The sequence below is a fragment of the Cibotium barometz genome, chromosome 32 (assembly GCF_041138505.1).
Source record: "Cibotium barometz isolate CiBa-2024 chromosome 32, ASM4113850v1, whole genome shotgun sequence".
NCBI classification, from domain to species: domain Eukaryota; kingdom Viridiplantae; phylum Streptophyta; class Polypodiopsida; order Cyatheales; family Cibotiaceae; genus Cibotium; species Cibotium barometz.
The window spans coordinates 54,092,502-54,164,590 of record NC_141077.1 but is presented as its reverse complement, the minus strand read 5'-3'; the positions used below and the strand labels follow the sequence as shown (position 1 = coordinate 54,164,590).

The window sequence follows — 72,089 nt, the reverse complement described above, 5'->3', positions numbered from 1 at the left end:
GCTTCACCTCCCAGTCTCTTCTTCAAGGTTGACCACTTGAGCTATATTGACCATGATATGTCTCTACCGAAGCTTGGCTTGCCTTGCTTTGGCTTCTTCTTATGCAGCTAATTTCATATCCTCATGGTCTTTCTTTTGTTATTTTTTTATTGTGGATGGCTTTCAAGGTGGCCTCCATGAGAGGGTAGTAGTAGTGTTTTAATTTTCTACAATTGAAGTAACCAGCCATTTCCACACCTTCCAGTGTTTCAATGCGCACTGTGCCTTGTGGTGTTATCTCAGTGACTAGGAAAGGTCCTAAGCCTCTGAGCTTGAGCTTCTTTTTGTGTGTCTTGGTAATGAAAAGAGGACCATGTTGCCCTCATTCATTTTTTTATCCTTAAGCTGGTCATCAAACCACTGTTTGCTCCTTAACTTCTAGACAATCATGTTGTTAAAAGCTAAAAGGCGTGTTTTGTCAAGCTTTTCAAGCTAAAAAAGGTGACAGCCTAAGATGTTTCCAGTGAGCTTTTCTTGCACTGCGACACGTAAGCTAGGGACTAAGAACTCCATGGGCATGACCGCTTCAATACCATAGGTTAAACTAAAAGGGGTGGCATTGGTTGCTGCCTTATAAGAAGTTCTATAAGCCCATATGTTGAAAGAACGGTAGAGGGGGAGGAGACACACACACAGGAGCAAACCCTAATGTATATTGCAAACCCTAACCATAGAGGGAAGCCATGTCCACTCTCACACAAAGCATAATGCACTAATCCATAATCCACACAACACACAATGAGTTGTGTCCACACTCTACTAACCCTAGCTAATGTCCACACACTATGACCAGCTGGACACACGGTCATTTATGTCTCACACATGTTCCTACCTAATCTGCCAGCACATAGCATAGTTGGCTCACACTGACATCGAGCTTGAATCTCAACAGCCCCTCTCAAGCTCATGATGTACTGCCGATGAAGATGTAGATGAGCTTGGGATATCAAGACTCTCAACACTCCCCCTCAAGCTCATCCCATGTACTCCCAACATAGTCCGAAAGTACTCAAACTTCTCCCTGCTAATTGGCTTTGTGAAGATATCAGCCACCTGCTCTCATCAGTCTTCACATACTGAAGATCAACTGTACCATCCAGCACCTTCTCTCTGACAAAGTGATAATGGACCTCTATGTGTTTGGTCCTCGCACGAAACACTGGATTCTTGGCCAACTGTATACTGCTCATGTTGTCACAATGAATGACAACTTTGCCATCAATAGGCTCACATAAATCTGCCAAGAGACCCTTTAACCATACTGCCTCACAAGTAGCAATGCCTGCACCTCTGTATTCAGCCTCTGTACTGGATAAAGCAACTGTAGGTTGCTTCTTGCTACTCCAACTCACCACGGCACTTCCAAGTGTAAAAGCATATCCACTAGTAGACCTCCTGTCATATGCGCTACCTGCCCAATCAGCATTTGTGTAGCCATGTATGTCCAAGCTTTTACCACTCTCATAAAGTAAACCATAATGTGCTGTGGTCTTCACATATCTCATGATGCGTCTCACTGCATCCAAATGAGGCTTTCTGGGGCTCTACATAAACTGACTCACTAGCCCCACAGCATAACTCAAATCCGGGCGTGTGATAGTCATGTATATGAGACTACCAACCATCTTCCTGTACATAGATGGATCATCAAGCTCATCACCATAATCAGCCCGCAACTTCACATTTTGCTCCAATGGTGTACTCATAGGCTTACACCCTGTCATGCCATACTTTGCCAACATATCCAATGCATATTGGCGCTGTACTAACCAAGTACCTGCATGATCTTTGACCACTTCTATTCCAAGAAAGTATCTCAACTCACCAAGGTCTTTCATGTCAAATTTCCCACTCAAAGCTTTCTTGACATGCATCACATCTGCACCATGATCACCTGTGATAATCAAATCATCCACATAGATGACTAGTAAAACAATCCCATGCTGTGTCTTCTTCACATAGAGTGAAGAATCTGCTGTAGAAATCTAAAAACCAAGTGAGATAAGATATCTTCTCATCTTATCACTCCAAGCACAAGGTGCTTGCTTCAGACCATACAATGCCTTTTTCAATCTGCATACGTGAGTGGGATATCTAGGGTGTACATACCCTTCTGGCTGTGCCATGTACACTTCCTCTTGTAGATCTCCATTTAAAAATGCATTCTTGACATCCATCTGATGCATTTCCCAGCCATTAGCTGCAGCCATAGCAATGACTGCTCTTACTGTGCCCATCTTAGCCACTGGACTAAACGTCTCATCATAATCCAATCCTTGGGTCTGTGCATAACCCTTTGCTACCAATCTTGCTTTATGTCTCTCAATAGAACCATCAGATTTGCACTTCACTTTGTAAACCCATTTACATCCAATAACATTCTTGTCCTTTGGTAATGCAACCAAGTCCCATGTATCATTATGGACCAATGCGTCCATCTCTACATCCATTGCTTTCTCCCATACATGCTCTCCAATAGCCTCTGTATAGCATGTAGGTTCCACATGCTTCACCATAGATGTCATATATGCATAGTGCATAGCAAAATCTCTATATGTCAATCTGTCAACTGGATATCTGACTCTCTGGGATCTCCGCAATGCATGCGGGTCACTCTGTACACCTGTAACTCTAGCATGTGGTGGCACATATCTGTCCTGCCTAGCACCAGGTGTGCGTAAAACAGGTATGCCAAGCTCCTCATCCAAACTCTCAGAACTAGATGACTCATAACCTGTGATTCCAATTCCTTCGACTTTCTTCTTGCCTTTATCCATAGCACTACTCCCAGTGCTCACACTCTCATGCCTCAAACGTCCTGACCATGGACGTACACTGCTACTCTCAGCTTCTGCTGCTGGCCCAGACATAGTAGTAGAACTAGAACTTGCTTGTGGTGGCAAGTTCACATGCACATCAGCCTCAAGTGACTCAATGACTCCCTCATCTTTTGCTTTGTACCAACTAGCAAGCTCATCAAACACCACATCTCGTGAGATGACCACTTGTCTAGTTTGAGGGTTATAACATTTGTATGCCTTTCGATCCTGTGCATAACCAACAAATACACATTTCTCTGCTTTAGGATCCAACTTCCTTCTTCTTTCATCAGGCACATGTACATAAGCTATGCATCCAAAAACTTTAAGATGTCCAATGTCTGGCCTGTAACCTGTAAGCCGCATCTCTGGCGTGCTTCCATGAATGGCTGCTGTAGGTATTTTGTTCAATATATACACTGCAGTAGCACATGCTTCTGCCCAATAGTAGTCTGGCATGCTCTTTTCATTAAGCATTGCCCTAGCCACTTCACATATAACTCTATTCTTTCTCTCAGCCACACCATTCTGCTGAGGTGTACACCTGCAAGTCAATTGTCTTCTTATTCCATGCTTCCTTAAGAAATGCTCAAAAGCTTTTGAGGTGTATTCACCACCTCCATCTGTTCTCAAACATTTAATCCAACAGCCATATTGTTTTTCTGCAAAAGCTTTGAAATCCATGAACTTTTCCAACACTTCACTCTTCTCTTTGAGAAAGTATATCCATGTCATCCTGCTGAAATCATCTATGAATGTAACATAGTATAAACTGCCTTTGATAGATGGGTTTTATGCAGGACCCCATACATCACTGTGTACTGTTGAGATTCAAGCTCGATGTCAGTGTGAGCCAGCTATGCTATGTGCAGGCAGATTAGGTAGGAACATGTGTGAGACATAAATGACCGCGTGTCCAGCTGGTCATAGTGTGTGGACATTAGCTAGGGTTAGTAGAGTGTGGACACAACTCATAGTGTGTTGTGTGGATTATGGATTAGGGCATTATGCTTTGTGTGAGAGTGGACATGGCTTCCCTCTATGGTTAGGGTTTGCAATATACATTAGGGTTTGCTCCTGTGTGTGTGTCTCCTCTCCCTCTACCGTTCTTTCAACATGGTATCAGAGCCTTGTGCTGTTTATTAGGGTTTATGAGTGAGTGAGTGAAGAGGGAGAAGAAGCTATGAAGCTTGCCATTGGAGCTGTGAAGCTTGGAGCACACCAAATACTATCAGATCTGAGAGCTTGGCCTACCGGGTAAGGTCTTCAAAACATCCTTGAGCGGATTGCAGGTGATACAGGCAAAAACAAAGCAAAATAGAGCAAATCAAAGCAAAGAAAAATTCTGGTTTTTTGAAGCTTTCCATTAAAGCTTGGGAACATTGATGTATGGTGGAAATACGTGTGATTCTGGCAAAAGACATATGTATTTGACAAAGAGGGATGTAATGGCAACCCATATGCAAGCCTTGAACAAACTTTGGAGCAATTTGGATGTATTTGATTGAGTGAAAAACTCTGGTTTTTGAGCTCTCACAAAACAGAGAGAAGGAAGCCCAAAATTGATGCATTTGGAGTGATTTTTTTGGCTAAAACTCAACCATTGGTGGATCACACACTTACCTAGAAGTGTTAGGGACTTGATTACATCATCAAATAGCATTACAACTCTTCCCAAAGCTCCCTACAGCAGGCGGCGCTGAATTTACAGAGAAACAGAGCAGATTTTGTTCATTTTGGCTACGAGGAGATCGATTTCTCATTGGATGTTTGATATCTTCCACAATTTCTTTAGCAATTGGATGCTTTACACTTTGGAGAAGAGGGCTATGTGATTTGTTTGGTCAATGATGCTTAATTGAGCTGGGAATGAGCTGATTAAAACAGGCTATCCACTGGTTGCAGAGAAACAGAGCATTTTTAATTGAGCAATTAATCTTTGGTCTTTTACAATTGGACAAATTCCTCTTACATGGAGTTGATGGACACTAATGCTAAGCTAATGAATGCCTGGTTGCTCAATTTGGACAAATATTGAAGGAATTAGAGCAAATTTTCTACTAGTTTTTCTGGTTTTTCTGGTTTTTCCCAAAACAGAGAAAGGTGTTTTCAAAAATTGATATGTACACATGTCAGATGGTGTTGATACTCAACATTGAGGTTGATTAGGTGTCAATGCAAGTTGCCCATACTTGATTGCATCATTACATTGTGATTTGGAGCCTTGGAAGGCATGTCAATTCAGGGTATCTCGGACTGCGTGAGTCAGTTCATCTTGGATGATTACAGGTTGATTTCCTACATCAAATTTGGAGTTTGTTGGCTACATTGGAGTATCTGGAACATTCATTGGAGTGTGGTTGAGCTGAGGAAGGCTGATTTACAGATTCCAAGTGTGCGGAAGGTGTATGCATTGAGCAAACATGTCGGACAATCCAGTTCAGATTGTTGGTGAAAAGCTCGATAGGAAGAACTTCCAGGCATGGAAGTACAGGATAAAGAGTTTCTTGAAAGGGAAAGGATTTTGGAATCTCATTACAGGTGCTGAGCCTGAGCATGAGCTACCTCGGCAACCTACACAGCAGCAGCTTATTGCTCATAAGCAATGGTCAGAGAGAGCATTCAAAGTGCTGCATTATTTGTCTATATGTATTTCTGATGCTATGCTCATACACATACAGGATGCTGAGAATCCCAAAGATGCATGGGATACTTTGGTCAAGATGTTTGATACAGATACGAGTGCTCGCAAGTCTCAGTTGCGACAGCAGATACACAATGTGAAAAGGAATAAAAGGAGCATACATGATTATGTGCAAGAAATCAAGAAGTTTGCAGATGCATTGGCCACAATAAATGCCCCCATGCCTGATGATGATTTGGTGGATATTACCTTGCGTGGTCTTGGCAAGGAATACAAATCATTTGATACATCTATCTCAGTGAGGAGTACAGGTCTACCCGACTTCGATGAGTTGGTTTCACTCTTGTTGGTTGAGGAAATCAAGCTCAGTGATTCATTTCTGGATGCATCTACTAGCCATGATGATGGCAAAAATCAGGCTTTCTACTCGCAGAGAGGCTTTAGAGGCAGGGGGAGATTTGCATCACATGGACGTGGTGGTAATGGTCGTGGATGGCAGGACAGGCCTCCACAACAGAATTTTCAGCCTTCATATGGTGCTCGAGGTGGTCGTGGATATGCACCTCAGCGAGGCAGAGGTACCCCCCGCCGTGGTCGAGGACGTTGGCAAGGCCAACAAAATTCTATGCAAGATGTGGAATGCCATTATTGTGGCAAATATGGACATATGGCGAGAGATTGTTTCCGCAAACAGAATGATTTGAGAGGGGGAAGAGCACAACGTGGTGGTCATTATGGTGGAAATTATGCACAACATGGTGGAAACTATGCATCAAGCAGCAATGGTGGAACTGCAAATCATTTGTTTGCCATGAAGCATGTTGTGGGTTCTATGACGACAAATGCTAAGAATGATGACACATGGTATATGGACTTAGGAGCATCAAACCATATGACATGTCATGGTGAATGGTTTGAGCATATGAAGCCTATGGATGTAAAAGGCTATGTGGAGACAGGTGATGATACCCAGCATGTCATTACACATGTTGGAAGTGTACCATTGGTCATGCACAATGGTCAGACAAAGTCTACGTCAGATGTGCTGTATGTGCCTTCGATCACTAAAAGCTTGGCCTCAGTTGGTCAAATGGTAGAACAGGGATTACAGGTTCGTTTCAACGAGCATGGATTCTTCGTTGAAGATTTCAAACATGGATGTAGAGTGATTGCTAAAGGCAAGAAAGAAGGAAGACTGTTTAAGCTGGATGCTGGAATTCCTGAGCTAAAATCAGCCATGTTCTCAAAGAGAAGAAATGTGGTAGAGGATATTGATATGTGGCATAAGAGGATTGGACATGTCAATATACAGAGATTAAAGAACATGCAAACAAGAGGCATTGTCAATGGATTGCCTAGGTTCAAATATGATGGACATATGCATGTTTGTGAAGCCTGTCAGTTTGGGAAGGAGGCAAGGTTGAGGTTTCCTAGAGAAGGAAATATGAGTAACAGGCCACTTGAGATAGTACACAGTGATGTATGGGGTCCTGCACAAAACCCATCTATCAAAGGCAGTTTATACTATGTTACATTTATAGATGATTTCAGCAGGATGACATGGATATACTTTCTCAAAGAGAAGAGTGAAGTGTTGGAAAAGTTCATGGATTTCAAAGCTTTTGCAGAAAAGCAATATGGCTGTTGGATTAAATGTCTGAGGACAGATGGAGGTGGTGAATACACCTCAAAAGCTTTTGAGCATTTCTTGAGGAAGCATGGAATAAGAAGACAGTTGACTTGCAGGTATACACCTCAGCAGAATGGTGTGGCTGAGAGAAAGAATAGAGTCATATGTGAAGTGGCAAGGGCAATGCTTAATGAAAAGAGCATGCCAGATTACTATTGGGCAGAAGCATGTGCTACTGCAGTGTATATATTGAACAAAACACCTACAGCAGCCATTCATGGAAGCACGCCAGAGATGCGGCTCACAGGTTACAGGCCAGACATTAGACATCTTAAAGTTTTTGGATGCATAGCTTATGTACATGTGCCTGATGAAAGAAGAAGGAAGTTGGATCCTAAAGCAGAGAAATGTGTATTTGTTGGATATGCACAGGATCGAAAGGCATACAAATGTTATAATCCACAAACTAGACAAGTGGTCATCTCACGTGATGTGGTGTTTGATGAGCTTGCTAGTTGGTACAAAGCAAAAGATGAGGGTGTTATTGAGTCACTTGAGGCTGATGTTCATGTGAACTTGCCACCACAAGCAAGTTCTAGTTCTACTACTATGTCTGGGCCGGCAACAACAGCAAAAGCTGAGAGTAGCAGTGTACGTCCATGGTTAGGACGTTTGAGGCATGAAAGTGTGAGCACTGGGAGTAGTGCTTTGGATAAAGGCAAAAAAAAAGTCGAAGGAATTGGAATCACAGGTTATGAGTCATCTAGTTCTGAGAGTTTGGATGAGGAGCTTGGCATACCTGTTTTACGCACACTTGGTGCTAGGCAGGACAGATATGTGCCACCACATGCTAGAGTTACAGGTGTACAGAGTGACCCGCATGCATTGCGGAGATCCCAGAGAGTCAGATATCCTGTTGACAGATTGACATATAGAGATTTTGCCATGCACTATGCATATATGACATCTATGGTAAAGCATGTGGAACCTACATGCTATACAGAGGCTATTGGAGAGCATGTATGGGAAAAAGCAATGGATGTTGAGATGGACGCATTGGTCCATAATGATACATGGGACTTGGTTGCATTACCAAAGGACAAGAATGTTATTGGATGTAAATGGGTTTACAAAGTGAAGTGCAAATGATGGTTCTATTGAGAGACATAAAGCAAGATTGGTAGCAAAGGGTTATGCACAGACCCAAGGATTGGACTATGATTTTGAGTACTTCCGGACTATGTTGGGAGTACATGGGATGAGCTTGAGGGGGAGTGTTGAGAGTCTTGATATCCCAAGCTCATCTACATCTTCATCGGCAGTACATCATGAGCTTGAGAGGGGCTGTTGAGATTCAAGCTCGATGTCAGTGTGAGCCAGCTATGCTATGTGCAGGCAGATTAGGTAGGAACATGTGTGAGACATAAATGACCGCGTGTCCAGCTGGTCATAGTGTGTGGACATTAGCTAGGGTTAGTAGAGTGTGGACACAACTCATAGTGTGTTGTGTGGATTATGGATTAGGGCATTATGCTTTGTGTGAGAGTGGACATGGCTTCCCTCTATGGTTAGGGTTTGCAATATACATTAGGGTTTGCTCCTGTGTGTGTGTCTCCTCTCCCTCTACCGTTCTTTCAACATGTACTATCTCAAGTGGCCTGCTACTCATATTTCCTTCTCTAGGAAACCTCAACCTTGCCTACTTTCCAAACTGACAGGCTTCACAAACATGCATATGTCCATCATATTTGAACCTAGGCAATCCACCGACAATGCCTCTTGTTTGCATGTTCTTTAATCTCTGTATATTGACATGTCCAATCCTCTTATGCCACATATCAATATCCTGTACCACATTCCTGCTCTTTGAGAACATGGTAGATTTTAGCTCAGGAATTCCAGCATCCAGCTTAAACAATCTGCCTTCTTTCTTGCCTTTAGCAATCACTCTACATCCATGTTTGAAATCTTCAACGAAGCATCCATGCTCGTTGAAACGAACCTGTAATCCCTGTTCCACCATTTGACCAACTGAGGCCAAGCTCTTTGTGATAGAAGGCACGTACAATACATTAGACATGGACTTTGTCTGACCATTGTGCATAACCAACATGTGTAATGACATGCTGGGTATCATCACCTGTCTCCACATAGCCTTTTACATCCATAGGCTTCATATGCTCAAACCATTCACCATGACATGTCATATGGTTTGATGCTCCTAAGTCCATATACCATGTGTCATCATTCTTAGCATTTGTCGTCATAGAACCCACAACATGCTTCATGGCAAACAAATGATTTGCAGTTCCACCATTGCTGCTTGATGCATAGTTTCCACCATGTTGTGCATAATTTCCACCATAATGACCACCACGTTGTGCTCTTCCCCCTCTCAAATCATTCTGTTTGCGGAAACAATCTCTCGCCATATGTCCATATTTGCCACAATAATGGCATTCCACATCTTGCATAGAATTTTGTTGGCCTTGCCAACGTCCTCTACCACGGGGGTTACCTCTGCCTCTCTGAGGTGCATATCCACGACCACCTCTGGCACCATATGAAGGCTGAAAATTTTGTTGTGGAGGCCTGTCCTGCCATCCACGACCATTACCACCACGTCCACGTGATGTGAATCTCCCCCTGCCTCTAAAGCCTCTCTCTGCGAGTAGAAAGCCTGATTTCTGCCATCATCATGGCTAGTAGATGCATCCAGAAATGAATCACTGAGCTTGATTTCCTCAACCAACAAGAGTGAAACCAACTCATCAAAGTCGGGTAGACCTGTACTCCTCACTGAGATAGATGTATCAAAAGATTTGTATTCCTTGCCAAGACCACGTAAGGTAATATCCACCAAATCATCATCAGGCATGGGGGCATTTATTGTGGCCAATGCATCTGCAAACTTCTTGATTTCTTGCACATAATCATGTATGCTCCTTTTATTCCTTTTCACATTATGTATCTGTTGTCGCAACTGAGACTTGCGAGCACTCGTATCTGTATCAAACATATTGACCAAAGTATCCCATGCATCTTTGGGATTCTCAGCATCCTGAATGTGTATGAGCATAGCATCAGAAATACATATAGACAAATAATGCAGCACTTTGAATGCTCTCTCTGACCATTGCTTATGAGTAATAAGCTGCTGCTGTGTAGGTTGTCGAGGTAGCTCAGGCTCTGGCTTAGCACCTGTAATGAGATTCCAAAATCCTTTTCCTTTCAAGAAACTCTTTATCCTGTACTTCCATGCCTGGAAGTTCTTCCTATCCAGCTTCTCACCAACAATCTGAACTGGATTATCCGACATGTTTGCTTAATGCATACACCTTCCGCTCACTTCAAATCTGTAAATGAGCCTTCCTCAGCTCAACCACACTCCAATGAATGTTCCAGATACTCCAAGGTAGCCAACAAACTCCAAATTTGATGTAGAAAATCAACCTGTATGCATCCAAGATGAACTGTCTCACGCAGTCCGAGATACCCTGAATTGACACGCCTTCCAAGGCTCCAAATCACAATGTAATGGTGCAATAAAGTATGGGAAACTTGAATTGACACCTAATCAACCTCAATGTTGAGTATCAACACCATCTGACATGTGTACATATCAATTTTTGAAAACCCCTTTCTCTGTTTTGGGAAAAACCAGAAAAACCAGTAGAAAATTTGCTCTAATTCCTTCAATATTTGTCCAAATTGAGCAACCAGGCATTCATTAGCTTAGCATTAGTGTCCATTAACTCCATGTAAGAGGAATTTGTCCAATTGTAAAACACCAAAGATTAATTGCTCAATTAAAAATGCTCTGTTTCTCTGCAACCAGTGGACAGCCTGTTTTAATCAGCTCATTCCCAGCTCAATTAAGCATCATTGACCAAACAAATCACATAGCCCTCTTATCTAAAGTATAAAGCATCCAATTGCTAAAGAAATTGTGGAAGATATCAAGCACCCAATGAGAAATCGATCTCCTCGTAGTCAAAAAGTATAAAATCTGCTCTGTTTTCTCTGTTAGTTCAGCGCCGCCTGCTGTAGGGGGGTTTAGGAGAGTTTGTGTTGATAATTGATGATGGTACTAAGTCCCCAAGACACCTAGGTACATGTGCAATCCACCAATGGTTGGATTTTAGCCAAAATCACACTCCAAATGCTTCAATTTTGGGCTTCCTTCTCTCTGTTTTGTGAGAGCTCAAAAACCAGAGATTTTCATACATCCAGATGCTTCCAAAATGCTCCAAAATCACAATAGGGCTTGCATAAGAGTTGCCATTACATCCCTCATTGTCAGATACATGTTTGCTTTGCCAGATTTACATGTATTTCCATCATACATCAATGTTCCCAAGCTTTAATGGAAAGCTTCCAAAAACCAAAATTTTTCTTTGCTTTGATTTGCTCTATTTTGCTTTGCTTTTGCCTGTATCACCTGCAATCCGCTCAAGGATGTTTAGAAGACCTTACCCGGTAGGCCAAGCTCTCAGATCTGATAGTATTTGGTGTGCTCCAAGCTTCACAGCTCCAATGGCAAGCTTCAGAGCTTCTCTTCACAGCTTCTTCTCCCTCTTCTCTTCACTCACTCATAAACCCTAATAAACAGCACAAGGCTCTGATACCATGTTGAAAGAACGGTAGAGGGGGAGGAAACACACACACAGGAGCAAACCCTAATGTATATTGCAAACCCTAACCATAGAGGGAAGCCATGTCCACTCTCACACAAAGCATAATGCACTAATCCATAATCCACACAACACACAATGAGTTGTGTCCACACTCTACTAACCCTAGCTAATGTCCACACACTATGACCATCTGAACACGCGGTCATTTATGTCTCACACATGTTCCTACCTAATCTGCCAGCACATAGCATAGCTAGCTCACACTGACATCGAGCTTGAATCTCAACACCATAGTGTAGTTGACAACTTTTGTTTCCAATCGTTGCAGCTAACCTCCACGGTTTTAGTTAGAATGGCACACAAGATTTTGTTTATACTTTCTACTTGGCCATTCTCTTGAGGGTAATAGGGGGAGGACTTCCTATGAGTGACAAGGAACTCTTGCAAGAATTACCTTGTTAATGAAGTGTGTCCCATTGTCTCGATGAGCTCGAGGGGGCAGCCAAACTGGGTAATGACTAATTCATAGAGAAATTTAGTAGTTGATTATACATCAGCCTTGTAGGTTGCACAAGCTTCTACCCACTTGGTGCAATAATCCGTAGTAGCTATTATGTATCGAGCTTGAGTATATTTGGTTGTTGGACTGATAGGTCCAATGAAATATATGCCCCACTTCTTAAAGGGTTGTAAGGATGTTGAGAAAACGTGGTGCTTATGCTAGATCAAGAAGATGTGGAGGAGAGAGACCCAAAATACAAGAATGACTCTTGCTTATTAAGTTGCTTTATTAAGTTGCTTACACATACTAGGCTTCATGCTTCATACAAATGCCTTTGGCATGTGCCTTTAAATAGGCTTGCTAGTGGCCTAGGGTTAGGTGGCTCCCTTAGGACCATTCACACCCACACACCTTCTACACCCTTGTTCACTAAGTCTCCAAGGCCTATATCTTAATACCCCCCCTCAATACCAGCCATGAAAAAATGTGCTTGGAATGGGTGGTATTGGACATATGAAAAAAAAACTTGCCTTTATAAGATTAGGCTTACAAGAATGTTCATGGTGGTGTGGTTATCTAGGACTTACAACTATGTTCCTAGAGCCTTAGAGGCTAATACAATGATGCCATCTAAGTCTTTATTTTATGTTAATGAAAATCTACACCTTAATGATGGTGCACCCCACTCTTTGTGTGCTTGCTTGACCTCTTGTAGTTGACATGCTTTGGACATACATGCCATTGCTTCCACATGCTTTCCACAACCGTTCTCACACAATGATCAACACAAGGCTACCACTCTTTGGCTGAAGTGGTTTGCACATAGATGTTCCTTCAACTTGCTTGATGCTTCTCTGCATACCAAACCTCCTCCATTGGCAATGAGGGAATTCCTTAGAGTAATGGTTATGAGGTAGATTTATATGGGAAAGGGAAAGGGAGGGTCTTACCACTTGCCTTATAGATTGGTCAAGGGCAGTGTCTACTCCATAATTACAACAAGAGCTTTTGTGCATGTTGGTTACATGATACCCATTAGGATTTGAAAGTACAAGCTTAATGAAAGTGAGTAAGTGGCTGAGGTAAATGCTCAAACCAATAAGGTACATCATTCTTGGCTCAAAAAGGTGAGGGCATGGCTCATAATGTTGCCTATGCCTCTTACAAAAACAATGCCAAGAAATGTTTATCAAACATGACAATCAACAAGGTAGAGCACTTAGAAATGCTATGCTCAACCTTAAAACTCATCTTAGAAGATGAAAATTATGAGTATGTAGCGGAATAACATGCCTTGGGCTTGGGAAATGAGAGCATATGGCTTATGACATGCCTATGCCTCTTACAAACAAGAGCCTCAGGGGTGATACACAAAAAATATTAAGATGAGCACTTAGTGTAAATGTGCCTAGCTTTAAACCACTCAAGGAACTGAGTTTTATGATGAAAAACCAGCAAACTTCAACCTCTTTGGCTTATGGGATGAAGACAATGGCTTATGGTTGCACCATTTCTCCTTGGAAGCTTGCCAAGGTAAGCATAGAAGCGGGTTGATGATGAAGACTTTTAATGTGGCACTTATGGTGTGTGCCCGACCTCCAATACTGATGAAGAAGAGCCTCCTTAGTGTTAAAGACCTCCTCCTTTGATGGATTAATTGCGTCATTAGTGTTTAATAACATTATTAGTGTTTAATAACACTATTAGTGTTTAAAAACACTATTATTAAGCTTTTGAAGAAGCTTTCATGGGCAAAAACACAGAAGCAACCTGGTTTTTCCTCTGTTGCACATCGTCAGGCCACCATTAGGGCTGAGATTTGAGAGTCTAAGCCCTTAGGTAATGGGCCTTAAAAGCCCTAACTTGCCTCAGGCCTATGGTGCCTACAAGCGACGAATGGGTATACGACTTCAGCGCTGTAGAAAAATGGGCGCCGACTTGAACCAGGTGTAATGCCGCTGCTTAGATAGGCAAAAATAGCAAATTGGTTGTACGGATCTGAGCGCTCGGAGGTCCTTCACACTTCCTTAGTTGAAAGCTCAGCGAGATTCGGCCTCCTCAAGTTGCTGGAAAGCCTCCACTGGCTAGGGGTTCAGATCCACAAAAAATGGGATAGAAGATGACCTAGTCTACACCACACAAGATGAGACCTAATCTACCCAAGCTCTAGATACCATGTTGAGAAAACATGGTGCTTATGCTAGATCAAGAAGATGTGGAGGAGAGAGACCCAAAATACAAGAATGACTCTTGCTTATTAAGTTGCTTACACATACAACTAGGCTTCATGCTTCATACAAATGTCTTTGGCATGTGCCTTTAAATAGGCTTGCTAGTCGCCTAGGGTTAGGTGGCTCCCTTAGGACCATTCACACACCCACACACTTTCTACACCCTTGTTCACTAAGGCTCCAAGGCCTATATCTTAATAAAGGACACAATGGGGTTCAAGGGCATGTGGTCCTTGAAGCAGGGAATTGTCGTACGCTGGCACTCATCATACCATTTGACGTATTCAGTAGCGTCAGCCATTAGAGTGGGCAACCATAAACTAGCCGTTAGGACCTTACAAGCAGTGATATCTACTACAAAGTTCCCCCTAGCACAAGCAGAGTGAGCCTCTTCAAGGAGGAAGACATACTCGTCTTCCCAGACAGTGTTGTAGAATTTTATCTTTCCCTTGCTTATAAAGTTGGCCTCCAATGAGTTGGTAGGGGGCCGCTTGTTTAATTAAGCGATGGGCGCGTTCTTTGTTGAGAAGGGGATCAACATGTAAGCCATTGGCTAAGAAATGTGCCACCTCCTTGCCCCATTTAGGAATCAAGCATGGGTGGTGTCTAGTAAATCGTCATCTACTCCCACCAGTTGTTCAGTGTTGGGGATCCCTGACATGTGGTCTATGAGTACATGCTGAGAGCCTTTCCTCACCGTAATAGTGAAGTCAAACTTGAACAAGATAAGCAGCCACCGGGAGATTCTTCATGTCATATAGGGCTTATTTACTAGGTACAAAAGGGCTTGGTGGTCTACGAAGAAAACAAACTTAGTTTCTAGAAGATAATGGCAGAACTTCTTGATGGTGTAGACCATGTCTAATCCCTCTCTCTCGGTCGTGGTGTAGTTCTTCTCAGCTTCATTGAGTTGGCATCAGCAGCAACTGGCAAAACTGATGGAGAAATCTATCTTGTGTTCTCCTGGTTGGGCTAGCACACATCCTATAGCAAAGGCCGAGGCATCAATGTGGACATGGAAGATGATGTCCTAGTTTGGGGACCTGAGAATTGGAGCGCTTGTTGCCAAGGCTTTTTTTAGCGTAGTGTAGGCCCATTGGCATTCATCACTCCACTTGAAGACAATGAGGAGTCCATACAGAGGTCAAGAAATATCAGCATACATAAAAATGAATCGCTAATAGTAGCTGATGTGTCTCATAAAGCACTAGACTCCTTTGAAGTTAGTGGGTGGCAGTAGCTCTAGGATGAGCCGCACTTTTCTATCATCAGTAGAGATTCCCTGCCTGGAGACGATGTGTCCCAGGATCACTCCATGTCGAACCCAAAACTGGCATTTGAGGGGGTTCAACGAGATATGGTATAGCCTACACTTTTCTAGCACTTTGCGCAAACATGCAAGGTGCTCCTTCCAAGAAGAATTCACACAAAGGTCATCCATGAAGACCTCAAGGAATTTATGAAGATATTCCTTGTAAGCCATACACATGAGACGTTGGAAGGTTCTGGGGGCATTGGTCAACCTGAAGGGCATGACTCAATATGTTTATGTGCCCCATTTGGTGACAAAGGAGGTTGTTTTGTGCTGGTCCTTGAGAGGATCGATCAGCACCTAATTGTATCCAGAGAATTTGTCAAGGAATCTATAGGCTTCCTTTCCCGCTACTCATTCTAGCACATGTTCTGTGAAAGGTAAAGGATAGTGGTCCTTGATGGTTGGCGGCATTGACCTTCTTGAGGTCTACATGCACACTCTAACTTTTCCATTCTTCTTGGGCACTATCACGATGGGTGATACCCATTCTGTATGCTCGATCTCATAAATGAATCTGGCATCAATAAGTCTCTCGATCTCTTCGCGGACCATCTTGGAGTATTCAGGGTTCATCGGATATAACTGTTGTTTGACTGGACTGGCTCCATCAACCATTGGAATGGTATGCTAGACCACTTCTAGCGGTATACCTTACCATCATAAGAGGTCCCAGGTTAACCACTATCAAACCTTTGAGCGGATCATATTGGACAAATCGGTCGGCCATTTGGAAGGTCTTGAAATGTTTAGGCACTTGTCTGGTCTCTTCAACTTTAACACTTTCTTCGTCGACTAGCCTTTTGGCTTTTTTTTCAGCTTGTGCTAGTTTCTTGTTACGTGTTTAGGCACTTGTCTAGTCTCTTCAGCTTTAGCACTTTCTTCATTGCGCGACTAGCCTTTTGGCTTCTTTTTCAGCTTATGCTAGCTTCTTATTACGTGCTTTGCATGCTGAGCGGCAAAGCTTCTGAGTCTAGTTTGGGTTCAATGGGTTCTACTGGCTGTGGAATGGTGGAGTGGACCAAAAGAGAGCTATTGGTAAACTCCTTTGCCGCATTTCATTAAAGTGGTCATGTGCTTCCACCGCCCCCACATACTTCAACCAATGGGTATCTGAATCATCTGGGAAGATGTATCGTTCTGGCCCAGGGAATCCCTTAGGCCTGTGCGTTCTATGGGAGCGTGTACCCCCCTGATCACTTTACTCTAATACCTTGTCCAAGTTGTTGTGGGTGGCCACATTGGGCAGGTATGCTGAATTGAGCATGTATAGCGATGTAGTCTCTTGCTTGTCTGCCATTAGCAAACCTTGTACCAGTGTGTCTAGGCAAAATGCCTAGGGTAGCAAGGATATGCATCCAGTTCTCAGAGTCTTCAGGCTCTAGAAGAGGTGCACACCCCTCACTCTCCTTTTCATCTTCAAATTTTGTATGGCATGTTTGGCATAGATGGACCGCAGTGGATCACGTCGTTGTGATAGAGTCCTCTTCAAATGTCTGCCGCTCATGGAGTGTACCTTCCACGTACGTAGAATGATCTTGAATGTTAGATATTTTTTACCAAATGTGTATGTGGTTGGTATCCCAATCATGAATCATTTTTTACTCTCTCATGAATGGTCTACCAAGGATGCAATCGTAAGAGATTGGCTGACATCCAAAATTCATCTCACCACGAAGGTGTGGCAGTAACTAGTTCCCAGGATCCTAATCTTAAGATCCCTCAGTAGACCAATGGGTCTAGCGGTGGCTCCCTTAGCAAGTTTAACTAGCAAAGTGGTGTCATCCAAGGTGGGTGCTCCCCATTTTTCCCAACATTGTTTTTTAACAATGCTCACTCCTGCTCCTCCATCCAAGATTGCTATAACTTGGAGGCCATCGAAGGTTATTGGCAAGGCTGCATTAAGTTCATCACCCTTAAAGTACTATCCGAGCTTATTCACTCGAACCGTAGGGGTCCCAGTTACCTTATGGGGTATACGAAATTCTTCTTCCTCAGATTCATTAGAGCTATCACACTCCATAGTTTCATGCATGCCTTCCCTAAGGCGTCCTTCCATCTAATCCTTCAGATCATTCTATAGACTTGGGCTACTTTGAAGCAAAGTGTCGATAGGGATTTGGACCTAAGAAGAGAGGAAGGAAGAGAGACCTGCAATGTCTCTTAGAACAGGGGTTATTTCACGAGGAAGGTTGGTTTGGTGTAATCTTAAGCTCTTTTGCGTGTAAGGGATGGAAACAGGGATTTCTGTGCTCATTTCCCTAAGATGGTCATCCCCCAGGTTTCTAAGATATCCGGCCACCCTATTTCCATGCTGAGGGGTAGCTACTGTAGTGGAAGTTGCAGCTTCTATTAGCCTTTGTGGGGGTGGTTGGTATAGAAACTTTCCAAGATATACCTGAGCTTCTTCAGTGGGTCGTCTCAGGTTTGAGATCGATGGGCATGGCTCAAGGTAGGCAGTAGGAGGCTCATCTTCCACTTGGCATTCCCGGACCAATTCTTGGGTTGCCAAAAGTCTCTCCTTTTCCTTTTCCTCAATGGGGTTAGGATACTCAGTGAGCTTTTTTGGTAGTTAGTGCATGTCAATAGGTTCCCTGGCTCGGGCGGCAGTGCGTAGCAAATCTTCCTCTTCAGATGAAGAAGTTGATGCGTGAACAGTGAGCAATCAGTGTAGAGAGAGAAATATGGTGGGCACTGGGACTAAGTGGGAGGCTAAGGCTACGACATAGCCCAATGTATTTTCCCTCTATAACTTTTGTTGTGAATCAGATACTCTTCTCACACGGGAGACTGCATCTACAATATGCTGGGAGTGAGGACTCGTCACTTGGGCCGTATAGGTAAGGTCGTAACTTGACACAGTCAAACTTAGCGCCTTGCCTCCGTGATGGTTCGTTTCTTTTTGGAGACACATCCATGGCCCACCATTGCAGTTCACACTCCAAATTGGGCGGCCATGAATGGGCTGGAAGTTTGGCGATGTGGCACCATAAATCTTAGCTAACATGAACTTGGCACTGCTGCTTCTGATTGGATGAACTCCCTGGGTGTCTGCCGTGACCCTCTGCCACCAGCAGTGAATATAAATGCTCCTTGATTATTGATAGGTGATAGCTTATAATACAATATAATATAGTACGACCAAGATACAACCAACCAGGATACAACCAGTCAAGGGGCAGACAAGAGAAAGTGGCCAGGAGCTGGGAATACAAGGGGCTTCCACAAAACAGGGTGAATAGCATGTGAGAGTTCATGGGTGCTGTAGGGAGGGCAGCCAACTCGGCTTGCACACTCTCCAAGAAGCAACGTCCTTCCATAATCCAGGTCCAGGTGGTAGATCTCAATGTCCAGGTGGTGGTCGTTAGATTCACCCCTGTCTGGTACTATGGTTCTCCTTGGATGCTCTCCATGCTCCAACTGATGTAATTTTTGTTCTATTCTAATTCAATTCACCGTGCTTATGGAAATATACAATATAATATAGTATAATAATATTATATATATTACTTATATATATATTTAAACGGATAGCCTTCATAATTATCCTTCAAAATGACAAATTTTGCACAAAGTTACCCTTCATTAAAAATGTCTTCAAATCTTTCTTGCCCTTTAAATACGTGCAAAAACCCAAAAATGTGCAAAACACCCTTCAAAAATCAACCGTGGAGGGTACTGAATTTGCACTAGGTTAGATTCATACCCCATACCTCCAGTTAGAGAGGAGGCACAGGTGCTCCTGCTAGGCTATAGTAGCCAAGGAGGCAAAAAGTTGGAAGTTGGTAATTAAAATGTAAAAAAAACAAAGAACTTTAGCCTACGAGAACAAATAGTTCAAAATATTTTTAAATTATATTCTTGCTAATAGACCACCAAAATCAAGTTTGGGGTTGCATTTATTGACAAAGTTTTAATAGTTGTATTTTTTCCAAGGTTTTGAGTGTTTTTTTTTTCAAGTTTTTGACTGAACATGTGGTGGGTGTCCATGCAGTGTTCCATTTTGTATTTCTTTTTGGCTAGTGGATGCGCATGCTTTGTCAAAGGTCCTCATTATGCAGCGAGGTGACATGTAGAGATCGCATACGTCGTCAAAGGTCTTGGTTATGTAGCGAGGTGGCATGTAGAGAGTAGAAGGATGGATGCATTGGGTGTGGACTTCATGAGCTGTTGCTGTATAGAGCATAAGCAGAGATGGCGCAATTTTCTAGTGCGTTCCATTGCTTGTGTTGTCATGGACAGAGCGCATGGAGGGATGCATTATTTCGAGTGTGCATAAGCAATTGTGTGTTGGATTTCCAGTGTGTTCGAATTAAACGGTTGTTTCTTTTTTCTTTTGCGACTATCCATTGTTTTCCTTTGTAGTTGGAATGGATTCCAGGTCCATTGGAATTTGGTGGATTGGAAGGTTTCCAGTTCGCATGAGGATCTTCTTTCTTTTTTGGTTTCCGGCTCTACATGGTTTTGGCTTGCAGTGCATGTGGAGTCCAACTTTGCTGGAGTTCGTTGGACTAGAAGGTTCTGGTCATGTGTTGATTTGTCATCCACACAGCGAACCCCCAGACATGTATTTGTGTCTATGACTACTTGAAGCTGCGTTCTATTATATGTTGTTTTCTTATGTCTATTTAATTGACTACAGTGAAGCTGTGTTCTATTCTGATGGCTTCAAAGAGGAGACTCGTAGTTACATCAACTTGCACGAGAAATGTGCTTACTGACATTTCCAACTCCCCTCTTTGCGTGACAGGAGTTCAAGAGATGATGCCAGTGTGGCTTGCCAAAATACAACACCTTATATCATGAAACCTCCTCGTGAGGGATATGCAGCAACAATAGTGCACAATTTGGGTGTAGTGAAGAAGATACCTTAATCGTCAGGTATGCATTTTATTTCAACATTTTCAGTTGGTGCACTTTTGCATATGCGCTTGAGAAATGATGGTAGGTTTTTAGAGCAAACAATACAAGATTATACTTTTTCGACACCTACATGTCCAAAATTGGGTGGTGAGAAGAGATCAAAGATGCTAGAAGTTTCTGTCACGTCGAAGTAGGCAGTGGTGGTGAGATAAAGACCTGTCTTTTTGGGAGCCACTCGAAGAATTTGTGCGTACTAAATACATGAAGGTTTATTTTCTCTTGAAAAAGGCAGGGCATTGAATCATTTGCATTTCCAAACGGTGGTGAGGCTTATGGCTCCATCTCTTATATCAGTCTCGTCGGAAGAGATATCGGTTGGCATGTGGAGAAACCGCCATGTGGTTTGGTTATGTGTAGTGGTTTGAAACAAGTTCGTATGCACACTTTTCAAGTTATGTTAGGGTATTTGTATGAAAGATTTGCATAAGCCGCATTTTAGTTTCTTCGCACATAATACTGCAGCTGAGGAGCTCACTGAGGGTCATCAAGTTTATGCCTTGTATATGGACAAGCAAATTTGAAAAACAAGGTTTGCTTGACAGCGTTGAATTTTTTTGATATATGTTATGTCTATATGGACAACTACATTATCAATAAGTTGGGTGCAGATCTTGATTCAACTTTACTGAAGATGTTACAAACATGAAAATATTATCTGGCTGCTTCATGGGTCATTCCGAACGTCGGATAGGGCATGGGCAGAAAGGAAAGTGATGAGAATGCCACACTTGGCAGAGGCTTTTGACTTATTTTAAAGTATTTTTGCTTTGGGAGGAAAAGTCTTCACTCAAAGATTTATCTTCTATGATTCATACACACCAAATCCCGAAAGTTGGGAACATTCTCTCCTATAACAATAGAGGCCTTGAATGGCTTGTATTCTTTGCCAAGCCCATTAAAACAAATACTCACCAAGTTGTCATCTTCCATTGAGACATTGATAGATCCAAGAACAATACCCTTGATCTTCAACGTAGACTCATTGATGGTGGACATGTTCTTCTTCTCCGTTATATGCAGCTCTTGTTTTAGCTGCAACTTCCTTGCCTTTGTATTTGTTTGGAACATCTTCACCAAGTTTTACCATCATGCAACTACTGGAGTGTTGGCATCCTGTATGTGCCCTATCATAGTGTCTACATTATTTATTGAAAGATAATAAATGACTTTCCTTGCACCCTAGTCCCAATCTTTAAACATCTTTATCTCTACTGGAGTAGCATTCTCTTCAAGCAAATCCAAAGGCTTCTCATTGTCTCCTTCAACATAGTCCCAAAATATTTTTCCCATCAAGAAATTGGTCATTTTGAAATTCCACACATGGAAGTTATTCTTATCAAGCTTCTCACTAACAATTCGGTTGATGTTGTCAAACATCTTTGCTTGCAACAACCAAAATATGCAAACGAATAATTTTTGTATGCAACCTACAATAGCCAAATGGAGGTCAAGACATGCCCAAAATGCAAATCTAGCCACAAAACTTGAGTACAAAGTACTAAGCATAACATAATTACTTTTGCACTTATAAAGATAGCTCCTCAATCAGAGATGTGTAGCTTTTAGAGCTACCCAGGGGGTGTCGTACCAAAACAACAAGGGAAAGACATGATGATGCTCTCACCCATGTATCACTTCCTTTGTATTTGTAGCTCCTTAGCCTGAACTAAGCTCTAATACCATGAAAATATTGGGAGAGGAGAGAGAGCTAGAGCTCTTGCAACAAGCACACACACTCTTACACCAATGGAGAGAGGACACACATAGAGATGGAAGGCGGAGATCTTCTTCTACTTATTTCTCTCAAAAGAGGTCCATAAAAGATAAGTGAAAACCAACATAAGTACTAGAGTACTATATACAAGTGATCCATAATGTGAACATACTAAGTAGGTGAGCTAGCAAGATAAGTATGACCTAACTCGGTTGGACTAGGTAGGTATAGTCCAGTTGTAGAATCACTAGCAAAGGTTCGTCGTGTCAGCTTTCTACCAAGAATCCAAACATGCCTAACCTTGTGCATCTTCACATCTATAACAAATGAATCTAGCATAGCAAATAAACCCTATGCAAACAATCTCTAGACCAAGGGCGTTCACACCAAGAAAACATAACCCTAAAGAACCTTAAGGAAACATAACCCTAAAGAACCTTAGCTTTTAGGGGTAAACTCACCTCCTCCTCTCTATTGGTTGTCAAGTTGCTACTATTTGAGCTTTATTGATTGTTTTTTCCACCCCCCCGTCCCCCTTCTTGGAATGTTCCAGGCTTCCCATGTCTACCAATATGGTATTAGAGCTTGCTCCCCTGTCTCTTCAAGCTTGGTCTCTCCTTTTTAAGTAGTATTCTCTTTGTACGCAACACAATTCTCCGCTTTAGCAAACAAAACAAAGGAATCCGTTTCTTTTCTACATTTATTTTCTTTGTATAATACCCTTTAGCAAATGTCTATAAGCCCAACCACAACAGCGTACCTTCTAGTAATATTATTTCTATGTGCGGGCTTTAAGCAATGTATTCTATGTAAGCATTTATAATGTGGTCTTCATGGGCAACTATATTAAGTATTCTATGTGTCTCTCTTAATAATGGTTTTACCAAGCAACTAGGCAAAGAAAACCTTTGATGTGAGTAAAGGTCTATGTGGTAACTAGTCTTGCTATGTGATTCTTACATACTGAGAAGCACACAACCATGTCTTCTATGGCATAATAACAACAATGAACTATAGTACGAAAGGTACAAAACTTATGGTGCAAAGGCAACAACCACTTTTGCTAAAGAGGAGACCTTTTTTACCTCTAGCCACACTCCTTGCAGGTGGAAAAAGAAAAGGTACAAGCTCTTTGTGATAAGTGTAGGTTAATCTTGAGACGAATGCAAGGGAGAGGATGCCCTTGAGCTCCTTGCAAGCAAACACACACATAATGTTAGAACATGAAGTCAAAGTGAGTGTTCTAGTGTGTCTAGAGTGAGTTTTATGTCTAGTCTTTGTGTGAGTGCCATGTGGCATATTGGGATTTATCCCATATACATGTGACACTTAGAGTGTGTGTGCCTATCCTATAAAGGCATTGTACTTTCTAGTCTTAATCAATCAATCAACAATCAAGCTCTCTTGGCCTACATGTGAGTACTCTTGGTTATCATTGCTTTGCACTTGTATTGTCATTTCAATCCCATTTCATTCCGTTCCTGTGCCTTCATGTGGTATCAGAGCCACTGCTTCTTTGCTCCTAGAGATTGAGGAGAGGGAGGCCAAAAAGAGAAGCCATTCCCTCTCTCTCTTTCTCTAAGTGCAACAGAGTATGCTCTCCTCCATCTTGAAGACAAGGCCATCTTCAGCTGCTGCCCGTCAATCTGCTCGTGCTGAAGCCCACGATTCTGCTCCAGCTGCTGCCTGCTCAGATTCTGTGCATACATGCTGCCCCGCATATCTCTGTTCAGCATCCTTCAACAGGCCGCCATTCTGCCCCTTCTTCAGGCTGCCCTATTGCTGCCTATCGACATGCAGCTGGTCGCCTCAATTATTCAGAAACTGCCGCTGCCCTGCTGCATCTGCATCACGATCTACTGAAAGAAGAGAAATTGCTGCCCACAATACATTTTTTTCCTGCGCAACTCTGCATCTTGCTGACGGCCCCATCTCCTGCTGCTCCTATTCGTTTCAGTTCTGCGCACACCAGTTTCCATTCTGCTGCTCCAGCATCAGCTCCTCCTCACCATATCAATTTTCCTTGCTCCTGATATACCTGCGTGCACCCTGCAGCGTGGAGAAGCTCTTCAGCGCATACAACTGCTGCACATTATTCTACTTCAGATCTGTCTGCCATGGAGTCTTTGAGATCGAGTACCTTTATTGAGAAGTTCACTGGTAAGAACTTTCCGACATGGCAAACAAAGTTGCGTCTTATCCTTATGAAAGACGGGGTGTGGAATGTTGTTTGTGGCAAGGATAAAAAGCCACAATCGGATGAGAAGAAAATTCTACACTGGGAGAATTTAAACGACAAAGCCCTTTCTCTCATTGGTTTGGGTTTGGGTGATGAAGTTATTCATCATCTTGACTTTGATTCCACTGCTCAAGAATTATGGGAGAAGTTTGAAGGTCTCTTTGGCAATAAGGTAATCAATTCTAAGGTCTTCCTCCGTCAAGAATTCTTCAAACTCCAGATGAAGCATGAGGACTCTCTTCTCGCTCATCTGAATCATATGGAGTCTCTCATCACTCAACTTGCTGCGTTGAAGGCCCCAGTTGGGGATGAAGACCAAGTCGCGGTGCTCCTCACGAGCATTGAAGAAATTCCTAAGTATCGGGAGATTATACCAGCATTAAGAGTGGCAAGCATGAGCTACCATGACATGGTTGCTATGCTTCTTGATCATGAAAGAAGGCATATTGATACTCCTGACGCCAATGCACTATTTTCTAAAGGGAGGTTTCCTAAAGGGAAAGGTAACTTCAAACCTTTCAAGTGCACTTACTGTGGAAAGCTTGGTCACACCGAAGATCGTTGCTTCCAGAAGCTGGCCAAACAACAATCTAAAGACCATGCCAACTTGGTTGGGACTATATCCAACGAAGACGAAGACGATGCAGACACCTCTACTCCAAATCATGCTCTCACTGCTCACATCCAAGATCTCTCTCTTGATGAAGAGGTCTATGCACCGGATGATCTTGACTTTGTTTTTTGAGTGTGTTGAAGGTACTCTGCCTTGGGAGTCCCCCTAAAATGAATGCAAATAAATCATGTGTGTTGAGTCAATAAAGGTTCACAGCCTTGGATTGTCCTCCTAAAATGTTGTAATCTTTCCTGTTTTTTCGTGTCTGACTCCCCACCATTCTGTTATGGAGTCAGGAGGGGGATGTATTGTGGAGTCATGTATTGGCTTTGATAGGATCTCAGGTTGCTCCAGTTGTCTAGACCTCTGAGTTGTTCATGCATCCATGCATGATGAGCCTCTGAGCCATGCCTGATGAGCCTCTGAGTCATTTGTACCATGCTCACTAGCCTCTGAGCCATGCTCACTTGCCTCTGAGATTGTGTGGGAACTATGTCTAGTTCTAACTTGGAGGTTGGTAGTCCGTCATTGCCATGTTCTGTTCTTGGCTTATTCCAGTAGTCTCTCACCTTGCCTTCATCGGGGGGTGTTAGAACATGAAGTCAAAGTGAGTGTTCTAGTGTGTCTAGAGTGAGTTTTATGTCTAGTCTTTGTGTGAGTGCCATGTGGCATATTGGGATTTATCCCATATACATGTGACACTTAGAGTGTGTGTGCCTATCCTATAAAGGCATTGTACTTTCTAGTCTTAATCAATCAATCAACAATCAAGCTCTCTTGGCCTACATGTGAGTACTCTTGGTTATCATTGCTTTGCACTTGTATTGTCATTTCAATCCCATTTCATTCCGTTCCTGTGCCTTCACATAAGAGTAGGTTAATCTTGAGAAGAATGCAAGGCAGAGGATGACCTTAAGCTCCTTGCAAGTGCTTTGTGGGAAGCGTAGGTTAATCTTGAGAAGAATGTGGGGTAGAGGATGACCTTGATCTCCTTGCAAGCAAACACACACATACAAGAGTAGACAAGCACACAAAGAGAGATGGATGGCTGAATTTTCTTCTATTCTCTTCTCTACAACCATAAAATAAAGAAATAAATATACATACTATAAAGGAAAGCTATAACATACAAAGGTCGGTTCATATTCTCTTCTCTTCTCTACAACCCTAAACTAAAGAGATAAGAATACAAACTATAAAGGAAAGCTATAACATACAAAGGTCGGTCTATAGTGTGAACTCAACTACATGAGCTGGCAAATACCAAATCTACATCACCTACTCTGCTGGGGGCTGATGTTGCTAGAACTTTCTCTCTAACAAAATGGTAATGTAACTCAATGTACTTTGTACTAGCATGATAGACTGGGCTACTGGCCAGCCATATGCTACTAATGTTGCAATAAATGACAATGTTCCTATCCACGTGCTCACCCATATCATCAAGTAGCTTCTGAAATAAAGTTACTTCACAAACCAAGCTTCCATAATAGCACCCTTGTACTCTGCCGCCTTGTTGAGATGTCAAGCTCAACACAAGCTGACACGCATGACACGCATGGATGACCATTCCACTTCTATACCATTGGCACGTTTGGTAGCTAACATGATGGATCTTTGCATTAATTCTACACGTGGACTACACCTAGCTAGTCCAATCGAGTTATGGCATACTTATCTTGCCAGCTCATATACTTAGCATGTTCCATTATGGACCACTTGTAGTCTAGTACTTCTGTTGGTTTTCACTTATTTTTCGTAGACCTCTTTTAAGAGCAACAACAACAAGAAGTTTTCAACCTTCCATCTTTGTGTGTGTCTTATCCATTGTTGTGTGAGTGTGTGTGTGTGTGCTTGTCAAGAGCTCAAGCTCTCTCTCTCTCCTCCCTCAATATTTTCATGGTATCAGCGTTGATTTAGGCTAAAGAGCTCATGAGAGGCAAGTAAAGGAATCTACAAAGGCAAAGGAAGTGGCACACGTGTAAGAGCATTATTCTCTCTTTCCCTTCTTGTTTTGGTACAACACTCTTGGGTACCTTTGGGAGCTACACATCTCCGATTATTGAGGAGCTGTTTTGGGCATGTTTCGTCCTGTGTTTGGCCACTACAAGGTGTTTTCAATAACTTCTGAGAAGTTTCGGTTTGGAAATATTTTTGTCTAAACTCTCATTTATTGTAGTGCACAGTAGTGCATTTTGGATATGCAAACAGTGATTGCACATATATTGCTGATTTTGGGTGTATGTACATGTACTCCAGTCACGTGCCTGTGATGAACTTCCCATAAGAAAATTGGTCATCTTGAACTTTCATGCTTGGAAGTTATTCTTATCCAGCTTCTCGCTTACAATTTGAGATAGACTATCAGACATGATTACTTGCAACAACTTACTACATAGTGCTTGTAAATACTTCTAAACTTATAACAAACTTGTAGTCTCCAACAAAGTAGTACCATACAACTCTTATACTACAAATGCATATAGAAAAATCACACAAACATGAATCTACCAATAACCTACAAATCTCAAATTCTCTGCACGAACTGTTTTGGACCAAATTCTTGTCACAAACTTGCTTTGACAAGAAATTAGTCATACATGGTCAAAATCAACACTTCAACACAAAGTGTTTGTGTGAAAAACTTGCACAGATGAAATAGGGCCCAAAACACCTCGACACATACTTAAATTTAGTTAATAAAATTAACTATATTTAATAAAGTTAACTATAGTTAATAATGTAAACTACATAAAATAGGATCTTTTTCCTTCACCCAGGAGGATGCCTCAATCTGAGACAATGACTTCCCTATTTGCTATAGCTCTCACTACCCAAAGGTGTTACTCGTCAAAAATCAAAGAGAGAAAGATATGGAATTACCCTTACCCGTGTATCGCTTTCTTTGCTTGCCTCTTGATCTCTTCATATGAAGAGGTGCTATGATACCATGAGAAGAATACGGGGGAGAGGATGACCTTGAGCTTAAAAGCAAGCACACACGCAAACACACATACACAATAATAGATAAGCACACAAGAGAGATGGATGGCTGAATTTTCCTCTATTCTCTTCTATTTTCTATAACCATAAACTAAAGACATAAGAGTACATGCTGTAAAGAAGTTACTCTCCCACTATAGTATACAAAGGTCAAACCATAGTGTGAACACGACGAGATGAGATGGCACTATAATTATGCCTCTAGTATGCCAAAGTGGCTATCATGCAGCCTATAAACCATTGGTGGTATATCTCCCCTAATCTCACCAACCATGCTTATGGTGTAATTGCAAAAGCTATCACACCCAGGTGGGTCATCAATGTCCGTAGCACTAGTTGACCAGCTCAATATCTCAAAAATCCTATACGAACAATCTCTATACCAAGATCTTTTGGGCTCAGCAAAGCCTATAAAAAAAGGTTATTTTTGTGTTTTTACTCTACTTGGAGATTTAGATTGGATAGTATGGTTTTATTGTACCTCAATAATTCTATTCAATCCATAGTCCTATTGATTAGTTTATGTGGTAGCTTCTGAGAGACTAAGACGTTTTGTCTTTCACATAATTGTGGATATAATATTTTATTATATAGATAGTATTATTTATTTCATATTTCTATTTTTTCCATAATAGTATTTACCATTTCATCCATGGTACTATGTTCCTAAATGGTAAAATCCATAGAACTATTTTTCTATATAGTTTTATTAGCCAGTTTAACCATTGTCCAAATTTGTTCATAGTACTTTGTATTCTATATGTTAATTTTCTATATAGTTCTATTTACCGTCTTGTCACACAAGAGTGCTATTTTCCTTTATAGTACTCTTTACCTTTTTGTCAAGAGTGCTATTTTCCTTTATAGTACTCTTTACCTTTTTGTCAAGAGTACTATTTTCCTTTATAATTTTTTACCATTTTTTCCATAGTATTATTTATCATTGGCACATAATTATTTTTCTATATATTACTATTTTTATTTTGTCCACTGTCTAATCCTATCCATAATACTATTTTGTTCACATTACTTTTTATTTCATAGTTCTATTTTCTCCATAGTACTATTTACCACTTTGTTACCCTTACATCACTGGGGCCCATGGCCATAGTAAATTGCTATTAGGATAGAGGCGGGGATTTCAAGTATACGATAGGGATTAGCATCTTCAGCTCTATCTTAGAGCTTTATCGACTGAATCGAGATCTATACCAGTTCTATTACATGAAACCCCGTGGGTTTTAGTACCCACACGAAAGTATATGAATTATATTATTGGCTCGCATTTCTACAGCTGTGTAGTACTAGCTGAATTTTATGGTTACCTTATGTTGGGCTGTGTTATGGCATTTGTATTTGGATAATCCATCATCTCCCATGGGGTGAGTAAGGCCCTCAAATCTTGTGCATGATGCTTTCTCCTTGGGTAATAAAAATACTTTCTCTATCCTGGCCTTTATGTGGTGTTAGCTATGCCCATCTCTCTTTTACAGTTTTCTGGATTAAGTGGCATATGTTTAAGGCGGTAACCAATTTCAGTGTTGATGTTGAGGGCCTCTTGATAGGATTTGATAAATTGAGTGATCATCTTCCACATCAAATATTGAGTTAGGATCATGCCAAAGGATGATGATTCAAACACTAGAAAGTTGAGGAGAAATGGGTTGTGCTCATTTTTAGCTTCATACTCCCTCCACCAATGCATGTACCTACATAGTAGCATATACATCACATTCACCCTCTGGTGACTGGTGTAGTGCAGCCGTATCCCAAAATAGTTTGGGATCTTGAGGTAATAGAGCTGCCATCTTGGTCGATTCTTCATTTTTGCATAGTTGAAATCTCTATTATCGTTGGGTCCCTAATATCCTTCTCTTTCTTGGATTGAAGTATGTTGTGGTAGCCATTCCTTGAGGGGCTTTTCCAAGTAGAGCCACACATCAATGGAACTTTGATCGTGAACAATGTGGATGGGCTCTGTGTAAGGTAGGGACTTTGCCAGCTCTGTGTAAGGTAGGGACTTTGCCAGCTTGTAGATAAATTCATCATAATTTCTTATGGCTAGTAGGTGTGAGAGATCCCATGGGAGTTCTTAGAGTAGCCTTCCTTCAGCTTCAAAAAAGAGGTTTGGTGGGTTCAATGTGCCTAGAAGGGGATCCCATGCCCAATGTAACATGAATCTCTGATCTAGCATCAATGGAAACTCACCTTCTTCTAAGGGCTTTTGGGCATCTCTTGGTTGTGGTGGCTCATATCATTGTTTAGATTAGGGAAGTTAGTGTCATGGGGCCACTCACCTTATTCTTTACCTGTCCTCTTGGACAACTCTACATCCCTCAGTGGATTCTTCCGTCTCACAGTGCCGGAAGGTGGCTCCTTGTCCCCTTATTCATTGTCTTTTTTTGCATCTTTTGGATCCTTACCCGAGTCCTTGGGGTCGTGGCCTCCCGACTTGTGGAACTTGTTGAAATATTCTTTCCTATCTAGATCTTTAATGAAGTCTCGTGCCTCATCCTCTTCCATTCTATCAAAGGATGGATATTCCAATTCCACATGGGTGGTGCTAAAAAAGAATGTATCGGCTACCTTTTGTGCTTTGATCTAGGCTGCAATCGGATGGTAGAGGACTACTATGCCAATTGGGTTATAAATGGTAGCCAAAGAACTGGCATGCATAGCCTTGTATTGAACCTCGTAAAGTTCAAGGCCTTCTCCATTAATTCATTACATGGCATGGTCCATCATTTCATGATATCCAATACAATGGGCTTTACAAATTACAATATTTAACAATATCTGTTTAGTATCTGCATGAGTATAATGTTAGAATATACACCAAAATATAATGTAAAGTGACATTGGGGCTAAGCGCACATGGTTCTCGCATAATGTTTGATGAACTCGATATATCCTACCTAGATGTTTGGTTGTCCTTAGGCAATGCTGGCTCTCATAGGCTGCCTTACTGGCAACCTATCGATAGTTTGCTTAGCATTAATGGATAGACAGCAAAAGATGTTGGCACATGCATCTTTTGCCGTCATCTATTTGAGAGTTTGCTTAGAATTAGTGGACAATGGTCCACCCATTTGTGTAATTAGAAACATAGGGTGAAGGGGGCCAGATCTTGTAGGCATAGGCACTGTGTCCTCAACTCCCTCTTTTCATGCTGCTACTACTGCCAGGCTTAGGTGGGTTCTCTCTAAGTTAGTGTCTAATTTAGGGACCATGACAAGGTTTATTACCTTAGCACCAACTTTTTCTTTCTAAGCTTGGCCTCGAATATTCCTTCTATGGTCTCTTCTGTGGTGGTCTTTTGGGTATCTTCTCCTCTTGGTTTCTTTGGTGGTGGTGGGCGGAGTGGGTCTAGGTGATTTTGTATCTCTTTTGCTGAGCTTGGCCTCGGCTATCCCTTCAGTGGTGGCCTTTGGTGTCTCTTCTCCTCTTGATTTCTTGGTGTGGTGGTGGCAGAGTGGGTCTATGTGATTCTATATCTCTTCTAATAAGCTTGGCCTTGGGTTGGGGCCCTTTTGTGATGGTCTTCAAGGTCACTTCCACTCTTGGTTTCTTTGGTGGTGGAAGACTAGGTTTTGTTGATTATGTATCTCTTCTATTTGTCTTCTTTAGCATTTGTGTTAAAACGTGGTCTTCTGCTAGCCTCTCCATGGGCTATGACAACTATACAATGATTTCAAGACCTGCACATATTATTATAATGTGAGAAGCAATCTCACACCAAGGTATTTCCTCCCCAATGTTAAGATCTTCTTTATCTCTCTTTAGACATACTCTACAACGTTTTGTGTAGTGTTGCCTCAACATTTAGCTCTGTGTATGCTCTGTATAGCTTAAGCAATACTCCAAAGTCTACCTCTATGAATCAGTTTGGCTTGTAAAAGGAGAAATAAGTGCAGATGGCCTTTTTTAGCTTGATTAGGTATTGTAGCCTTCCATCTATCTAGTGGGATTTTGTAGTCTTTTCATGTCCAACCATTGCTACCCTCTTAGCCTCTGAGGCATTATGCTTGACCCAGGCATATCCCACTCTTGGCAAGCAAAGTGCATTTTGGACAGCCTCCATTGTTAGCTTGAGGATAGACCCATTGTTCGCCTTGGCCTTGGACTTAATCCATGTGGAATATTGCTTGGTAGTCCTATCATATGAGTTCATGGCCTGGAAGTAGCAAAGGTAATCCATCCCTAATGGCTACAAAAAAAAAAGTCTAGCATGTCCACCTTGTGGAGTAGCCAGCTAGTCTCTACATCTTCCAGCACAAGTGATGACATTTTGTATATGGGAGCAAGGAAAAATAGTGCTTATATGTATGTATGTACTTAATGTAAAACTTCAATATACAATCATCCACTTTCTCTAGCTCTTTAGGTCTAAAATGCCCCACCTTGTCTGCAATAATTTGGTATGGGATATAGGGGGCTGATGTCTTTTTCTTTTGGACTCAGCAATGTTTCTTGCCATGGACATGGCTGCCAATTACTCCATATGTTTGTGAACAAACTTCATTGAGAAGTTATGTGCTTAGAAGCACCACTATCAAGAAATCACTACTATTAACAGCAGTGAGTTGCACACTGAGACATGCATCCTGTCACACTGTGAGACAGTTGCACACTTAGACATGCATCCTATTCAGGATTATAATTACAAATATCCATTAGTGAGAAGTCTTGATGGACAATGACATTAGCAGATTTCTCTGTCTTTGAATTTTGATTATTTAAGGAAGAATAGAATCCTTGTTGGATTCAGTCTTCTTCTTTTCTTTGTTTTGAAGTTTAAAGAAATTTTCGATTGCAGGGCCAAGCTTCGCAGTACTGAAAAAGTAACCTTCTTTGTGGCTATTCAAATTCACCCTTAGCCTCAAAAGTTGTGTTGGAATTTGTCTTTCACTAAAATTTCTTGCCCTTATCCTTGGCTACTTGATCACTTTGCTAGAACTCTCAGAGACATTCTTTCTAGATTATTCCTCCTACAACAATATGAGCTGACAAGCTCTTGATAAGTAAGAGAGGTTGTATTTTCCCTCAAAGAAAGCCGGAGGAAAGTAGTGAAACATGTTGAGATGTCAAGCTCAACACGAGCTGACACTCATGACATGCTTGGGTGACCATTTCAACTTTACACCACTGGTGCATGGTCATGGATAGCCACAAAGATCAAGACAATCCTTTCTTCTGGGCAATTTTGAGTTTATATTGAGGTGTCCAACAACCCCCTCTACACCTCCCATCCATACCTCAATAATTCAAAGCAACAAGAGGATTCTCGTTATGCTTGCCTTCGATTCATTTATAGCATAATTTTTTTTACAAAATCTTAAACATTGCATGTGTTATTAACTTCATCTCATCAGGAACATAACCTACATTACTAATATGCATCATAATTGATCAAAATGATACAATTTTTTTGGCATGAATATCTCCAAATATTCACGACCGTGAAAAACTAGTTGCAACTAACTTATTTCATATTCTCATGACTAATTTAACCATTCTAACACTTTTCTATTTTCAATCACTAACATTTGTTTGACGTGAATATATGATCACTAACGTTTGTTTGACGTGAATATCTCATAATAAATTCATGGCCGTGAAAAACAAGATTGGTTTTTTACATCACTCAAAGTTCTTGCAAATGGTTCACATACACTTAATATGAACTCCATATGTATCGGTGAATCATTCTTACTTGTTTTTATTCCAAATTCTTTTTTTGGTGTAAATATCTCTAGATATTCACAGCCGTGAAAAACCAGACTATTTTTCCACACTTGACAAAAACTAATTCAGAGCAACATATATCATGTTGAAAGCTTCACAAACGGTGGCTTGTATCGTTAACACACTAACTTTTTTTAAAAAAAGAGCATGCAAGGCAAGGGAGGAGTCCCCCTAGCCAATTAGGGCTAACATATCTAATTTTCAATGTTATACGATGACTTCCCCCCATAAAAGAGAAAAAGGTCTCAAATTTTGCACCCTCGGAGCCCGAAGCCTTTGGAGAGGTTGGAACCACCCCAACCAAAAACAAAGGGAAAAAAGAGTCTCAAGAGCATAGCTTCTTACCCATTTAGGCACGTACCTAAGAAATGTGGCAAGTACCATCATCAAAAAAGATGTGCCAACACCCAAGGGCAAGGTCTCTTTCCAATACCATTCACCAGAGTGCCTACTTTTCTTGGAAACACCAGAAGTAAAGACCAAGCTGGAAGCAACTGGGCTAGATTAGTACGTACAGCAGGCTGCCAAAGATCGTCAACGCCTCACTTTGTGCCGAGTTCATAAAGACCTATGATAAGAGAACCAAGAGAAGTGAGGTCACCTTGCCAAATGGTAGCAACAAAAGGATTATGATCAAAGAAGATGATATACAACAAGCATTGCAACCACCCTCAGCAACACGCACACATAGAGTGGGAAAAAGGACCTACCATTTGATTCCTTATGACCAACACTCTCAATCTGAGTTCTATTTGCATCAATGGATTCATCTCTTCATATTGAATGTGGTAATATTTTTTCTAGATTCTTATTAATAGACTAAATTATGAAGGTTCATTTTATACCTGGGTGGAACATGCACATGCAATCTTGTGGATTTTAGTATGATATAAAGGTATAATTAGGGACTTACATTTACATTTAGTATAGTTCTTGGTCCAATTTTAGGAAGATGCAAAGTTGTGTAAGCCTTATTGGATAGCCTTTTAGCCATGCATTGTGGTCTCTAATCTCACTTAATTTGAAGAAATGATTGAATTGGAAGGTAGTTTAGGTTGCTCTTTCCAACGTATGCGATTTTTGAATGCTTACAATATTTAGTCTTTCATGACTACAAAATTTAAAATTTATGAAAATGTAGAATTGGAAGCTCTGTATCTTTTCCCAAGCTTACTACATATGTTGACATGTATTTCTTTTTGTTTGGATGATTTTTGGTACCTCCAACTCCTCCACATTTTGTTTACTATTATATTAATGATTTGGGAAAACAATTATTGTGGCATATAGATATTTTGTGGACACTATATGTTAGGTTTTTATTTAAAAAAAAACGAGTAAATAAAGAAGGTATATCCTACCCCTTCATTTGTTCAAAGGACATAGGATGCCTTCTTGAACCTGCTTATGTTTTTATAACCCTTTAAAAAAGGTCATTTTAGGTAACCAAACTAGTGTTAATGTTTCCTGAGGAATGGGTTGTTGAAAGAGTGAAAACGAAAGAAAGAAAATGTCTACAGAAGACATTAAGGGTCTATGAGACCAAAAAGATGTTACCTATGACTCGTGAGTAAATTGGATGTCAAGAAATTACGAAAAAGCAAAACCAAGCTACCCAAAAGAAACACGTGGCCACTGTACTACACAAGCCATGTGTATATGATGGAGTCATCAAACTAAGTATCAAAAGTCAAAGGAGATGTGGTACTACAGAAGCCCTGTGTAAACAATGAAGTCATCAAACTATATCAAAAATCACAGGAGACATGCCAATGCCAAGGCTGGTTAGGAGCAAGGACAAGAGACTGAGGAGTTTGATGCATGTGTTGCTAAAAGAGAAGCTCATCATCAGAGAAAAGTGATAATCACAAAAAACAGAAGGTCATAACCTCCAATAACAAAGGCCATGCTCCGGGCTGCCCGTCAGTGCCAGCTGTAAAGTAACTCCAAGATTGTAGAAAGCACCACATGCAAAGTGCCTTGGAGATTCCTTCGATTGTATTTGGTCCCGCAGATTCTGGCTTCTTGATTGGTGGAGCCAGGATTGTCCAAGGTTCTTATTGTTTTCCCATGTAGGACGTGTGATTTGATGAATGGGTGAGATCTTACCTTGCCCTGCAATGTATATGGGCTTTGCGAATGACAGTTGATACTCACCGCCATGGTAGCTATAGTACAGCACCAATGCTACTTTTGAAACACAGAGTTGGCATGTGACAGATCCACTCACACTGTTATGACAACACCCATAATTTGGTTAACTAAGCAGTGTAACCTTGTGCTCGATTGTCAAAAAGAACAAGTTTTTCATTGATAAAACTCAAGGTACAACATCTTGCCCACAAGTTGGTTACACTACAATCATACACAAGAAAAGGCACAGAAAGTTTGTGCATGGGCACTACACAAGCTTAGCACTAGAATCTTTAGAAAGGATCCATGAAATAAGAAAGTCATGGGGTAACATGCTACAGTTTGGTCCATATTTACTTAATGGTTGAAAGTTTGCCAAAGCTTATTAGAACAGATGTGACTACCACCACTACCACTACGAAACTAAAAACGGAACTTGCCTACGCTCATTCGAGTTGACAACCGAATCTTCTACGGCACAGCTCAAATACGTCAGCAAGCATTTCAAAAAGATTTCTAGAGCCATGAATTCTCATTGAAGTCAGCATTCAGAAAAGATAGGCATGTATTGCCTACTTTGCTACTCTCAAATGTATTCAATAGACACACCTCTATGTTCAATCACCACCCTCATATCTGACCCCATAATATCGACTCAAGCGGTACATGGTTTTGTCTCTGATGCAAATTTGAATTTCATCTAGCTTTTTAATGTTCTCTTTCACCTTGTCTTCTTGTTCTTGTGCTAGTTTTTCCTCCTCTTTCCGTATCTCCTGCCAACACAAAAATGCCATCACATAGCAGTCAGCAACTATACTGCAGAGCATGAGCTAATTAGTAAGAATGAACAACTAAACACACACGTATACTACCTATCAAGAAGCCATGAGGACCTCCATCTTTGAGACCCAATCATAACCTAAATAACAACAATTCACTGCCAAACTGTGGCTGATTTATCTTGGTCTCCTTGGACTTTAAAATGGCAAACCCTGCTAAATCTTAATGGTTCCTCTGTAGTGGGACACATGCACCCCTTGTTGCACATGACAATATGTGAGCTTTCAGATGATCAACAAAGACACCTAAAAGCCCAACACAATGGACTGCCCAAGAGAGCTTGCTTGGGTCCTTACGGATATTGAAATCTTGACAGAGCCACTTAACAAAGACACCTAAAAGCCCAACACAATAGACCGCCAAGAGAGCTTGCTTGGGTCCTTATGGATATTGAAACCTTGACAGAGCCACTTGAGCTCTCTCAAGTCAACGAGTTGAAACACAGTTCTTGGAGGGGGTCACGGAGGACCTGTAATCCCAGATCTGTCTGTTGTCCCCCCTCATGAAGAAGGGGCCTGGACTCTATATGCACAAGAAGTCTGTGCTGCTAGATCTGCTCCGTTGTTGCCTATAAGACACTCCCATCTTCGCAGGGTGTGGGTGATGTCCAATCGTCTCTACAAGTGGTGTGACAGATCCATCAATGGCCTCACTGCATCGAGCCTGCCAAAAAGTGCCATGTGGCAATGATGCTGATGAGCGCACATCTATAGCCCACTCCGGTCTACCTGGGTCCCCTGGGAATCTAAGACCCACAAGGCCAAATAGCCAAGATCCGAAAGTGTGTGAGCCGAAGGGCGAGCCTTGTGCCATCCTCCTCGTAGAGTAGAGCCGCGCCCACCTCGTGGACCAAGCAATCGCACCCCTTGTAACAAAGGAAGAGTGCCGGACTAGGATGTGAACAGCCTAAGAATCCTCCAAACCTGCTATCCATTAAGGCAATCCCAAGAGCATGTCGCTGGAGCTTGATTCTCCTCTGGGACACCACATCGGCTGCACCAGGTGGCCGTCCTCCAATGGCCAACCACATGCATAGTTGCAAGCATTCGTTGCATTCGTGCATTCGCATTCGAGTTTGCCAAGTTTGCTAAAGAATGCTTCAAACCTTGGCGTAAATGCATTCGTGACATTTACTAGATGGACATTTTCCCTCGATAGACTAACATGTCAAATTTGGGGCTTTTTTAGGGGAGTTTCAAATTTCAAAAAATATCAATAGACACTCTACTTGAAGGTTGTAGGCTTTAGGCTATAGTGGGCTACGGTTGTGGGGTACATCACACCCCTTCAAGCTTCTTAACAATGTTGAAAGGTGAATGGCAATTGTACTCCCTGCATTGCAGTTTACTTATTCCAACATTCAGCAACGTTTTAATTCGGTATGCTTTGATGAGCCATGCCACCCAATGTTTAGTATTTACACATTACCCAAGAAAAACCTAAAACATGGCCGACCGCCCAAATTTTTAAGTTGCAAAAAAAGTCAAGTTAGCAAGGTGTTGCAAATGTGAAAATGTAGCAAACGTTTGCTAACCTATGCAAACAAGAATGTTTGCAACTATGACCACATGCCCACCGCGAGGTTTTGGCATGCAAGCAGCCAGAGGAAGAGAGTAATTTTCCAAGGTTGGAAGCTGCTCAAGATTCAATGCAAGAAGTCCAAGAGAAAATCGGGGGATATGCCGTGCTGGCAGCTGCTGCCAATGTACCATCAAGCTCCACCCAAGTGGGCTGAGTACTACAAGGGAATACTAAGAGCCTCCGGTTAGATGGTCGGGGAGGTATCCTACCCAAGAAAAGGAGCTTCTAGCTATTATCCATGCAATGAAAATTTGGAGACAATATTTGTATGGATCTCAATTTGTTGTCCGGACGGATCACCACTCGTTGAAGTATATTTGTGATCAACCCAACAAGAAGGGCCAGAAGGCCAGATGGGTTGACCTCATGCACGAGTTTGACTCTAAGATCCATTACCATAAGGGAGCAACTAATAGGATTGTTGATGCCCTTACTAGGATCCCCAAAGGTCAACGCTCTCTTTTACTGAGATATGCATGAGTGCCATGATGTCATGTGCATGCACATGGACATGCTTATCCCTAGGCTAATCCTTGAAGGGCAACAGATAAAAGACCAGATTCAGGACCAGATTTAGGAGCTTCTGCAGCTATTGTTGGCAGGGAAGATATTGTGGTGGGACCAGGTGGCTGTCGGCCAGCAGATAGAGGATTTATTGGTGTCATCTGCAGCAAAGTATTGTGTCCAGGGACCTAGCTGACAGCAGGTCGGCCAATCCACTTGTGCCTCCAAGGCTATAAATAGCAGGCGCATAGCTCATTGTTAGGCATCTCTCACCATTATGGGTGTTACTATGGCTTGCCAGAATTGTATCCTTTTTGTATACTCTAGTAGACGCTAATACAGCTTTCTTTCTTTCTTTCTCTCTCTCTTCTCTCCATCCTCTGTATGTGTTTTGCATCATGTTCCTGGAAAGGTGTTTAGGGCTGAAAGAAGACTCCGAGAGCTTCCACATGTGACACATGATGCACCTTGTGCAGGGCACCCAAGCATAAATAGAACCTTGGCCTTCATTGGTCGGCATTTCTATTGGCCACGGCCCACGAATAAAAATACTTTGTTGAGGATCATGTGCAGAAGTGTACCCAATGCCAGCTCAATAAAGCTCAAAGGCTTAGAGTTGGAGGGTTATTGCATCCCTTGCAAATTCCTGGGAACAAGTGGCAAAGTGTCTCGATGGATTTTGTAGTTAGATTACCCCGGACTAGTAGGGGCTATGATTCAATCTAGGTCGTTGTTGATTGATTAGGAAGATGGCTAGATCTATCCCTTCCAAGTCGTTGGTGAAGAGTCACCAGATGGCTCAACTTTTTGTGGAGCAGTTGTATAAGCTCTATGGTTTGCCCAAGGAGATTGTTAGTGACCAGGATCCCAAATTCACTTCACAATTCTAGCAATCAGTGTTTTCCAAATTGGAAACACACTTGAGCATGTCATCTTCAAATCATCTCGAGTTGGATGGTCAGATGGAGAGGACGAACCAGACTACGAAAGATATGCTAAGGGCATTTGTCTCCAAGGCACAGTGGGAAAGGTATCTTCCACGGATTGAGTTTGCTTATAATAGTAGTAAGCATGCGGCTAGTGGTTTTAGCCCATTTATGCTATGTACGGTTATTAGCCAAAGTCACCCATTGTCATAGGACTATGGGGGGTCAAGTTGCAATCAACAGTGGATCTATTGCAAGATATGCAGGATATGTTGAAAGTTGCACGGTAAAACGTAAAGAGTGCTCAAGATCGCGCTTAGCATCAAGCTAACAAGCGATGAACCCTGAGAGTTTTACAAGAGGACATGTGGCTATATCTTAAAGTCCCAAAGGACTCTAAGACAATGAGGGCATATGTCTCCAAGGCACAGTCTGAGTGGGAAAGGTATCTTCCACAGATTGAGTTTGCTTATAACAGTAGGAAGCATGCACCTACTCGTTTTAGCCCATTTAGGACTATGGGGGGTCAAGTTGCAATCAGCAGTGGATCTCTTGCAAGATACGTAGGATATGTTGAAAGTTGCAAGGGAAAGCGTGAAGGATGCTCAAGATCACGCTTAGAATTACGCTAACAAGCAACGATTTGGCCCTCCTAGCACTATTCACATGATGGAACCCTTACCCGGACACCGGACAAGTAGAAGAAGGCATGGAAACAGGGACCATGAAGTTTGCACATGGAAAAGCGCCAGTCTTGGTGAAAAAGCAAAGAAAAGCATAAAGTCAAATTGGGTTGACCGTGAGCCAAGAGCACCACTGGCAAGAGGAGACTGAGCCGGACAAAAAAGCTAAAAGCCGCTTTTTCAGAAAACCACTCGAAGGCCTAAAAGCAAGGCCCTTAAGCCAGAAAAGCAAAGCACAAGAACTTTGGAAAAGCTGGCCATATTCGAGTAATATTTTAAAAGTTATTAAGGGAAAAGCAAAGTGAAAAAGGAAAAGCAAAAGCTTAGCTTTATGGCAAAAAGCAAGGCTCCCCTCGAGTATAAAAAGGCTTGAAACTCTCTTGAAGCACCATGAATAGGATTGTTGAAGAGTGAGGATTCATCTTCCTCTCCATCATCATCATCAAGGCGTGGTCATCTTCATTGAAACGTGGACTTCATCATCACCAACTACCAAGCGTGGAGTTTAGCCTTCTGCTTGACGACGTCACTACCGACCCTTGCTTCTGCCACGTCATCCAATCATACAGCCGTACGAAACTGTACGTGTAACTATTTGGCCCTCCTAGCTCTATTTCACATGATGAAATCTATGCCCGGACACCAAATAGGTGGAAGAAGACATGGGGACAGGGTCCACAGGGTTTGATTAAGAAAAAGCACCATTCTTGGTCAAAAAGCAAGAAAAAGCAAAAAGTCAAACAAGGTTGACCACGAGCCAAGGGCACCATTGGAAAGAGGAGACTGAGCAAGACCAAAAAGCTAGAAGGCGCTTTCTCAAAAAGCAGCTCTAAGGCCAAAAACCAAGGCCTTAAAGCCAGAAAAGCAAGGCACCAAAAGTAAAAAGAGCAAAAGCAAAGGCAAAAAGAGAAAAGCAAAAGCATGAAGGCCTTTTGGCAAAAAGCAAAGTCTCGTACAAGTATAAAAAGAATTGGACTTCTCTTGTAGTACCATGAACAAGATCATTGAATATTGAAGAAGATCATGGAGTGTATGTGTTGGCATCATTATGATCATGGAAAGCTTCTTCGCCATTAACACCTTCTCCAACTTGCTTTTCATATGTACGTTTAGCCCTAGACTTGCATGGGCAATACAAACGCATGTACGGAGCTGTACGGACAAAAATTTCAAAAACCCTGAAACTGCTCCAAAAACCCAAAAATCTGCTTTGTGGAGTTTTTATCACCTGAAAACAATTAAAACAGGTTTTCTATCAATTTTCTTGCGAGAAAGAGCTTTTCCATGGTTTTCATCATCGAAAGGCTATAGGAGTTGTAGAGATTATTCATGGGATGAGCGAGTGGATTTAGAGCTTGGACATGAAGTTTGGACATGAACATGGAACTTGGACATAGAGCTTGGACATGAACATGGAACTGTTGGGGGTTAGGGTTTCACAGAAACAAAGACACACACACAAAGTTGGTACACAATAGCAAGCTTGTTGAGTAGGAGGGAAGCTAGCCTGCACACACACACAACCTCAAGCAGATGTACTCAATAATGATATGAAATGAAAGTACAAGTATTAAAAGGCCTAGGACAAAGTGCCCAACACACATAAGTGTGTTCACACGGGAAAAAACCTATGTCCAGTCAAAGAGAAAAAGTGCCCGTGAGTAAGCTGGGTTCACACCTGAACTAGCCGGGAGTGGACGTGACCAACAAACCTCCCTCAAGTGAATGGTGTGAACGGGTAGCAGCAGGGTGATAAAGCTGTGAATGCTGCCCTGCACTATGCTCCACAGTAAGAATGAACTGCAGTGCCAATGGAAAAAGCAAGCACTATATGACGGGGAAAAGGAGAATCCCCAATGTCATAGCGCTAATGCTAGAGCACAATAGTACATAAATGCATCACCAGAAATGCATGGCAAAGGATCATGTGGACATCAACCGCATCAAATCAAGAGGCATTGCATAGCCGACAGCACCCTTGGAGTCCATGACTGGGAAAAACCATCCAGCTGGCCAGGACAAATACAAGCGGCCAAAGCAAGACAACCCCCCACGACCTGAAAAATAGAGAAAATATGGGAAAAAATGGGGAAAAAGATAAGAGCTCGTGGGCGGGCACACCCACAACAAAGGCCCTCTGTGAGCACTATGGTACAGACAAGAGATGACTGCTAACATATATACACGCAAGTAGCCAAATCCTCATATTATCTCCTTTTCTGTGTTAATCTTCACAAAGCATTTCTCTATAGGCGAAGTGGTAGCCACGAGTGTATCGTAGGTCACGGGACTGTGATTGGACGTCTTCATTCTCAACCACATCTTATACTTGAATTTCAGGTTGTATTACTTATTTCTTGTACATAATACAAAGCAGTAGTTTAGGACTCTTGTGTGTGCTGTATGTGTGATTCCGCCACACTCTTCTTTCTATCTCTAGAAAACCCTAGCACATAGGTGCAAGTGTTCTATAGTTGGTATCAGAGCCTAGGGAACCTGCATTTTTTCTTCTCTTCTAGCATCCGTGTGCATTGACTGCTTAGATAGGGTAGAGCACTTAGATTCCAAGAGTGCACAAGTTCGGGTTTGGGAAAAGTGAATATTTCCGTTCTCTTCATTGCACCTCAATTAATTGGGGTATATTGTGCTTCCTTGGCCCACCAAAGGCTTACCTACCTCATCTCGCGAGACCGAAATCCCTCACCCGGTCCTTGATCACTTGATATTTGTCATGGATTCACAACTCACTAATTTGCTTCTCGTCATGAAAGCATCCATGAACACGCAAGCGGCTAAAATGGGGGATATATCGGTGCATCTCAACAGGATGGAAACACCACCTCCAGCATCGAGAATTCCAGATCTGGAATCTACAAGGACCCGTGCTTCGGAGCAAGTGTTGGAAGATTGCTGAGGAGATATTTCTTTTGGCTTCATGACGAACCTTGGCAAAGAAAAGCTAAGTATAATTTGAGTTTTGCAAAGTTGATGCTTTTTGGCAATTTATTGTAAGTGTTTTTGGACACTTAACCTTGTATGCCCATTGTGTGTCGTTTGCCTTGAACTATTTCAAGTAAACTTAATGGTTGAAAAGCCTAGTTTATATGGTTTTTCATACGGATATGTTCAATGACAATGGACTAAGTTTTTAGCATATCTTTGCTTGAGGATATTTACATATATGATGGTTTGGCACATCTATATGGTTATCGATGGCTCGGTGATTTCTTGGGCTTTATATACAACTCTATGGCTCCCTTTACTGGGATGGAGTACGTTTTTGGCTCCCTTTATTTGGGATGCGGTGGACTATGGAATTCATCGATATCTCATGGATCGAGGATTTCTATGGATTTCCATCATCAGCTGAAATGCTTGTAAAACTATCAATCGCAAACATACTTATGGAGAAACAGGATCTCTATGCCTGTGATTCATTCTTATTTTATATGAACTCATGGACTATCAATCGCAAACATACTTATGGAGAACCAGGATCTCTATGCCTGTGATTCATTCTTATTTTATATGAACTCATGACCCTAGTGAGTGACTAAGGATTGGTGACCCCGTAAACTCATTGAAGAGTTGGTGACTCCAGTGAGTTAGTATCTGGACTCACGGAAGGGTTGGTGACCCTAGTTAGTGAAGTCTTGTGGCAAGGAGAAACCATGGCAAGCATCTTTGGTTTCATGAAAGGGCCGTTGCCCTGGTGAACCACATGGACATGTGAAGCATGTTGGGCTTGGGCATGCGTATGGATCATAGGAGGGGTGCTCTTGTGCAACCCAATGGCATGGCAAGATGTTTTGTCACTATGTATTCTACTTATTTTATTTTTGCAGGTACTTAAGGCTACTTATTGTCACCATTTATGTGCTTGCCTGCAAATGAAATTGCATGCTGTTTTCATGCCTGCATGACCTATGTGTAGTTCCGGACTAGGGGACGCCCGCCCGTGAACCGTGCGTGTGAAACTATCTGCTGACATGGTTGTGTGGCATGTGAACAGGTGGTAAGTATTACCCAATCTAGGCTCAAATAGCCCTTAGGACTTAGCCAATATTTATAAGTGAGTGCGTTCCCACTTCATTAAAGTTTGGGCGCCCAAAAGTCACTTATAAATTATGACCGCTTCCAAGTTCACACTCACTGAAGTCCCGAGGCGGACAAGACTCAATGTCCAGGACCGAATCCTCCCTTTTTACTCATAAATGGGCATCTCCCCATGTCCTCTCACCTGATTGGACCCCAATTCACTTACTTATTAAGAGAAAATTCGTGTTTTCTCTTCATGAGGATTTTTGGAGACTGAAAACTCTGTTTTTCCACCATTTCTCTCCATTTCCAAGCTTTCCATAGCCATACCCAACTTGCTAGGGTGTTTTCCAAGCTTCCAAGAGTGTTTCCAAGTGCTAATCACTCTCCTACTCACTCCCAATGACTGAAATTCAGCAAAACAGCTCTCATTTTTGCTGTAATTTCTGGTCTTTTCGCTGAAAACCCTAATTTCAGCCTTCCTTTCTCAAGTTGAACCATAGGGGAAGCTTTCCCAGGGTTCCCTTCATCCTCTTGAAGACTTTTGTCGCGATATCAACACTTCTAAAGCTTCCAACGCGAAGGCTTCGGCTTGCAACAACTTCTATGAAGACTGGTAAGCTAATTGGACAATGTGTTGTCATTACTTATTCAGTAGAAGGGCAGGACTCCTTGTTTAGCCGCCCTGTGTAGTATTTCTCTTGTCCTATGTGTTCTTGAAGATGTTGCTACCTTGCTTGGTAGAACATAGAGCCAATGGTAGAGAATATGGACACTGAAGTCGGGCCGGGCATCAAGGCAGCTCCTTGGTGATCTACATCAACATACCATTGTTTTCTAAATGCTGAATTTCATATGCATTGGCATGGAGGATTTGGCAATGGATGCCCGTGAAGCTATGTATTGAATTTCTCCACAATTTACTCAAGCGAGGGGTCGGCCGTTCCGGCTCATTGTGTGTCTCTTGTCAATTCAGCAATTTACTTCTTGTATATGAGCAAGTGTCCTTCAAATCTTAGTGTATTTAAGTGTATTGATTAGCATTGTGTTCAACAAAGTTACACTGGTATCAGAGCATACACTTCTATCGTGAGAGACGATCACTGTGAACACTAGCTATCTCTACACTTAGAACATTATGGACAGCCATACAATGAATGTTGGAGATGTTAATACAAGAGGCAGGGACAATGAAATGCATGCCTCCAATGCTTTACAGGATGAGCAAACTCATGTGGTGCACAATAGGGAACATGAATATGTGGGACAGCCGTCCCGTGGCAAAGAGAAGATGCAAGAAGAAGAGTCCATAGTCTTGAGGGCTGAACTTACTCGTATGCAGGCTCTTCTCCATGCACAACAAGAAGAATTGAATCTCTATCGCCGCGAGGATCCATTGGTACATGATCGTTTGAAGGCCAAGAAAGCTTAATCTTATATGGATCATGCAATGGCAATGATTGCTCAAGAGTTGCACATGCAACCGAGGGATGCAGCACGTGCATACTTGGCTCGTACCGAGGATGCCTATGCAAAAAAGGCAACCATCCCACATGTCTTGGAATCCCCACTGGTGCCCGAATAAGAACTTATGTCTAAGAGGATAAATCTCCATGCTATGGGAGAGGAACAATCAGTGACTTCACGCCATGCAGGAATACCTTATGTAGCCCGTGAAGGATACAATGTTTACGGCAGTGGTCAAAATGTATGTCAAATGCCATTGCCGGCTGAAAATGTACATGCACAACACATGCAACATGGGCTGCAATTTTCTGTTGGTGCAGGTATTCCGCGTATCTCTCATGCCACTCATGCCTTCGAGTGTGCTCGTGAGGAAGAAGCTATGGCTGAAAATGTATCAATGCATGTTGAGGGGCCAGCCATGCCTCATGCTTACAGGGCACATGTATCTATGCCTTATGCATCACCTTTTGGCCCAAAAATGATGCCAGTTACAAGGGCTGTCCCAATGGACAAACATGGGGGAAAACATGTTGAGATGCACACACATGCATCAAAGTCTCGTGACTTCAAAGCCGGAGACAAGTCTATGAAGTTTGACACATATCATGGGGAATATGATGCATCAAAGGCACTTGCTTTTATTGCCCAGTTTGATATTGCTTTCAGTGATGAGGATTTCACTCAGAAATCCATGATCCGGCATGTAAGCATGTTCATGAAAGGCACTGCTACCCATTGGTGGCTCACGGAGAAGCTCTCACCGAATCCCGTTAGATCATGGAAAGAGTTCAAGGACAGGTTTTATGCTCAATTCTTGCCTCCCAATGCATTGAATGAGATAACAATGAAGTGGAATTGGGTAAAGCCAAATGAGGGGGAATCGGTAAATGCATATGTACAAAAGTTTTGGAAAGTGCTCTTGGAGATGTCTCCATTTATGCATGTCACTGAGGCGGAAAGGAAGAGAAGGTTTCAATCGGGATTGCAACCCGTGTACAGGCCTACAAATAGGAGAAGAAACAGTGGAAGGGACTGCCTTTACCACTTCTTCTCTGCTGGGCAGCAACAAATACTTGATCAACTACAGGCTGCCTAGCCCTGTTTTCCCTGGACTACGCTTCTTGCAAGAGCTTGTTGACTAAAGTATCATACTTGACAACATCAGGTCTGTCCTCAGTAACAAGTCTCCACGTGGAAGCAAAAGTCTGATATGACTCAGGTAAAGCATCAAAACAGTCTGCATAAGAGAATGATCAGGAATAATCTCTCTTGCAGAAATCAACTGTTCCTTGAGATCTTTAATCTCAGCAAGAAAAACATTCATGTCATCATCTTCCCGCATAATCTTCGATTCTAGCTCTTTACGCAGGTAAGAGATTTTTGCCTCGTTATTACGACCTGCATACAAACCAGCTAGAATATCCCAAGCCTGTTTTGCTGTTTTAGCTGAACGAATATGTGGGGTGATGTTACGTTTGACAAAAAGTGCAATCAAGGCATGAGCCTGCACATCTTTACCATCCCAACGAGCTTGTTCAGCAGTGGGTAAAACAACAGCACCAGTAGAGCTGCTAGAACCTACAACATCCTCAACAGATCCTACATCCACAGAACCTGGACGTACATCCATACCCTGCATAATGTTCAACACTCCTTTTGTAACTAAAACCTACTACATCATGTATGCCCAAAGTGGGTAGTTGTTGTCTCCATCCAATTTGTCATCAGCAGACAACATGCGAAATACATCGTTGCTGTTATCAGCCATGGCCACTGACTGAAACTGATGCAAAAGCTACCTGTAATGAAGCAAAGACTGAACAGAAAACAACTCGTGCTATGTAGCACGGTCCACAATAGAATAGTATGCCTATTTTGCAGAAAACTGCACTGTCGAAATTTCTGCACAAAATGACGAAAACACCTGTGCAGAACTTGAAATGCAAAAACGGAGCCCGAAACGACCTCAGATGCAATTTCTGAGAACGCGAAGCCCTATGGGCGCTTTTGCAGAGTATAGGGACCTGCAAGCGCTCGTGAAAGCTCACCTCAATCGGAGAACGTGAGTCGATAAATGTGTATAAAATGCTGAAAATGCTGGGAAAAATACCAGAAAAATCCTAGTAAATATCCTAATAAATATTGGATGATATTTGGGTTCCTGCACTGGTCTAGATGCTATGCATGAACGATGTGCAACGTGCAGCACGCTTTCTGATGCAAACCTAAGGTTTCTACTGACTCTATATGAATGAATGCATCTCTTTAAGTGAGGGACTTAGACTAACTGACTGACTTGCAATGGTTGAGAATGACCTACGTAGCTCGTGCTGCCTGACTTATCCTGGACTCGGGATTACAATGGGGTCACGGCGTGCATGTGACAAAACAATGAATTGTTGTCCCTTTGTTGTGTCGTAAGCACAAATGAGGGCTTTCTTTTGCTCCTCAACCTCGCCCTCTTGCTTATTGTCAAATACCACTGTGGATACAGCGTTTAAGACGGGCAAGAGTTGAATTGCATTGGTGGCCGATGCAAGAGGTGTAGGTGTAGCTGTAGTTGTTGCGGTGGCTACTGTGCAAGCAGAGGCTTTGGTCGCTTCTGCACCCTACCACTTGGTACAATCTTTCTTACCATGCCCCACGGTCTAACAGAAGAAACATTTGTTCTCCCCCTTATACCGAGTTTGCTCTTCTAGTTGGAGATATCCACCAGTGACGCCCTCCTTGGCCTTTTCCTCGGGTATTTTCTTGGGTGAAGTTTTTATCCTACTTGCCTCTTGAAGTGCTCTGGGAGTCTTTCTTATTATCTTTGCTATTCTAAGAACCCCCCCCCCGAGATGATGACTGTTGGGTGGTGGGATGATTGTTGTTGGGGTTTGGAGCTAGCCTGGGGTGCTTGGGCTTACCTCCATTCAACATCATTTCTTGATTCTGAGCAAGAGTGAGAGCCCTGTCATAAGACTGTGGCTCAAAATTACGTACAATAAACCTAATGTTAGTATCCAAACCTCTAATGCATTGTTTCAATTTATCCTCCTCGGATATACCTACCTGTTGTTGGGTATAAAGTCCCAGTTTCGCCTCCGGACCTTGATCATCGCGTAGCTCTTTTCGAGAGCTTCGTGGCCATATATTTACTTGTACATTTGGCCCCCATATGGGCCTTGTAAAGGCATTCTTTGTATTTGGTCCGCCGGGCGCCCCATAAGTTGGGCGCCCGCCCATACCCTTGTATCACTATAAATACGAGGTCTCCCTTGAGCCTCAATAAGACATTCAAGATATTCTTGAGCATTGTGTGAGTTCTCTCTCTCTCTCTCTCACTCTCACTCTTCTCTATCTCCTCTGCACTTCCTTGGCTAAAGCTCTTGTGTTTGAGTCATTCTCCTCCAACAACTGGTATCAGAGCTATGGAGGGAAGCTGTATGCAGAAGCTATGGAGTTAGAGGTGTCTTCCACCACTTGACTACGGGATCGTCAAACACCTCCCTTCTATCATCAAGATGGTGCGTTTTTTTTAGAGTGCTGCTCTTCTTTTTTTTTTAACGCAGGAGACTGTTTTTGCTGTTTTTTCTTGCTCTTCCCTCTCCTGCGTTTTCTGCTCCACCCCTGCTGCCCTTCTGCTGCGTTTTTCCTCTCCCTTGCTTCCCCCCTTTGCTGCGTTTCTGCTGCCCCTCTTTGCTGCGTTTGCTGTTCTGTCCTCTCCTTGCTGTACGGCTGCCATCAGCAGCAGCCAACACTGCTGCCAGCAGCCCCACGACCACCAGCAGCAGCTAGGGCTGCAGCCAGCAGCCCCACGACCACCAGCAGCAGCCAACGCTGCAGCCAGCAGCCCCAAGGCCACCAACAAGCAGTCCGGGCTGCAGCCAGCAGCCCCACGGCCACTAGCAGCAGCCGTCGTCGCCTCCAGCAGCCAGGATCTTCGAGCAACCCTCAAAAGACAGCAACATACTGCCCCTCGGGTTTACATCGACATTCGGTGATACTCTTCCGCCGTCTCCTTCACTTGAAGTTGTTTCATCAATCTACGAGCATCCTACATTCAACCCATATCTGGTACATAACATCTTGCTATTGCTTACTTTCTGAAGTGTCAGTTTGATAAGTCATGGCGTCTACAAGTGATCTTAAGGGTCTACTAGAGATTAAGAAGTTTGCAGGCACTGGGTTTGATCTTTGGAAGGTGAGGATTCAGAATATCCTCTATCTGCGGGAATGTGATACTGCACTTGAGCAGTTCAAACCCGCTGCTATGACAGATGATGAATGGGGAATCCTGAACAGAAAGGCCGTTGCCTATCTCCAGATGGCTGTTGCTGATGAGGTTCTTGTAGACCTCAAAGGGCTGACAACAGCCTATGCCGTTTGGGAGAAGCTGAGAAGCACCTATGAGATCACCACGCCAGTGAACCAGGTACATCTCATCAGGAAACTCATGAATATGCAACTTGATGATTCTAAGAATGCAGTAGAGCATATTACTACTTTCACAGGGGTGCTTAATCAGATGCAGGATTCTGGATTGCCTGCTTTTGATGATAAGTTGAAAGCTATCTTTTTGCTCACTACTTTGCCTGACTCTTGGGAAACACTTGTGGTGTCACTTGGGACAAATCCCAACCTAACTTTTGATGGAGTCAGGGGTGCTATTCTCAATGAAGATATCCGGAGGAAGACCTCAGAGACTAGCGGTTCTGCAAATGTCTCACGAGGGAGGACGACCAAGCGGGGAAATACTACTACCAATTCAAAGGGTAGAAGCAAGAGCAAGGGCCAGCAATCTGATGTTACATGCTACCAGTGTGGTCGTAAAGGCCACAAGAAGCCAGATTGCAAGTTTTACAAGATGGAGCAAGACCGGAAGAAGAAATCCAGTCATTCAAATGACAAAAAGAAGGAAAAAGAGAGTAATTCCAGCAAAGCAGAAGAGTTCGAAAAGGACAAGAGCAAGGCCAATGTGGCCTCTGGTGTTGTCATAGAGGAACTGTCTGACTCAGATGATGTGCTATGTGTTTTTTCTGCTAATGCACTTGATGTTCATAACTTGCATGTCACAGAACCAGATGTTATTCATGCCTTGATGTATGAATCTGATGTGCTTTCACAGACTTGGATTATTGACACGGGTGCCTCTTTTCATGTAACTCCTATCAAGGAGTGTTTTGCAACTTTCACTGCAGGCTCCCGAGGAAAGGTGTTCTTGGGGAATGATCATGCTTGCAATATTGAAGGTATGGGCACCGTGAATTTGACTTTGCAGGATGGTAGTGAGTTTGTGCTGCCAAATGTGAGGTATGTGCCTGGTTTGAAAACCAGTCTCCTGTCTGTGGGCCAGCTTGATGCCTTGGGATACACGGCCATATTTGGAAATGGCACATGGAAATTGACCAAAGGCACAAGGCTGATTTCAAAAGGATGCAAGAAAGGAACATTATATAGCCTTCATGGTCAGGCTTTGTCTGGTAAGTTTATTGCTTTTGCAGAGGTACGCTCCCACATGGAGCTTTGGCATAAGAGACTTGGCCACATGAGCCAAAAGGGTCTCTCCATTTTGTCCTCTTTGAACAAATTTGATGCAAAAGGAAGCAAGCTTGATTTTTGTAATGATTGCTTGTATGGGAAACAGAATAGGAGTTCTTACTCCTCTCGTGCCTCTCGCAAGGCTGAAAAGTTGGACTTGGTCCACTCTGATGTGTGCAGCATGCCCATTAAATCTAAAGGTGGTTCAAAGTACTTTGTGTCTTTTGTGGATGATCACTCACGAAAAGTATGGATCACTTTGTTGAAATCTAAGGATGATGCTTTTGCTGCATTTCAAAAGTTTTATGCATTTGTTCATACTCAAACAGGAGTGAAGATTAAATGCTTACGCACTGACAATGGGGGTGAGTTTGTTAGTACTAAATTTCAGAAATTTTGTGATGATAATGGCATTAAGAGGGAACTTACACCCCCCTATAGCCCCTCTTCAAATGGTGTGGCTGAAAGGTATAATCGTACACTGTGTGAAAGAATTCGATGCATGCTGTCCACAGCTAATCTATCTCAGGATTTTTGGGGAGAAGCCTTGAAAACTGCAGTTCATGTTTGCAATCGATCTCCACACACAGCTTTGAAAGGTGGAATCCCTGAGGAGGTTTGGTCTGGCAAACCGTCCTCATATGCCCACTTACGCATCTTTGGTTGTGATGCATATGTGCATATCCGCAAGGAAGACCGGAACAAGCTTGATGCTAAGTCCGAGAAGGGCACCTTCGTTGGCTACGGTGATGAAGGTGAGATGGGCTACCGTGTGTGGTTGCCATCAACCAACAAAGTGGTTCGCAGCCGGGATGTTGTATTTTATGAGGCAAAGCTGCTCCGTAATGTTTGTGCCTCTCATGGTGATCAGAAAAAGGTCAAATTTCAGCAAGGGCAGCCACCCATTGATGCTGAAAATGAGCCCCAGGATGCTTCACAAAGGGCTGAAGATAATGAGTCCGTGATATTTGAGCCAGAAGAGGTTGGACAGCCGCTTCATGCTCCTGGAGGTGTAGGGCAGCAACCCCTATATGCTGAAAATCAGGCTGTTCGTGAAAACCCGCAGCCTTTTGATGCTGAAATTATGATTCCTCCCGATATTGACCCCCAACCAGCCAATGATCATTGGGTACGGAGGTCTACTCGCTTTCGGAGGGAACCTCAGCGTTTTGATCCCTCTTTGCAACATGTTTTGCTTACAGATGAGGGTGAGCCTCTTACTTTCAAAGAGGCTAAGTCTTGTGAACTCCGAAACAAGTGGGAGCATGCTATGCAGGAGGAGATTAAGTCTCTACATGCAAATGACACTTGGGACTTGGTTGAGTTGCCCAAAGGAAGGAAGTCTATTCCTAACAAGTGGGTGTACAAAGTCAAGACAGTTGACGGCCAGCCTAAGTATAAAGCCCGCCTTGTTGCTAAGGGCTATGCTCAGAAGGAAGGGATTGATTTTCAGGAGGTCTTCTCTCCTGTGGTCAAAATGACCACCCTTCGTGTTTTGTTTGCTCTCACTGCTGTTTTGGATTTAGAACTGTATCAGATGGATGTAAAGACAGCTTTCTTACATGGTGATTTAGATGAAGAGCTGTATATGAAGCAGCCTGAAGGCTTTGTCATTCCTGGCAAAGAACATCTGGTTTGTAAGCTGAAGCGTAGTCTCTATGGGCTGAAACAAGCCCCGAGGCAGTGGTACAAAAAGTTTGATGCTTTCATGCTTAACCAAAAGTTTAATCGTAGCCATGCAGATCATTGCTTGTATACTAAAACTGATGCAGATGGCAGCCCAGTGATACTTGTGCTGTATGTTGATGACATGCTTCTTGCAGGGAAGAATAAGAGCATTTTGGAAGCTCTTAAGGACCAGCTGAAGTCAGCTTTTGCTATGAAGGACTTGGGTTCAGCTGAACATATTTTGGGTCTTCGGATTAGACGGGACAGAGCACAGAAGTTGCTTTTCCTCTCACAGGAGAAGTATATCCAGAAAGTCCTTGATAGATTTAACATGGCTGATTCTAAGCCTTTGGGTGCTCCATTGCAGCCCTATGTTAAACTATCCAAGGATGATTGCCCAAAAGATGATGATGCAGCCAGTACTATGCGTGGGATCCCTTATGCTTCTGCTTGTGGATCTCTTATGTATGCTATGGTTGCTACACGGCCAGACATTGCTCATTCAGTGGGAGTAGTCAGTCGTTTTATGTCCAACCCTGGCAAAGCACATTGGGATGCTATAAAGTCTATTTTGAGGTACTTGAAGGGGACACAGAAGAAATGCCTTATGTATGGTAAAGGTCCACTTGAGGTGCAGGGTTATTGTGATTCAGACATGGCAGGTGATTCTGATACCCGCAAGTCTACTAGTGGGTACATCTATACTCTTGCAGGTGGTGCTGTTTCTTGGTGCTCTAGACTCCAGAGGATAGTAGCACTTTCTACTACTGAGGCCGAGTACATCTCCGTCACAGAGGCTTCTAAGGAGGCCATTTGGTTAGCACGCCTTGTCACAGAGTTTGGATTGCCAGAGAGGGCTCCGGTCCTTGGTTGTGATAGCCAGAGTGCCGTATACCTGGCTAAGAATGCCATGTTTCATGCTCGTACCAAACACATTGATGTACGGTACCACTTCATCAGACAGGTGCTAGATGATGGTTTGGTCAGTTTGGTCAAGATTGGCACTCATGAGAACCCTGCAGATGCTCTCACCAAAAGTTTGCCAAAAGCACAGCTTGATATGTGTCTACAGCGGGTGGGAGTTACATAGCTTAGAGGAGCTTCACTGGCCCTTTAAGTGGGAGGTTGTTGGGTATAAAGTCCCAGTTTCGCCTCCGGACCTTGATCATCGCGTAGCTCTTTTCGAGAGCTTCGCGGCCATATATTTACTTGTACATTTGGCCCCCATATGGGCCTTGTAAAGGCATTCTTTGTATTTGGTCCGCCGGGCGCCCCATAAGTTGGGCGCCCGCCCATACCCTTGTATCACTATAAATACGAGGTCTCCCTTGAGCCTCAATAAGACATTCAAGATATTCTTGAGCATTGTGTGAGTTCTCTCTCTCTCTCTCACTCTCACTCTTCTCTATCTCCTCTGCACTTCCTTGGCTAAAGCTCTTGTGTTTGAGTCATTCTCCTCCAACACCTGTTGTGCTGACATGATTACTTTATTAGAGTATGTCAGCACGGGTAACCCATTTTGGGAGAGCTTTTAAAAACTCATCTTCAAGGTTGATCATGTATTGTGGAGGGAGAAACCATTTCTTTAGGTCGGACACAAAGGTGTCCCTACATACTGTGAAGCCCCTATGAACGGGTCTACATGTAGACTCGACCAATGCTGCCACCAAGTGACTACTTCGCTGGAAAGGGGAGGTGCCACCAGGTGGACTTGATCTTGTGGATCTGAAAGATTAGCCAATGGAAAATATCCTACAAATTGATGAATGAATTGTAATACGACTGCAGCATGATCACACTTACCATCATACTTATTCGAGTGAGCTCCTATGACGGTGATGGTTGGGGTGGTGGAGGAACTCGTTCCTTGGTTCACAAGTGTAGGGAGAAGAGACAACGCATTTGCTTACATAGTGGCTATCAACTACTGGTTTTGGCGTTGCATAGCCTCGCGTTCAAGCCTTTCTTGGGTAGCTTGGTCTTCCCGTCTTTGGTCTTCTTCGGCCCTTCGTTTAGCGTCCTCGGCCCTTCATTCATCCTCACGTCGAGCTTCTCTAACCGTCATTCTTCCGCCTTTTTGGCGTCTTCTTTGTCTCGTGGCGTCTTCTTTTGGCTTTTTCTCCTTCTTCTTTGGCTTTTTTTGCCTCTTCTTCAACTTTTTTTTCTTGGGCTGCTTCTTCTTCTTTGGCCTCAATTCGTTGCCTTAGCAACCTGTTTTGCTCCAAGAGCAATCTGATGAAGTCTTCATTGCTTTGCGGAAGCATTTTTGTAGGAGTTGTCTCTTACCTATAGATCTCTTCTTCAATATCTTCTTTGTAGCTTGTTGACGATGTCTCTCCTGACATTGTGGAGACCTGGGTGGTTTTTCCTAACCGCAGTTTTATCATCCACGGAATGCTCTCACTTTAGGGTAGCCAACTTGGGTTACAACCTACAACTCTGATACCAATGTAGGCTGGTCCGACAAGAGGAATCTAAGCATCAATCGGCTGGTCCGACAGCAGTCGGCCAGCTCCTGCAATGTTCCAGAAGGACTATAAAAAGCAAGCATAGCTCTTCATTCTAGTCATTCAGTCCTTTAGGGATTGAGTCCCTTAGGGTCCAAGTAGGGACTAGAATTTTGGTGTTTATCACCCTTTTATGAAGACAGCCTAGGGCTGTAGCAGAGTAACCCTTTTTGTACTATATAAATATACTGAATTTCCAGCATATCTCTCTCTCTCTCTACTCTCTCTTCTTATCTGCGTTTTGCATCAGCATGTTTCCAGGAGTGTTTAGGGCTGAAAGAAGACCCCTAGAGCTTCCGCGTGTTAACAGTAAAGGTATTTGTAGGAGAGGGATGTGGTTTACCACCATCGAGATATGAAGAAAGTCAAAGAGGAGAACTTTCAGGCTAGAGGACACCAACTCCCCACCATGGCCGAAGCCACCCAACTGCATCTACACCAGCAGCCAAAAATGCGTGAGCATGTCAATAATCCGCAAGTCTTGTCAATGATGGGAGAGCTCCGCCTGCCCGTGAATGGCGATAGACAACGACTCCATATCGTCCCTCAAGCCGCGCTCAGGAGGAAAGAGAAGATCAACACGCAACTCTCCAGGGTGGATAGCCTGCAGTGATGCTGCAGAACCACGCAGATGCGGATGGGAGCCACCATCTCCTCGAAAATACCTGCTTCCGCAACGAGAAGACCTCGAAAGAAGTTGTAATCCACGGGCTGCCCCAAAACTCCCAATGGGGGTGGGGGTGGGGGGGGACTCTCTGGGGGAGAGCATGCACCGGAGAGGCAGCAAGGGTCGTCTCAACCGGCTCAATTAAATCGTGTATCAATCGGTGCACCGAGCTGGTCTGCTATCGCCTCTCTGGTGTGATTGGGAAGCCCGAGCAGGGGGTACGATGCTTGGTCGAAGCTATACTGCCACCTCACAAAGAAGACCTGGGTCGTCTACAAAGTGATTTTTCCCAGCTTGCCGATGAGGCCAGCCTGCATAAGATCTCTGAGTTGTCTGCACGCTAGGTGGCTACCCCCCCCACAATCTTGCAAACCAAGGCACAGGCCTCTAGGGTGGCAAAGATCAATGCGATGAGCCGGAGGTCCGCTTCAGAAAAAGATGAGCAAGGGACAGCATCCTCGGCCGGGGATGACGATTGGCTGCCATGGAGTCCTCCTGAAGGGGAAAGACCAGAGGAGCCAAAAGCTTGCCAAGAGAATAACAAAAAACCCCAAAGCTGCAACCTGAAAGGAAGCGGAGGCTGACGGGCGGACAAGGAAAAAAGATGGGAGCAAGAGAGGGAGGAAGGGTGGCGCATAGCACGGGGATTCAACGGGGCAGAGGAGGACTAGTGGAAAGGGGCGACGAAGAGGCTGGGCATAGAGGCTAGCAGACGGGAGGCAGCAGACATCTCACACGATCACGACATTGTTCAACCAAGGTTGAGGACTTGCAACAGAATTGTTGCTTTTTTGAAAGTAAGGTTTTCTAGTCCGAACTTGCTAGGAAAAGGATAAGGATACAAAAACTGTAACATCAAAAGCCGCGTGCATGCGTGTGTGCGTGTGTGCGTGTGCGTGTGTAGCAAATGGGATCAGTATTGTGTGGTAATTGTGTAAATGTTGTCTATCTATGCATACTGCATTAAACAGTCAATCACTTCCACAAGTGTATCTGACACTTAATCCCAACCATAAGGGTATGGGAGGGGCGGGGCTGAGTCCATTGGTTATTGAACCCGGCACCTGAGCGATAGAGCTCGAAGACTCTTACCATCCTCACATTTTTATTTTTGTTTTTATTTTAGAGTATCTAACACTCCTCTTTCCAAGCTCTTATGGCTACCCCTCACCATCCCTAAAGCCAACAAGTTCCATCATCATCACAGGCTCGTAATTGCGCTTGTGTGATCCGTCTTTAGCCTTAAATTGGTCTTCATCAGCAGATGTTTCTTGCAACATGTATAAGCAAAGGACATCTATCTTCAATCATTCTATCCGTCAAAAAACCGTTACACTCGTCAAACCTTTAACCCTTTCCTGACTCTAGGGCATACCCCATCCACATACAGACATTGCATCATTCACTCTGCAAATCTGGAAATTGAGTTAAAGAAAAACTTTCTATTTAGAGTAAGATTAACCTGCATAAGGTAAGCTGTCTCCGCTGCGTGCCTCTTGGCTAGTTGTTTCTGCTCATTGCACTTATCCCAATCAGGATCACCGGGCTTTACCCATTCGCAAACGCGTTTGGAGCTGTTGCTAGGCTTTCGAGGCCTGTCCGGAAACATGGTAGACGCGGCTGTTACGGCTCGCACGGGCCTGGGGACTCCCTTGAGCATGAAAGCGTGGTCATGGATCTCCTTCACAGCGCGAGAGGCTTCACGGGCGCTGTTCATCTCCACAATGACACGTTTTGCGGCAAACTTAGAGTCAAGGGGATCGGTGATGATGTCGATGGAGACCACACTGCCAAACTGCCCCAGGGCGGTCTGGATCATGGGGACAGTGGCCTGCGGGGTCACGTCTTCCAGCACGAGGCACCGTTTCACCTTCTCCTCGAACTTCTGGAACTCGTTTGCGGCATTGGAGGGGGCAGGTTTCTGCTCCAATGAAGATGGCTCAGCTGCAGGTCCCATCTGCTGAAAATTTTCCCCTGCTACAAAATTCTCCAAGAAATCGCAGAATATCTGCAACCCAAAACTCTTTTGCAAGATTTACTGCAACCCAAATTTCTTTTGTTGAATTTCTGCAACCCAAATTTCTCTGCTTTTATGAATTTATCCCTGATCGCTCTGCTTTTATGGGACGCATCAGCTTCTCCTGCTTTTCCTTTCCCCCAAACCTGAGGCTCTCTTCTTGAAACCCTAGCTTGCTCCAAAACCTTAGTTTATCTTATGTTTCTAATCTATTGTTGCAGAATTTCTTTATGTTCTCTTTTTTCGCTCGTCAATTTCTATTCACTTTTTGTTTCATTCAGGCGTCCAAATATAACTTCAAACAATACGAACTAAAATATCAGCAGTCGCTCACCAAACCAAAAATTCAGTAAGAGAACCCCATTCTACAACTAAGGCACAAGGAGAGAGGAGAGAAAAAAGAAATCTTGGATTTTTTTAAAATAAGAGGAAAAAATCCCTTTGATTGACTCTTTTTGTATTCCAGTTTCCATCCTGAGTTTCCCTTCGTAATGTCTTGGTTTCTTTTCTTAATGTCTTTTCTATATGCCGCAGCAACGCGCAGGTTGAGTACTAGTTACAAAATAACGACAAATTATATGTTTCATTCAGGACAGCATACCATATATGACATAACAGTTTGGTGGTCTGTCAGAAACATTTTGTAAAGCTTCCTAACCTTTACACCTATAGGAAAAACAAACATTCCAGAGTTCAGTATTTTAAACTTAACAAAAGCTAACATCTTTGGGAACCACTCTACGTGGGGACACCAACACATAATCATCAGCATTCAGTATTGCTTCTTTGTATTGCTGGGTTCTATCGCGGATAGACTAATACTTGGCCATGTACTCTTCACTTGGAGTCATACTTTCTTCAGACTCAAGGACTATTGGATTTGCCGAACAGCCAGGTCTTCCAGGATCGGGAGTACAAGCATGCTGATGTCAATCTCGAATAGAGGTCGTGGTTGAGGTGGCCAAGGTGGTGGTCATTTGGGAAATCAAAATTATGGATAGCAATAGTCCAATGATTCGTAACCGTAGCAAAAACACACATAGGTGGTGGAAGAGGCCGATCTCAAGGCAGGGGGAGCCAGAGAGGCCAAGGTAATTGGAAAACATAGCAATAATTAAGATTAGGTTCAAAGGATTACTTTTATTATGGGTAAACCAGGTGACTTAGTAGAATGTTGCCAGAAACATAGTGACATAAAAAGTGGCAAGTTGTAGCAAAACAATTGTGCATCTTCAAGCAAGTAAGCTAAAGATAGATGTGAGCATTTGTTTGTTATGAAGAAATTGTTAAATTCAGTGACCGTAGATGTATGCACAAATGGTGATGATGTATGGTATGTGGATTTGGGAGCCTTGAACCATATGACCTATCATGGTGAGTGGTTTAGAGATGTCAAAAATCTAAAAAAACTAGGTTATGTGGAGAGACGATGGGTGACACGACTTATCCTATTGCTCACATTGGGAATGTACCATTGGCTATGCAGGATGGTAAGATGAGATACTTGGCTGATATATTTCATGTGCCTAATTTAACAAAGAATTTAGTTTTTGTTGGGTAGCTAATTGAGCAGGGTTTGTAGGTATACTTCAACCCTTGACTGGTGCTATGTTGAGGACTTCAATAATAAATGTCATTTGGTTCTAAAGGGAATAAGAGTGGCCAGAGTGTTTACTTTAGATGTAAGTATGCCTGAGGTGAAAGCTACTATGTTTGCACAAGGTGTACGTGTTGTGGCCGATATAGATATCTGGCACAAACGTATTGGTCATGTGAATGAGTAGCGATTGAAGTCTATGAAGAATTTAAAAATTGTTATAGGTTTACGAAAGTTTAAGGTGGATGGAATGCATAATGTATGTAAACAAAGAATATATTTTCACATGACAAGAATGTAAGTAAGAGAGCACTTGATATGGTGCATTTAGTTGTATGGTGGTCAACAAAGGCGGCACTAATGGGAGGATATCGTTACTATGTATTTTCATTGATGACCACATACGTACGATGTGGGTATATTTCATCACATGAAAGAGAGAAGTGAAATGTTTACTCACTTTTTTAATTTCGTTGCACAGAATATAGGTCAGTTAATCACAGTCATCATGAGTCGACCGAGAGAGCCCTCTAGTAGTAGGTTTGTTGATAGTGTCAGAATACGCAGCAGAGATGATGACAAAATCTGGAAACACAAGAGCAAGTGCATAAAATAGACAACAATGGAGAGAGAGACATGTAACTCTACTCTATATACACAAGAAGAATCCCGAATACAAGACACTACAAGACAATAAATGGAAAGGGGTGTGGGGCCATTTTATATGGCCCCCAAGTAGCAGTCGGCCTGCTCCAAAGGCAGCCGACAGGTACAAAATCTCCACGACGACCTGCCACATAGACCAGTCGGCTAGCAAACATGAGTTGGCCAGCTCTGTAGAGCAGTCGGGTACAATCAGCCAGAAGTTGTATGCGCATGCCAGCTTTGGACTGCCCCCCCAAGCCACGGAAAATATGGGGAGTGAGGAAAAATGAGTAAAACACATACAAGGGCGAGCACACCCACAACAAAGGCCCTGGTGTCTAGATAAAGACAGGAGATGACTTCTAACACCCCCTCTCAGCTCTTGGCTACTGTGAAACCAACCCCACAGGGAGCTGGGGTGCCGCCGCTTGAGCAAAGCCTGAGATAGCAACTTCGTGAAGAAGAGGTCCACCGTACTGTCCTTCGTCAAACAAAACTCTAGGAAGATGTCATTAGCAACAATCTTTTCATGAACAAAGTGCCTCTGGATGACCGTGGGTTCCTCTACTAGTGGAAGCCCAATCCTGCCATGCAATCTCTGCAACCTCACCACCTTCTCACAAGTAGCACCACAAGCAGCCCGGTACTCTGCCTCTATCGTCAAACGAGGCAAAAGATGGCTACCTCTTACTGTTCCTTAAAATTGCTCCTAGGCCTGAAGTAGAACTCCTCGTGTGTCTGAATCTCCTCCTTGAACTGAGTCATTCCATCCGTGGAGTCGGACTCCAGCCATCAATCCCCCTCCTATGTAAAGAGTTCATGATCCTTCGCATGCTGCAAAAACCACAAGATACATAATCCTGCCTCTCCCAAAGAGTCATCTGCAAACAAGAGCTCAATAGCCTCATCAAGAAGCTCACGTCCAATCTGGTGTCCATCAACCAAATCAATGAACCATTTTGCTTTCGAGTCAAAGAGGCATCACATTGCTCACACAAGGATTAACACCTGTTACGGTGGGAAGCCAAGTCCTGGAAACGTGCTCAAGACCACGCAAGGCCTTTTGATACCTGTTAACCACCCCCTCTGAATCTGAAACCACTAAGCCTAGAGAATCCACCTCCTTTTGCAAGTAATCAATTGCTACCTGCCTGGCTTTCCAAGAGGTCCCCATGGAAAGAACATCCTCATCTATAGGAGTTTCTTTGTCCTAAAAACTACGAGACATCAGAGCATAGGTTACCTGTAAAGTTTCCTCTGTGTGACTGACGAACACAAGAACTACCAACATCAGTACTGGAAAGTTTTTGCCAAATGTTGCGATCAACTGGCAAGCTATCCACCATTTGGTCCGAGAAAGCCTGCACTTGCAGCGTATCCACACCTAAGTGGCCATTACTAGACTGCCACTCATCACAAAACTGAGGACCTAGGAGAGAGAGTGTTGAAAGCTTGTAAACTCCATTCTCCACTCTGCCTTCCCATACAACTTGGCCTGTTGCCTTGTCCCAGAGAGCAACAAAATGCTCATCAAACTCCACCCGTACACTAGTCTTACAAACCTGATGCACTGACAATAGATGAAAACCAAGTGATGGAACATACAACACCTGGGAGGAGGAATGCTTCCCCTCTCTGCCACATCGGGAACTATCTCCAACCTCCCCTCACTGTGAACTGGGATAGTGGATGTATCCCCAGTAAGAATGTGAACAGAATACCTGCAGAGATCCTATAAATCTAAACGAGAAGGAGTCATGTGCTTGGAAGCACCACTGTCTAGAATCCACTTCCGAGTATTCGTAGAGCAGAGAGTCCTCCAACCTCCTCCCTGCCTAAAGAAAATGAAACATCGGTGTCCATCACCTCCAAGTGCATAAAAGCTGGAGTCTTCATGGTTGCTGCTGAGGAGTGTTCACCCTTCTTGGTCGTCCACTTTGGGACACTGCCTCCAATAGTGGCCTTTCTCACCACAATCATTTACAGGTCCTCTCTGCCTTTAGTTTCTCGCGGTCAGATCAAACTTTTGCTCAGAAGACTTCTCCATTGAAGCCTTCCCTTTGCCCTTGTTACAGCCTTTTGACCGTTGGCCAGTTAAGGCCTCCAAACTTCCACCCTGAGGAGGGTTCGAGAATCTTTCCTCTTGGTCCAAGACCATGGGCACAAGCTCCTCCCACGTGATGGTGCTAAGCCTGCCACTAGTAATCAAAGACGAGTAAAATGCTGAGTATTGAGAGGGCAAATGTGACAGCAACGTTATGGCCATGTCCTCCAATGATAACTCCTTCCCAGCCCCTAAAGAACTTCCTACTGCTGTTGTTGTTGCTGAAGAGCCTGTAGCTTGTTGATATGCTCGTGCATCGTCGATGACTTTGTAAGGTTCATAACAAGCATCTGTACGTCTAAGGAAATCCTCTTCATGGGCGATACCCTGTTGTAAAGAGAAGCCAAATGCTGCCATATACCTCTGGCCAGCGTCATATGCTTTACATGATTGATTACCTACGGTGTGCAGTTGAGGAAGATAAATGAGCAGACCTTGGCATTGACACGATCCCATTATTGTGCCTGTGCCTCTCGGTCCTTAAAAAACGAATCGACGGTAACTCCCCTTCCTCTCCGACCGTGGAATCCCAATAACAATGAAATCAGCAAGGTCGTAAGACTCCAGAACAGAATCCATCATAACCTTCCATATGCCGTAGTTGTTCCCGTCCAACTAACGGTCCACCGGGAACGTGGGGAGTGTTGGGATCTTCACATGTCTCTTAGCCATCTCTAATAAATCTACCATTGCGGGGATGTAACTAAAAAAGGGTGGGTGGGTGGAAACAAAGAAGAACTTACACCTCCAAGTGGCTGTCCAACAAATCAGCCCGCCGTCCTCTTGCTTCTCCTCTTCCCGAACAGTCCAAAACAGTCCACTAATCAACAATGCAATAGTCTCCCTCTTGCTCACACAACTCCCAAGAACTATCAAGAGCCTAGGGCTTTGATACCATGTCAGAATACGCAGCGGAGATGATGACAAAATCTAGAAACACAAGAGCAAGTGCAGAAAATAGATAGCAATGGAGAGAGAGGCGTGTAACTCTACTCTATATACACAAGAAGAGTCCCAAATACAAGACTACAAGACAATAAATGGCAAGGGGTGTGGGGCCATTTTATATGGCCCCCAAGTAGCAGTCGGCCTGCTCTAAAAAGGCAGTCGACAGGTACAAAACTTCCACGACCTGCCGCATAGAGCAGTTGGCGAGCTCTGTACAGCAGTCGAGTACAGTCGGCTAGAAGATGTATGCGCCCACTGCTCCCCCAAGCCACAGATAAATGGGAAAATATGGGGAGTGAGGAAAAATGAGAAAAACACCTACAAGGGCGGGCACACCCACAACAAAGGCCATGGTGTCTAGATAAAGATAGGAGATGACTTCTAACAGATAGATCATGGAGTGGTAGCAAATTGTGTTACAAAATCAGTCCTGCAGATTCATGAGCAAGTGCATCACATAATGGTAAAGAGAAGGTTGATGGGTCTCTTGGTATGCTTGATATTTCATCAAGGTATTCATATATTGATGGAGAGTGCAGTGGCACAAAGTAGAGCCTTGATGAGGAGTTTAGGATTCCAGCTATCAGGACACCTCGTGCAAGGAAGGCTAAGAAAACCGCAAGGACACCAGGGATAAATCCAAGAACACATGTGGGGTATGGTAAAAAACCCTACCCGACCACACAGGTTGGGTAGGGTCAAAAACCCTATTCAAAGATTGATGTATGATGGTTATATAGCTCACCATTATGCATACATGGCAAAGGTTGTGCAAGGTGCAAGAGGTTGAACCCACATGTTTTGAGGATGATGCTAGGCATGTACATTGGGAGAAAGCCATAGATAAAGAAATGGCTACATTGGATATAAATAAGACATTGGAATTGGTGCCTTTTCCTGAGGGTAAAAAGACTATTGGATGTAAGTGGGTCTACAAAGTGAAGCACAACTCAGATGGAAGCATTAGCAAGTACAAGGCGAGATTGGTTTACCAAAGATTATGCTAAGACCTATGACATTGATTATAAGGAGACATTCAACCCCATTGCCAAGATGGCAAGACCACCGTGAGAACTATTATTATAGGTGGTTGCATCAAAAGGTTGGGTTTTGCATTAGATGGATGTAAAAAATGCATTCTTGCATGGTGAGCTACAAGAAAAACTATATTTGGATGAGCCAATTGAAAAGATGCAGGGGGGAAGCGAACTTGAGCTCTTGCAAGCACACACACACACTCACAAAACCCTAATAGAGAACACACAAGGTGAGAGGCTGAAAATCTTCTTCTTCTTCACTCAACACTCAACACCCCATATACAAGAATAACAGTACACACAATATGAAAGGTACTCAACCAAAATACATACACGGGTTCTCTATAGTGTGAACCCGACTAAATGAGCTAGCGCTATAACTATGCCAGTCTCTAGAATGGCTGTCACACAGCCTGTCATCCCACTGGCCGCATATCACCCAAGATCTCACCAACCATGCCAGTGGTGTAAGTGTGGGGTCTATCCCCCAGGCGGGTCATCAGTGTCCACTACCTCACTAGACGAGCTCGATATCTCAACACTCCCCCTCGAGCTCAACTCCATCTCATGTACACCAAGCGAAGCCCTGAATCTGCGGAGCTTCTCTGTACCCAATGCTTTGGTGAAGATGTCAGCTACCTGATCCTCTGTGCTGACATAAACAAGGTCAAGGTCTCCTGCCAAGACCTTCTCTCTGACAAAGTGGTAGAGTGGACTTCTATATGCTTCGTACGAGCATGAAATACTGGGTTCCTGGCCAACTGTATACTGCTAATGTTGTCACAAAAAATGACAACTTGTCTATCCACTGATAGACCCAAATCTGCAAGTAGCTTTCTCAACCAAGCTACCTCACATGCTGCCATAGCAGCTCCTCTGTACTCGGCCTCTGTACTCGATAGAGCAACCGCAGGCTGCCTCTTGCTGCTCCAAGTCACAGCAGCACTCCCCAAAGAAAACATAAATCCACTGGTAGATCTTCTATCTGAGATACTACCAGCCCAATCAGCATCTGTGTACCCATGTACACATATCTCTGTCCAAGTCTCATAGAATAGTCCACAATGCAAAGTAGACTTCACATACCTCAGTATGCGTCTCACTGCATCCAAATGCGGTTTTCGTGAACCTGCATAAACCGAACAGCATAGCTCAAATCTGGTCTCGTGATTGTCATGTAGATCAAACTTCCTGCTATGCGCTTGTACATAGTAGGATCCTCCAAGATCTCTCCTGAATCTGCACTCAACTTGCCATTCTGATCCAATGGCACAGAAATAGGCTTACAGCCTGTCATACCATACTTGGACAACATGTCCAAGCCATACTGTCTCTGCAGTAATCCAATACCATGTGGTGACCTAATCACCTCAATGCCCAAGAAATATCTGAGCTCCCCCAGATCCTTCATCTCGAACTTCTGTCTAAGCAAGATCTTTACATCAAAGATCTCTGCATCATGGTCACCCGTAATGATCAAGTCATCTACATAGATGACAACAAGCACAACTCCTCTATCACCATGTCTCACATACACAGCGAGAAATCTGCATTGGCTACATGAAAGCCAATAGTGACAAGATATTTAGAAATCTTGTCAGACCATGCTCTTGGTGCTTGCTTTAAGCCATACAAGGCTTTCTTCAACCTGCAAACATGCTCGGGGTGACCCACATCCTCATAACCAGGTGGCTGCAACATATACACCTCTTCTTGCAAATCCCCATGCAAGAATGCATTCTGTACATCCATCTGATGTAAAGACCATTGCTTTGACGCAGCCACTGCTATCACAACTCTCACCGTTGCCATCTTGGCAACTGGCCTGAAAGTTTCCTCATAATCAATCCCATATGTCTGCGCATATCCTTTGGCTACCAATCTAGCCTTGTACCTATTTATGCTTCCATCACTGTTATGTTTAACTTTGTACACCCACTTGCATCCAATGGTTTTCTTGCCTTCAGGCAATTGCACTAAATCCCAAGTTTCATTTCCATATAGTGCATCCATCTCCTCATCCATAGCTTTCTCCCAACACACATTTCCAACAGCCTCATCAATGTATGTGGGCTCTACAACCTGCACAACCTTTGCCATATATGCATAGTGATGTGCCACATAACCATCATATGTAAATCTCTGCACAGGGTTCTTCACTCTCCCTGATTTTCACAGCTTTTCATTCATGGCTTCCATAGCCTTCTTTACACCAGGTGTTCTCATAGCTGGGATCCCAAGCTCCTCATCAAGGCTCATATCTGAGCCACTAGACTCTCCATCAACATGAGAATGCCCTGCAAAAATGTCAGGCATACCAAGGGGCTCAACCACTTTCTCTTTTCCTTTACGTGATGTACTAATCACATTTGCAGGACTGGTATTATGACGCAGCCTGCCACTCCATGGTCTATCAATAGACCCGTTAGATGAGGACTCTCCTGGTCCACTCAAAGACTGTGATTGCTGACCTGCATTCTGTGCAACCACACTTCCACTCACATCAACCCCAACAGCTTCTTTTTCAGCAGCATACCAGCTGCTCATCTCATCAAAGACAACATCCCTGCTTACCCTCAACTCACGTGTAGCAGGGTTATAACACCTGTATCCCTTTTGCTCAAGGGAGTATCCAATAAACACACATTTTTCAGCTTTTGGATCCAGCTTAGTTCTTAGCTCATCTGGCACATGCACATATGCAATGCATCCAAAGACTTTTAGATGAGACAAATCTGGTTTTCTGCCAATAAACTTTTCCTCTGGAGTTACATCATGTATGGCTGCAGTTGGAGTCTTGTTCATGATGTATACTGCTGTAGAAACAGCCTCAGCCCAATAGCAATGCGGCATATTCTTCTCTTCCATCAATGCTCGCGCAATCTCAGCAATGTGCCTGTTTTTTCGCTCAGCAACTCCATTTTGTTGCGGAGTGTATCTGCATGTAAATTGTCTCCGAATACCATTCTTCTTCAAAAATTCAGAGAACTCATTGGAGAAGTACTCTCCCCCTCCATCTGACCTTAGGCACTTTACATATTTCCCTATTTGCTTTTCAACCAAAACTCTGAAATTCTAAAAGTGAGTGAACACCTCACTCTTCTCCTTCATGAAATATACCCACACTTTCCTTGTGTGGTCATCAATGAAAGTCACATAATACCTGCAGCCTCCCATAGATATGGTCTTCGTAGGACCCCATACATCTGAATGCACAATATCTAGTGCATTTCTGCTCACATATCTGTTACGTGGAAACACATGCTTGTTTGCTTCCCAAATTGGCATGCTTCACATATTTTCTGCATGCCTTCCACTTTAAATTTTGGCAGCCCTGTCACAATTCCTTTTGTCTGCATAGACTTCAATCTCTGCACATTTACATGTCCAATCCTTTTATGCCAAATGTCTGTGTCTGCAACAATTCCTGAACCATTTGCAAACATCGCAGCACTCATTTCAGGCATGTCTACATTCAATGTAAACATTCTGCCCACTCTGTTACCTTTTGCAACCAACCTGCACTTGTCTTTAAAGTCTTCAACACACATAACAACCATCAAGGTTAAACCTAACCTGCAAACCCTGCTCAATCATCTGGCCAACTGAAACCAGATTCTTTGTTATGTTCAGTACATGAAGTACATCTGCAAGGTACTTCACTTTGCCATCCTGCATAGACAATGGCACATCTCTAACATGGGTAATTGAATGAGCAGTGTCATCCCCTGTTTCCACAAAACCTGGTCTTTCCGGGTTTTTCATCTCCTTGAACCACTCCCCATGACTTGTCATGTGGTTCGAAGCACCTGAATCCACATACCATACATTATCTTTTTGTGGTGCATCAACATTTTCAGACATGGCATTCACGACATGCTGCATAACAAACAACCTTTCATTATCATTATTATTTCTGCTTGAGGATGCATAGTTGTTTTGCTGCACTTTCCCATTTTGCATGTCAGCCTGCTTCTTATAACATTCTGCCTGCACATGTCCAGGCTTACCACAATAATAGCATTCACGTGCATCATTATACTGCCTTTGCCAATTTCCACGGCCTCTTTGACTCCCCCTGCCTCTGAATTTGCCTCTTCCACCTGCGTGTTGTTGTTGTTGTTGTTGATTCTAGGACTGTTGTTGTTGCTGCTGCTGCTGGCCATAATTCTGATTACCTGTTCGGCCACCTCCTTGACCGCGTCCACGGCCTCCTCTACCTCGTCCTCTTCCTGAACTCGTGTAGAAGACCTGTTGCTCTGAACTGTTTTTACTTTGTGAAGACTGTTGGTCTTCACCCAAGCTCTTCTCTTCGATAATCAGCATAGACACCAAATCTGTAAAGTTGGGAATGTTTTCCCGAGTCTGAATAGACGTCTTGAACGCCTTGTATTGTGGCCCGAGACCACGTAGACAGACCTCCACCTTATCATCATCATCTACTGACACACCAATAGATGTAAGGGATTCCACAATACCCTTTATCTTCAACACATAGTCATTTACAGACATGCTCTTTTTCTCCACAGTATGAAGTTCATTCTTCAACTGTATCTTGCGTGCCTTGGTATTTGTTTCATAAAGCTTTACCAAGGTGTCCCATGCCTCCTTGGGGGACTTGGCATCCTGAATGTGCCCAATCATGGTGTCCTGCATACTAATGGAGAGCCAATACATAACCTTCCTTGCTCCTTGGTTCCAGTCTTTAAATTCTTTCACATCTGCAGCAGTCGGATTTATATCCGGTATCTCCGGTGCCTCTTCATGCTCACCTTCTATGTAGTCCCAATAGCCTTTTCCCATCAGGAAATTCGTCAACCTGAACCTCCAAGCATGGAAGTTATTCTTATCAAGCTTCTCAGCCACAATTTGGGTTATCCCATCATTTGACATCTTACCAAACACACAATTTTACCAGAAATAGCACTCTGGTTTTTCTGCACAAACTGCTGTATTTTCTGCAGCGGTACTGTAGTACTCTCAAATGTCACAACCAGTGACTTCAATGTGCATACATACACCCAATGGCAACTGTAGACCTCTTTGCAGCACCCACAGTGTCTGCACAGTCAATCTGTCTTCCTGCAGTTCTTAAAACAGAGTTCTGTAGAGAATCGATGACTTACCCGCAGTGCTCGAAATCGCCTGCTTTTTGAAAAACGGAGGTCCAGACGCGCCCGAAACACGTTTTCGGCCCAGAAAATTTTGATCGATAGGACATAATAGTTCCCCTATAGCTTTACTCCCGCGAAGAAAGCTCCTCAATCAGAGATCGTTGCCGGTGCCTCCCGTAGAGCTCCCGACAAGGGTGTAGTCACCAACACAAATAGGGAAGAGTAGTTGAAGCTCTTACCCTCGTACCGCTTCCTGTGGTTCTCTTGCTTGCAGCTCAGCCCTTAGCACGAACCAGGCTCTGATACCATGAAAAGATGCAGGGGGGAAGAGAGCTTGAGCTCTTGCAAGCACACACACACACTCACAAAACCCTAATAGAGAACACACAAGGTGAGAGGCTGAAAATCTTCTTCTTCTTCACTCAACACTCAACACACCATATATAAGAATAAGAGTACACACAATGGCTGTCACACAGCCTGTCATCCCACTGGCCGTGTAAGTGTGGGGCCTATCCCCCAGGCGGGTCATCAGTGTCCACCGCCTCACTAGACGAGCTCGATATCTCAACACCAATTGGTTATGAGGATTTGAGTCACCTAGATTGTGTGTGCAAGCTACATAAAACCTTGTATGGCTTGAAGCATGCACCGAGAGTATATTTAGACCAACCAAATGGTTATGAGAATTTGAGTCACCTAGATTATGTGTGCGGCCTACAGAAAGCCTTGTATGACTTGAAGCATGCACTGAGAGCATGACATGAGAAGATTGCATATAACCATTAGCTTTCATATGCAGATGCTGATCATTTACTCTATGTGCAAAAGAGTGCTAAGGGGATTGTAGTCATCATTGTCTATGTGGATGGCTTGATTGTTGGGGGTGAAAATGAAGAGGAAGTTGAGAATGTAAAGGGTCTCCTTATGAAGAAGTTTGACATGAAGGATTTGGGTGAGCTAAGATATTTTATTGGCATTGAGATCATTAGGATGCCTAAGGACATACGGCAATCACCAAGGACAATATGCATTAGACATGTCTAAATAAGGTATAACTGGCTATATCATTGGAAGATGAGTATAAATGTAGGTTAGATTTTGGAGAATGGCACTATGTACCAGACGATAATGGGTAGCTTGATCTACATGACGATGATCTCACTAGGCCAGACATGAACTACATAGTTGGGTTGGAGAGCCAGTTTATGCAAGTTCCTCGGAAGCCGCATTTGGATAGTGTGAGGTGCACACTATGCCACGTGAGGTCCACAGTGGATTATGGCCTCTTCTATGAGGCTGGAATACAATTGTAGGTGTATGGATATGCTGATGTAGATTGGGCTGGTAGCATCTTGGACATAAGATCTACTAGTGGGTTTACGCTTTTCTTTGGGATTGGTGTTGTTATATGGAGAAAATAGAAGCAACCTACATTTGCCTTGTTGAGTACAGAGGAAGAGTACATGGGTGCAGTGATGGTAGCATGTGAGGTAGCTTGGTTACGTAAGGTATATTGGAGATTTAGGGCTACATGTGGACAAAAAGTTATCATCTAATGACAACCTTAGTAGCATATAATTGGCTAGGAACCCAGCGTTTCATGTGTAGAACACACACATAGAGGTCCATTATCACTTCATCAGAGATAAGTTCTTGGCAGGAGATGTTGATCTCATGTACACACTAGCACTAAGAAGCAGGCAGATGATATTTTCACCAAAGCCTTGGGAGCAGAGAAACTTCATAAATTTGGCACTATGCTTAGAGTCTTAGAGATGGAGTTAGCTTGAGGGGGAGTGTTAAGATGTTAAGCTCGACAAAAACTGACACTCATGATGTGCCTAGGTGACCATTCCACCTTTACACTAGTGGCACATTTGGTAGCTAACACGACAGACCTTGAACAATGATTCTACAACTGGAATACACTTACCTAGTCCAACTGAGTTATGGCATGCTTATCTTGCTAGCTCACCTACTTAGCATGTTCACATTATGGACTGCTTGTACATAGTAGTAGTACTTATGTTGGTTTT

At 43.1% G+C, this 72,089-nt stretch overlaps 1 protein-coding gene across 1 annotated transcript; it reads right to left on the bottom strand.

Moving 5' to 3' along the window:
- Nucleotides 1-36,337: 36,337 nt before the first annotated feature.
- On the bottom strand, nucleotides 36,338-59,009 carry LOC147620354 (ASI1-immunoprecipitated protein 1-like). The gene is made up of 2 exons (XM_086772560.1): nucleotides 58,051-59,009; nucleotides 36,338-36,957 (listed from the first exon to the last, which is right to left on the bottom strand). The coding sequence occupies exons 1-2, from the start codon at nucleotides 58,543-58,545 to the stop codon at nucleotides 36,802-36,804; spliced, it is 651 nt and encodes a 216-aa protein (XP_086628686.1). The 5' UTR covers nucleotides 58,546-59,009; the 3' UTR covers nucleotides 36,338-36,801.
- Nucleotides 59,010-72,089: the final 13,080 nt, after the last annotated feature.

Coding starts and splice junctions, on each gene's coding strand:
- LOC147620354 (XM_086772560.1), bottom strand. CDS start 58,545: ATGGGACCTGCAGCTGAGCCATCTTCATTGGAGCAGAAACCTGCCCCC. Junction 36,958..58,050: donor AGACAGCTTACCTTATGCAG/GTTAATCTTACT, acceptor TTGTGTTGGCAG/GAGATACGGAAAGAGGAGGA.